A 72,089-nucleotide genomic window follows, 5' to 3' on the forward strand; every position below is an offset into this window, starting at 1 on the left:
CTTTGAGACACACAGGAAAGGGACTTCCTCTCAGAGAAGCCCGGGCCAGGGCAGAGGTCAAGGCAGTCAAGCTGCCTGCCTCAGAGAAGAAACACCATTCAGACGGGGCTGAGGAGGCTGACTTGGGGCCCAAGGCCAGGAAGCCAGCTCTGGACAGCAACCAGCCAGGCCTGGACATTATGCCAACCCATCAACTTTGGCCTAGAAGCCAGGCTATCTTTATTTAGGATCCAGATAGAGCTGCCATGAGGGAAATGAGTCCGGGGCCAGGTGTACGATCAGCAGAGTCAGCTGGTCTAATCGGGACCAGGCCTTGGTTAATCAGAAACCAGGCTTAGGTATAAGGCAGTGGAGGAGGGGAGCAGGGCACGGGAGAAGTCCTCCATTTGTTTACCTTTTAAGATATTTTTTTTTAAAGATTGGCACCTGAGCTAACAACTGTTGCCAATCTTCTTTTTTTCCCCCCTGCTTTTTCTCCCCAAATCTGCCCAGTACATAGTTGTATATTTTCGTTGTGGGTCCTTCTAGTTGTGGCACGTGGGATGCCGCCTCAGCATGGCCTGATAAGCGGTGCCATGTCCACGCCCAGGAACCGAACCAGCGAAACCCTGGGTCACCGAAGTGGAGCACACGAACTTAACCACTTGGCCATGGGGCCAGCCCCTGTTTACCTTTTAAGATTTAATTTGGGGAAACCCAGTTCAAACTCCTAAGAAAAGGATTTTTCCTATATCTTGATCAAGATGCAGGGGTAGGAAGGAGGCTATCCTGGGAATAAAAATCCTCTTGGATCCTGGGTCCCCCATCCAGCCTTGCTCTGCACAAATACCCTCAATCGAGGCCTGTGAGGTCAGTTTCACCAGCAGCAGCAGTTACAACAGCAGCAGCACGACAGTCTGAGATCAAAGTTCCATGGTGAGGTGATGGTTGCATCTCCCAGTCCCAGGGGCCCTGCCCAAATGGGATATGCCTTGTTATTATAAATCACCTCCTCCAGTAAGCCAAGGCTTCCATGATTAACCCACGCAACTCCAATCACCACCCATGGTCCTCAGAATGTATTTGCTCTTACATCCCTCACCAGGCTCGGTGTTGAGACAACATAGGTTTATATTTATACCCCATTTCAGTTACTTTAAGAATAAGAGAAGTCAAGCTATAAATATTTCCCCCAGTTTGTCATGTTTTCTTACTTTGCATGTGGTATTTCTTTGCCCCATAGAAAATTTTCAGTTCTGTAATCAAACTTATCAATCGTCCCTTTTTGCCATCCAGGTTTTGTGCCATGTTTAGACAAGCCTTCCTCATCCCAAAATTATATCTTTTGAAGTCTTCCATGTTTTCTTCTAAAATTTTTATGGTTTCATTTTTTAAATCAATTTTATTGAGGTATAATTTACATACAACAAAATGCACCAATTTCAAGTATACAGTTCAATGAGTTTTGACAAATACATGCAGCCAAGTAATCAGCAATATAATTGAGAGCATTTCCATCACCTCCCTGATTGCCCTCCCTCCAGGGGTCTCCATCTCCTTTACAGTCAATCCCCACCCCCAACCCCCACCGTAGACAATCACCGTCTGCTCTCTCTCCCTTTAGATTAGCTTTGCCTCTTCTAGAATGGCATATGGGGATTGTACATATGTCTTTTGTATCTGGCTTCTTTCACTAAGCTTAATGTCTGTGAGATTTATCCAAGTTGTTGTGTGTATCTTCTTTCTTTTTCATTGTTGAATAGTATTTCATTGTATGGATAAACCACAATTCGTTTATCCTTTCAAGTGTTGAATATTTTCCAGTTTTGCATTGTAGAGAAGGAAAACAACTCCTCTCCCCTCTAGGTCCTTCTGGCTGGCCTATGAATTAAATTGACATGAGACAGAACAACAGGAGAAAATCAAACAAAGTTTAATAACATGTATACATGTGAGAAACACAGGAAAGCTGAGTAACTCGCCAGAATGGCTGAGGTCACCACCTTAAATACTATCTTCAGCTGAAGACAAAGGAGGATGTTGGGTGTGGGGGAGTCAGTGAGATATGGGAGATGACCAGAAAAGCACAGTAAACAAGAGTAAGGTTATTATGCAGATTTAAGTCCTTGCTTTCCACATTGGTAAGTTTCTAGAGATAAGGTCATCCTCCTCTTCCTAGTACAGAGAGAGATACCTTTACAGACGGAGATGTCCTTTACAAATGTAAGTGTCTCTTACAAACGGTAACTTCTACTTGGTTTTCAGAGCTTCTCCCCTGTCCTCAGTTTCTTAAAAGTAACCAGGCCAAAAAGATCCTCATACCAAAGAGACACTGTTGGGGTGGCAAATTCTGCTCCCCTACAGGGTTATTGTGAATAAAGCTTCTTGGCTTCACTTTTTTGTTTTGTTTCTGACGGTTTAACTTTTTTTTAATAGACTTTATTTTTTAGACCAGCTTTGGGTTCATAGCAAAATTGAGCAGAAAGTAAAGACTTCCCATATACCACCTGACTCTACACAAACACACACACAGCCTCCCCAACTGGCAACATGATGCAGGCTCGGTGAGTCAATGAGTTGAAAGAAAGATTTCTTGGACTCTCAAGGTCTGGCAGTTTTGCTCTTTTATTCAGAGAATAGCGTGGAGTAGCATGGAGACAGGACCCATGGGCAGTCAGAGCTGCAATGCGTTGAGGGTTAGAACTAAATTTATAAAGCATTGGTATGTGAGTTATTTCTTTACAAGACAAAGGAAAGATCATGAAAAAAATCGTTAAAATGGTCTCAGTGCCGGTGGGGTCTGGTTATCGGGCGGTCCTATAACTTTAGCTAAGAATCAGATGGCATTAAGTCAGGACAGTCCTACGCTTCCTGGAGGATGATATAGATCGGAATGTAGGGCAGGACGCCTTGGGCTTCTCCCTGGGGCAGGGGCAGCCTTGATGCTCATCAAACACCACCACCAGAGTGATACATTGTTAGCACTGATGAACCTACACGGATAAATCTTTGTCACCCAAGGCCCATAGTTTGCACTATAGTTCATTCTTGATGTTGTATATTCTATGGCTTTCGACAAATGTATAATTACTGCTATCTACCATTACAGTATCATATAGAATAGTTTCACTGCCTTAAAAATAACCCTCTAAGCTCTGCCTAGTCATTCCTCTCTCCCTCAGCCCCTGGCAACCACTGATCTTTTTACTGTTTCCACAGTTTTGCCTTTTCCAGAATGTCATAGAGTTGGAATCAGACAGTATGTAGGCTTTTCAGACTGGCTTCTTTCACTTAGTAACATGCATTTAAGGTTCCTCCATGTCTTTTCATGACTTGGTAGCTTTGTTTCCTTTTAAGGTTTGACAAATAAAAATGGCAAGCAATAGGATATATTGGAGAATATGAGGAAGCCATTTGGTGTAAACCTAATTCTGCCTGACCTTGTCTTTCCAAAAGGGCCTGACCATGGCAGTTGAGCATGCATTGTCTATCTGCTTTAGATATTCCCTATGGCAAGAGCGAAGGCCCTTGAGATAAAGGTGCAACTTCCCTCCCTCTCCCAACATTGGCATTCCCTTAAGGATTAAGCATCTTTCCTTAGGCTAGAAACTGATTGCTGCACTCACCTGTGACCACCCAGCTCGAGACAATAGGCTTGCCTCCTGCTATGCCCTCCGAGAGAGCAGACCCACTACCTGCTGTGTCCATCAAGCGCTGTGCTGACAGGGCAATCTTGTGACTATTGTGGGAGGGACATTGCAATCATATGTGAAACATCCTGTTTGGGGGTATATAACCACTCTGTATACCTCACTTCTTTGGTGCCCTTTCTTCCTTTGGGAAGAAAGGCCCCAGGCCATGGTCCTCAGATTTTAGCTCAGAATAAACTCTCCCAAATTTTCATTTATAGATTGGTTATGGATTATTTTCGTCGACAGGTTAAATAATATTCCATTGTCTGGATGTGCCACCATTTATTTATCCATTCACCTACGACAGACATCTTGGTTGCTTCTTGGTTTTGGCAATTATCAATAAAGCTGCTATAAACATCTGTGTTCAGGTTTTTGTGTGGATATGAGTTTTCAACTTCCTTGAGTAAATATCAAGGAGCATGACTGCTGAACGACACTGTAAAAGTATTTCAGTTTTATAAGAAACTGCCAAACTGTCTTTGAAAGTTGTTACTGAAACCAAAGTGGGTTCCCTCCTGGCGAGTTAAATCAGACTCTCCACGAGTAGTTGTCTCACAAAGTAAAGTATATTTGCAGCAAATAGGAGACCATGAGAAAGCATTTCCAGAGTCATGGTGTCCGCAAACAAAGGGAAGCAGAGACATTTACTTCGGATGGGAATGAACATTCAAATGGGAGAGGTGGGTATTCGCTTGTGCAGGCCCAGTTGGAAAACATGCTTCTACATACACTGCAGGTTATGGTAATAAGGCCTGAGCTCCTGCTGGAAAGATCTCAGCATTAAAAATAAAGCAAAGATCATAGGCATAGCTCTAGTGGTGAGGCTTGGTCTGGTTCAGGGTGGTTGGTGATTGCATCTCCTTAACATAACAAAAGGAAAAAACAAGTTGGAAAAACATTTAAAATATCCAAACCCACCCTTGAGTTCCTTGGGGTAACCAGTCAGTGACAAAGTGACTGTACCATTTTGCATTCCCACCAGCAATGAACAAGAGTTTCTGTTGCTCCACATCCTTATCAGCATTTGGTGTTGTCAGTGTTTTGAATTTCGGCCATTCTAATATGTGTGCAGTAGTCTCATTGTTTTAACTTGAATTTCCTTGATGACATATGACATTGAGCATCTTTTCATACGCTTACTTGCCATCTGTATATCTTCTTTGGTGAAGTGTCCATATCTTTTGCCCATTTTTTAATCGGACTGTTCATGTTCTCACTGTTGAGTTTTACGAGTTCTTTGCATATTTTGGATAACAGTCCTTTATAAGATATGTGTTCTGCAATTATTTGCTCCCAGTCTGTGGCTTATCTTCTCATTCTCTTGACTTAGTTTCACTTTTTGTATTTAAATCTTTGATCCATCTGGAATTTATTTTGATAAGGAGTGAGACTGGAAATCCACGTTTTGTTTGTTTCTTGCAGATGGATAATCCATGATTTATTGAACAATTCATCTTTTTCCCACTAATTGGAAATACCACTTTTATACTAAATTCTCATACATATTTGGGTCTAAAAAACAGAATGCTTTTTAAAGTCTGCATCTAGTGGTTACTTAAAACAAGAGATGCCTATATATTAGCTAACATTTCTTCAAATATGACAAAGTACCCAAGTCATTTTCAGGCATGTGTTCACTATATACTAGAGTTCACTGTAAATGGTGGCTGTGAAAACTATATTGGCCTGGAGTTTTCCCAAGGACAAATGGGGGCTCCCTAAGAACAGAGACCCTTAGCCTGGGAGCTCTTTGAACTTGTCTCCTCTCTCAAACTGGCCATTCCCTAAGGGCAGCACTCCAGCTACCTCCTCTATCAGCATTCCACCATGTTTCTTCCTCCATCAGGGGAAAGGGTCCTCCTGCTCCTATTAAGATGGGCCTGCTCTGGGGCAGAGGCTGCATCATCTCTAAAAATCACTGCATACCTGCCCCACACTGGCCACGCCCTCCTCCTTGTTGACTATTTCTCAGAACTATTCCTGGCCCTGATGCTCCCTGAGGAGAAGGTGGCAATGTCTGTTGTGAGCCAAGTAAAAATAAATACCACCTCTGTTTGGTGTCCACGACTGACATTCCTGCCAGTCAGCAGAAAACCGCTTTGGGGCAGAGAGTGGCCTCCTCTCACCCGCAGCCAGGCAGCTCAGGTCAGGTCTGCTCCCCCCGCCCCGTGGCCCAGGCAGGAAGAGGAGGCGTTCAGCTTGACCTCTCCATCCCATACCCCACGTCCTCCGGGACTGCTTCTGCTTTCCCAGTGCGGCCAGCTGCTGCCCTCCCCACCATGGGCATCTCCCTCCCTTTCTTTCCCTTTGCATATTTTATTTTCCTTTTCATAAAAATAAGTCTGCAGCTTTCCTCAGGAGGACTGAAGGATGGAGCCAAGCACAGAGCCTCTGGGTGGAGTGGTTATCTCTGGTGGGACAGAGTAGAGGATCATGTGACAGAACTCACCTCAAAACCAGAATTGGGGAAGTGTCAGTACTTTCAAGACTGCCACAAGTCAAAGTTACTCACTGCCCCTCAGACTTTGTGTTAGCAAGAGTTCATGATTAATATTTCATGGAGAACAAATTAATAAAACATGCAATTAAATGTTCCTTTTTAGCAACGCTATCTTATTAAAGGCCCACAGCCGCAGGTCTCCACTGTGGGGCTCACCCTGCTGCCAGAGCTGGAACAGGCTCAGCTGCTCAGGGAGATGAAGGAGCCAGCAGCCCTGCTCTGAGCCCAACAGGGAGCAGGGAGTGGCCTTGGGAGGGCCCAAGGCAGGGAAAAGCGGAGGGAACTCAGGCTGTCAGAAGGGCTCAGGGACTGGAGAGTATATTTCCGACTCTGATGCTCACTGATGGTTTCCCTAGAACCTACATGTCGTCATCTCTGCCAGGATGGTGGCAATTCCTTCTCTGGAATTGTCTTGAGCAGGGAACGAAACTGCATATAAAGCAAGTATCTGTCACATAGTAGAGGCTCAATGAATGGCATTTATTATTCTAATCAAGCCATCCAAGACTCGTTGGAATGGCCTTGCTCTATTCCTGGAAAGTGTTCATAAATTAGTCCCTTCTTACATTTGTATAAAAGGGTAACTTCTCCTTCCTCACTCGCTGGCTCTTCCCCTCACCGGCCTACTCATTATTCCCCTGAGAGCGCTCTATCCAAGTCACCACCTCGAAAGCCCCTAATGCATTTCCTGTTACCTTTCTCGCCCTCTTTCCCTTCAGTTTTCACACATCACCAGAACGATCTTCTGAAATTGAAAACTGGGTCCTTGCACTATTGTGCTTAAAACCCCCCAGTGGGTTTCCATCTCACTTAGAATGAAATCTTTGCCATGACCTTCAAGGGCCTAGGGAGCTGGCCCCTGGCCCCTATCCAGCTCCATCTCCAGCCAGGCTTTCCCTGCTCACTCTCCTCCTGCCCCATTGCCTTCCTTCTCCTTAAACTCTCTCAGGGCCTTTGCACTTGCTAGTCCTGGAAATGCACTTCACCCCTGTTACAGGCTGAATTGTATCCTCCCAAATTCATATCTGGAAGTCCTAACCCCCAGCACCTCAGAATGTGACAGTATTTCAAGATAGGGCCTTTAAAGAGGAAATTAAGGTGAAATGAGATCATATGGGTGGGCCTGATTCCAACATGATTCCAACATGACTAGTGTCCTTATAAGAAGAGAAGATGAGGACACAGACACACACAGACTGAGAGACAACAATGTGAGGCCACAGGGAAAAGGCAGTCATCTACAAGCCCCAGAGAGAGGCCTCAGAAGAAACCAAACTTGCCAACACCTCGATCTTGGACTTCCAGCCTCCAGAACTATGAGAAAATAAATTTCTGTTGTTTAAGCACTCAATCTGTGGTATTTTTGTCATGGCAGCCCTAGAAAATGAACACAACCTGCATCTTCACATGGCTGATTCCTGCTTCCCATTCCCAGCTGTCAACATTAATATCATGTCCCCAAAGAGTATGTCCATAACCACTCAAACTACAACCTCCCACCACTTGTTTTTCTTCATAGTAAAATAGTTTCACAGTATGAAATTATTTTATTTGTTGAACAGCTTATTGCCCGTTGAACACTAGAATATACATTCAGTGAGAGCTGGCACTTTGTCTGATAGCGCTGCTAGGACAGTACTTGACACAGGGCAGGTACACGGAAAATATTTATTCAAGGTCCAAAGAGGCTGCCAACCTGGGGAAGCGTGGTGCCGGTTGTGTGCCAGGAATCCTGGCGCTCAGGGAGAGCACGGGCCTGAGGAGTGCACAGGGCATGCTGTGGAAGCACAAAGCCGGGAGGGAGGTGTTCAGACACGTCTGAAATCCCAGAGGAGTGAAACGACCTGTGAGTGTGGGCCACGCCAGCAGTCAGCTGGCCTCGAGGGACCTGTGCTTGAGGGAAGAGGTGGGACAGTGGGAGTGAGAGGGACTTCATCATGGAGTGCCCAGCTAAGGTAGCTGAACTTTCTTCTCTCTCTTTCTCTCACTTTCTCTCTCTCTCTCCTTCTTCCTCCTCTTCTTCCTCTCTTTTCTATCTCTCTCTCTGCCTCCCCCTCTCTTATAAGTAGGAAAAACTAAATAAATCCAACCTCACAGGTGTGTTGTGAGAACAGAATGAGATAACACATGTGAAAGCATCCACGAATGTGTCAGATCCCTAACTGATAAAAGTTAGTTGCATAACTGTAATAAACGTTTCATTTCTTGGACTCGAATGGATGGTGCACTATTTCACACACACACCCACAATTTTACCACCTTATCACTTGTTTAATCACCTCCTATTACCTACACACATCTAGCGACTCACCACATTCTGTTTACACATTCTCTTTTTGCCCATCAAAGAGTGGAATCACGCACCCACTTAATTTATAGGAATCAAATGGCATGAGCAGTGAATGCCCTCAAGCCTGAAACAAGCCTATAGTTCAGCTAACATCACAGCTTCTAATTTAATTCCATATGGTCAGAGGACATAATTTGTATGACTTGAGTCCTCTTAAACTTTTCCAGGCATATTCTGTTGGCCCAGAATATGGTCTATCTGGCCAATGTTCCCTGTGCACTTGAAAAGAATGTGTATTCTGCTATTGAGAGAAGTTTTCTATAAATGTCAATTAGGACAAGCTGGTTGATAGTATTGTTCAGAGCTAGTATTTCCTTGCTGTTTGTCTGTCTTCTTGTTCTATCAATTACCTAGAGGGGGTATTGAAATCTCTGACTATAATTGTGGAGTTACCTATTTGTCCTCTGCAGTTCCATCAGTTTTTGCCCTTGGCCCTGGGTACTGACCCGATGTTGACTTCTTGTCAGGTACCATGGGGAAGAGAAAATATCAACTACACTTTTTGGCTTCAGGGGCTGAAAAACCCAAACCAGCATGTGTAAAACCACTAAAGAACATTCTAAGCGAAACCAGTGGACTGTTAGCCATTAATGATTAGGTGACTAGTTAACTAAGTTTTTTTGGGCAATTATTAATTGTAGTCTTTAGTTGTTTGCCCACCCACTGTTAGCTGTGCTGCTTAGGCAATATGTTATCTGACTCCCACTAGGATCCTCATAGACGACATCCCTGAGGCTTGGGTCACTATGATAACGGATGCTGGAGTGGTTTCTCAGGAACTAAGAGTTGACCCCTGTCCAGTTCAAGCTGGTCAAGACCAGCAATCCACCAACTAGGCCTGTGCAGGTGTCTCATAGGTGAATTTCTGATGTCAGGGAACTAAAAATTCCACCCTCCGATCATGCTAACACCACCATTTTGTGAACACGCATCCTATAAGGAGCCATGAAGTTAGACCACGCTTGCACAGATCATCAATTACGTCGCTTCTCCTTACTTCCAATCATCTATCCCCACATCTCAGACCACCCTGCCCCCTGCCCCATAAAAATCCCAGTACTCACTACTAGGAGACTATTGCGAGGATTCCTGGGCATGACAGGATTCTGCCGTATCCAGATCCCTAACTTTTGGACATCCTTCTCAAGGGTGGAGACAATGAACCCCTTAACTGGACTGGAGAATGCCATAAAGCCTTCCAAACCATGAGAGAGAAGCTGCTTACCGCCCCTGCTCTAGGCCTCCCAGACATTAGAAAGTCATTTGACCCATTTGTTCATGAAAGGCAAGGAGTTAACCTCAGAGTACTGACCCAGAATCTGGGAAACATGAGAAAACTTGTTGCCTATTTCTTCAAACAGTTGGATATAACAACTGAACGATGGACCATCTGCCCAAGATCAGTAACAACCACCTGTGACTTGTTACAGGAGGCAGAAAAGTTTACTTTGGGTCAGCCCACCACTGCCCACACTCCTCACTGTGTACCTCCTCTTTTGGAACAAAAGGGAGGATACTGGCTCACCTCTGGGGGGCCAGGCAAGTATTGAGCCATACTGCTCGACAATCCTAACATCGCTCTGAAAGCAGTCTTGACCTTCAATCCAGCCACTCCACCTCCAGCTAGTACTGAAGAACCTGTACATGATTGTATTCAGACAATTGAACCAGTTTATTCCAGCCATCCTGATCTGACAGACCTGCCATTGGAAAACCCAGACCTTGAGATGTTCACAGATGGGAGCAGCTTCACGGAGCAAGGACAATGCCGAGCTGGAGATGCGGTGGTAACCCATCAAAAGACTCTGGAAGCAGCTGCCGTTCCTCCAAGGACCTCCATGCAAAAAGCAGAACTTATAGCTCTGATGAGAGTCCTTCATCTAGGTAAGGAAAGAGAGTGACCATTTTTACTGATTTCAAGTATGCCTTCTTGGTGGTCCATGACCATGGAGCCATCTGGAAAGAAAGAGGATTATTAACTGCAGGGAAAAAGGAGATTAAACATGCTAAATAAATTTTAGACTTACTAGAAGCTGTCTTGGAACAAAAAGCAGGAGCCAGTGTCCGGGACAACAGAAATTGGAATAATCAGGCAGATCAGGCTGCGAAACTAGTGACCAGAACAAAAACGGCCCTGATTCCTGAAGTAGATTTGACAAAATGCCACCCAAAATACTCTCCTGAAGACTGAGAAAGGGCCAACGAATGGAATTCAACTGGGATTCTGCCTATTCTCAGGACGCCGACTACAGGTACACCAAAAAAGGGTGGAATCATAACAGGCAAGGAATAGTCCTTGTCCCTGAACATCTTATGGAAGATGTAATAGTCACATACATCAGAGCACCCACTTTGAGAGGGACACCACCCTCCAATGGATTCAGAAATTCATCATAGGACCGAATATGCTAAGGACCATTCAAAAAGTAATTCAGAAATGTATGACATGTGCCCCAACAAACCCAAACACGGGACCCCCACCAATGCTAAAAGGAGTCCAATCCAGAGGCACCAGAGCCAAGGAAGATTGGCAGACTGACTTCACAGTGAGGCCAAGAGCCACCAGGAATCTCAGGTATTTACTGGTATTCGTGGACATACTTACTGACTGGGTAGAAGCATTTCCCTGTCGGCCTGAAAAGGCCTCTGAGGTGGTTAAAGCCCTATTAAAAGAAATGATTGCTAGGTTTGGATTACCTATGTCTATTCAGAGTGACAATGGAGGGGTATTCATAGCAAGGATTACACAGGAGGTATCTGTGCCCTGAATATTCGCTGGAAACCACACGCTTCTTGGCAGCCTCAGTCTACTAGCAAAACAGAAAAGATGAATCACACCCTTAAAATGACTGTAGCTAAAATTTGCCAAGAGACTAGTTTAACTTGGGCCAAGGCCCTGCCAGTTGCCCCGCTCCAGGTGGGGGTAGGCCCTAGAAGCAAGCTCCAATTGAGCCCTATGAAATGTTACATGGGAGACCCTTCTCATATTTTAAATATGGCTTGGGGGATCCAGAGGGAACTGAGAGGGAAGAACTAGACACTGTCAGGTCTGTACAGTCTTTGGGAGCTACTCTAACTGCTATACCTAAGTTTGCCTCTAGGGTAACGTATCCCACAGATGTTCCTCCACATCACCTGTGTCCTGGAGACTGGGTCTCATTAAAGTCCTGGAGAAACAAGCAACCAGAGGACCAACTCCACCCTCACTGGGCTGGGCCCTATGAAGTGCTGCTGGCAGCCCACTCCTCAATAAAGCCGAGAGGAGTTAAGCCATGGATCCACCACACTCCAGTCAAGTTGTCCCCAGGAGAACCGTCAGACTCGCCACGTCCCATCTACCAGAATGCCATGGGAAATGGGAACCACACCCTGGAAGAACATCATAGCCAAGATCATCCTAACCTCAGCTGGTTCCGTATTCCAGACACTGACTTCTCCTCACTACCTGCCTCTTATTCTTATGAACCCTTGACTGATTTAAAGTTACTTTTCAGGAGAAAGAAGTCACAAGAGAGGTGTCCACAGTCAACTGAGGTTCTTACATCCTAGCCACGCTTATTTTGATAATTGCTCTTTTTCTCATACTTACGCATTGATTATAACCCGAAGTGTAACAGATAATGTCTGAAACTAATAAGTCAAGAGAAACAGCATGGGGGCCAGCACCAGGGCCAAGTGGTTAAGTTTGTGCACTCTGCTTCGGGGGTTTTGCCGGTTCAGATCCTGGGCTTGGACCTAGCACCACTCATCAAGCCATGCTGAGGCGGCATCCCACATAGTAAAACTAGAGGGACCTACGACTAGAATATACAACTACGTAGTGGGGGACTTTGGGGAGAAGAAGAAAAAAAAAGATTGGTAACAGATGTTGTTAGCTCAAGGCCAATCTTAAGAAAGAAAAAAAAAGAAAAACAGCATGATCTGCTACTATTGAGAAATGGAACTAAAGAAAAAGTCGAAAGCGGTTACCTCTAGGAGCAAAATGAGGAGACAGAGAGGAATGGGGAAGGGAGTCTGATGTTTTTCATTATAACTTTTCTAACAAACTATATGTTTACATTTTTATAACTATATGCATTGCTTGTATTATTTTTTTTACTGTGGCAAAATATCCATAACATAAAATTTACCATTTTAACCATTTCTGAGTGATAAGCAAATGGCAAGCAATGGATATATTGGAGTATTTGAGGAAGCCATTTGGTGCAAACCTAATTCGGCTTGAACTTGTTTTTCCAAAAGGGCCTGACGTGGCCGTGGCCGTTGAGCATGCATTGTATATCTGCCTTAAGCATTTGCTGTGCCCCAAAGACAAGAACAAATGGCCTTAAGATAAGGATGCAACCTCCCCCACACTGGCATTTCCTTAAGGCTAGGAATTGATTGCTGCATCCACCCTGCTGTGTCCACCAAGACGGCAGCCTACTACCTGCTGTGTGAATAGCTGTGCTGTGCGGGCCAGGCAACCTCTTGACTGTTGTAAAAGGGACATTCCTATCTTCTATGATGGATGCTCTTTGTTCCAAGATGGTATATAACCACTCTGTACACCTCCCTTCTTTGGTCCCCTTCCTTCCTTGGAGAAGGAAGGCCCCAGGCTAAGCTAGTCCTCAGATCTTGCTTATAAGTAAACTCATCCAATTTGACTTAGAGATTCATTATGGATTATTTTCGTCGACATGAGTGTACAACTCAGTGGCACCAAGTACATTCCCATTATTGTGCAACATCAGCACTATCCCATTGCACAACTTTCCCGTCATCTCAGACCAAGACTTCACACCCACTCAACACTAACTCTCTAATCCCCACTTCCCCCAGACCCTCGTAACCACTATTTTACTTTCTTTCTCTATGAATTTGACTATTCTAGGTGTCTCATGTAGGTGGAATTAGACAAATTGTCCTTTGGGGACTGGCCTATTTCACTCATCATAATGTTCTCAAGGTTCATCCATGTTGTAGCATGTGTCAGAATTTCCCTCCTCTATAAGGCTGAATAAATATTCCATTGTAAGCATACACCATATTTCGTTTATCCATTCATCTGAGGATGGACACTTGGGCTGTTTCCACCTTCTGGCTATCGCGAATAGTGCTGGTATGAACATCGCGTGATCATATCTCTGCTTTCAATTCTTTTGGGTATGTACCTAGAGGCGGAAATGCTGGGTCACATAGTGATTCCATATTTAAGTTTTTGAGAAACTCCCATACCATTTTTCACAGCAGATGCACCATTTTACATTCCCACCAGCATCGCACAAGGGTTCCAATTTCTCCACATCCTTGCCGACACTTGGTATTTCCTGTTTTTGTTTGTCTGTTTGGTTTTGTTTTTGTAATAGTCATCCTAACGGGGGTGAAGTAGTATCTCATGTGATCTTGATTTGCATTTCCCTAATGACTAGTGATGTTGAGCATCTTTTCATGTGCTTATTTATTGGCCGTTTGTGTATCTTTTTGGGGGAAACAGCTATTCAAGTCTTTTGCCCATATTTTGAATTTGGGCTGTGTGCCTTTATTACTTTGTAATAAACACAAAGAATTAATGTTAAAAGCAAGATCCAAATGCAACAGGCAAGCTGGGTCTCAAAGCAGGGACAGTCCCTTAGATGAGTTCTTAAGTGGGAGGCAGGGTACTACTCCTGTCTTACCGCAAACTGTTGACGTCCCAGGCACTGTCCAGACAAAATTAAAAAGTGCACTACACCCTTATCTCAACAAAATCTATGCATTTCTTTGCAAATTCTCCCCACACTTCTAATACTCCTGTCTCGGAGAGTAGGAAAAGTAGGTTGTTGGGTTTTTCTTTCAAGCCTCCTGGGACACGCTCCTGAATTGGTCCCTGAAGGATACTGTTTCTTACAAGCAAACTGTTGATTCATTCTGAGGAAAATCCATTTCTACAAGCTCCTGACCTATCTCCAGTGCTAGCTCTGCTTATCACCTGTGTATCTAAGAAGAACCTTTAGCCATCACTGAATAGACATGTTACATAGGGTGGCTGATGGGAGTGGTGGCTCAATGGGACATCAAACCTGCATTCAGGAGCACCCGCTCTCATGACTCCATCTGTCTGGAGTCCAGATGTAAGCACACATTTTGTCCTCTGGGCACCACATCTGCTTAAGTTCAAAAGTCCTTTGGGGCGGCCGGCCTGTGGCCAAGTGTTTAAGTTTGCGCGCTCCACTTTGGCAGCCCAGGGTTTCGCCAGTTTGGATCCTGGGCGTGGACATGGCACCACTCATCAAGCCACGCTGAGGTGGTGTTCCACATAGCACAACCAGAAGGACCTACAACTAGAATATACAACTATGTACTGGGGGGCTTTGGGGAGAAGAAGAAGAAGAAGAAAGAAGAAGATTGGCAACTGATGTTAGCTCAGGGCCAATCTTTAGGGGGAAAAAGTCCTTTTGAGGGGGTAGGAAACATAGCTAATATTCCCAAGCAACCAGAAAACAATTGAGATGGTGTAGAATAAAGGATGCGAGTACAGACTCTGGAGCTAGACTCCCTAGCTTTCCGTCCCAAGTTGGCTACTTGCTAGTTGAGGCTCCGCGACCAATCCTCTAACCTCTCTGTATCTAGGTCCCTCATCTGTGAAATGTACCTCATTCGGTTCTGGAGAGGATTAACTTAAATACCTGTACAGTGTTTGCAACAATGCCCAGCGCACACTGAGTGCTGTACAACTCTGAGGCTCTTTGAGACACTTGCCATCACGGCAGAGAGTACCCAGAAGGACAGGCACCCAGCTCTCACCGACCATGTCCTCTGAGAAGTGGGATTTACAAAGGGAGGTTGAGGAGAGGATTTTAACTTCTACCTCGTGCACTTCTGTATTGTTTGAATGTATTACTTTTTACTAAAAGCAAATAAGGAAAAAAATTAAATAAAATGGCATCCGGCTAAGAGAACATACAACAATCTCTCTCAACCTCCCACTAAAATAGCTAAGGAGACACAAAAATTCAAAAACAAAATCCTACCTAACATTTAAAACTAATGTTGCCAATCCAAGGCTTGAAACACATATGAGTTTTCTGTACCTACCAGACCAAGAGAAGTTAAGTGGGAGAAAAAATGGCATCAGCAGTCCATCTATGTTCTACTCTACAAATAGCTGTTAAGAACTTTCTTCAGCCCATTAGCAATTAAAGTTCAAGGTCAGTACCAATCAGGAAATAGAGTAGCAGTCCCCTCTACTTCACAGGAGCTTATTTGTTTGTTGTGAGGCAAGCATTCAGCTGCAGCCGCCCATTCCCCATCAGGTTCTCTTTCAGTAAAAGCTCCAGCTCCCAGCAGACCCCTTGCAGAAACAGGGAGCTGGAGGAGGTGAAGGTGTGCCTGCCACCAGAGCATGGGCTTCGCCCCACCTACACTGCCCTAAAGTCATTCTGGAAAAGCACCTGAAGCTTGTTTGTGCAAGGGGCAGGGGCTCAAGAAACCTCGTCTTTGTGCTGATCTTGAAGGAATCACTTACAGACGTGCTCTAGTCACCTAGAAAGAGGAAGGAAGGTTATAAAAGAGCAGGCAGATGATTGTTCTGGGGAACCTCAACAAGCATGACAGCCAGCTCAGCCCTGGAATTCACTGCAAGAATGATGACCTCAGCAACCACACCCACATGGGCAGCCTCCCTGACATACCAGCCAGCACGTGCCAGGAGCAGAGTCTCCTTCATGATGGCATCTGAAGGAGGTGCAAAAGGAAACAGTCGGATTACGAGCTGTTATTTTTCATCACGGGAGTACCTGTTACTGCACAGAACTGTGGCTCCCTCCTAACCAGTTTTAGAAGCTTTATTAAATGTAATTACTACAGCATTCACTATGTCAAAAACAAGGAGCTACAGCTACTGTCTTAAAGAAATACCTCTAAAATGGTGCAGTCACTTCGGTAAACAGTCTGGCAGCTACTCAAAGGGTTAAACAGAGTCGCCATCCGACCTAGCAATTCCACTTCCAGGTAAACTCCCAAGAGAACTGAAAACATGTTCATGCTAAAACTTGTACACAAATGTTCGTGGCAGCATTATTCGTGATAGCCAAAAATGGAAACAATCCAAATGTCCCCCAATTGAGAATGGATAGACAAAATGTGGCCTATTCACACAATGGCATATTATTCAGTCACATAAGGGAATGAAGTACTGAGACATGCCACAACATGAATGAACCTTGAAAACATTATGCTTAGTGAAAGAAACCAGATGCAAAAGGCCAAATATTGTGTGATCCTACATATATGAAAAGTCCAGATTAGGCAAATACAGAGAGAGAGAAAGTAGATGTGGTTGCCAAAGGATGGGGAAGAGAATAACGGAAGTGCTAACAAGTGTGGGGTTTCTTTTCATGTGAGGAAAATGTTCCAGAATTAGGAAGTACTGATAATTTTACAATCATGAGGATATACTAAAAACCACTAAATTGTACACTTTGAATAGGTGAATTTTACGGCATGTGAATGATACCTCCATAAAGCTGCTTTAAAAAAGAAAGAATTCCCCCATAAATGTTAATGCAACAGTTTTGGGGAAGTATGTACGGGTGCCAACTTTTATTTCTCCATTTCTGGGTTTTTTTTTCAAATTTTCCCTCTCTAATGGGCAGCCACTATTTCACCAAGTGAAGCTCTGGAATCAGATGGATTCTGCTGGATTCACTTCCAAGCTCCTTCTGGATAAACTGGATGATCTTGGGCAAGTCATTTAATTATTCTACACCTCGGGCTCCTCATGAAAAATTGGGATAACATCGCTTACCTCAGGTGGTTGCGAGGGTTTAACAAGAGAATGCTGGAAAGCACTTAGATTAGAGCCTGGCACATTAGTACGTGCTCAAGACACATCAGTTGCCATTTTTGTTATTAAGAATACAGGTAGTAGGGGCTGGCCCCGTGGCCGAGTGGTTAAGTCCGCGCGCTCCGCTGCAGGCGGCCCAGTGTTTCGTTGGTTCGAATCCTGGGCGCAGACATGGCACTGCTCATCAGACCACGCTGAGGCAGCGTCCCGCATGCCACAACTAGAAGGACCCACAATGAAATATACAACTATGTACCGGGGGGCTTTGGGGAGAAAAATAAAATCTTTAAAAAAAAAAAAGAATACAGGCAGTAAAATACTGCTTATCATTAGAGGTAGCACCTATGGAGCACTGCTGTGCATGCTTTGCATATTTAACGCATTTAGTCCTCACAACCACCTTGCGAGCTGGGGACTCTGATGGCCATAATACAGAGGAGTGTTTACTGTGGAGTGGAGGAACACCCGCCAGTGACGTGCAGTCTGTACATTTTCTAGGAATTTAGGAGTAGGTAAAGAGCATAGAGAGCTGAGGCAATTAGGGAGGACTTCATGAAGGAAGTGGCCCTGGAAGGAAAGAAGAGTAGGCCCTGGAGGGCCTTGCAGGTGGAATGGAAGTTACCAAAGAGGTGGGAAATATGAACATGTGTTCAATGTGGGTGATGAGTAAAGAATATGTGTTGTATCATTTTCTGTACTTTTCTGCACCTTAGAAATAAATTACTAATTAACAAAAGTTTAAAATATTTAATCACCATGTTCTGGAGAAATATTATTTCCGTCTTATGTATACATATGAGAAACATTTGCTGGTTAGAAGAACGAGTAAATGCTAGTTTTCTTTATTCTTTCTAAAATACACCTTAGTGTTTTAACTTTATTTTCCTGTTTGAGTGACTACACCTCGGAGATTTTCTTCCACGTGGCCCCACCCCACCCCTTGTCGTATTTGCATAACATTCCACAGTAGGAGTGTTCTATGATTTATTTCTCCATTCTCCGACTGATCCTATTTTCCGCTATTACAAGCACTGTTTGTAAACATTGCACTATTGTTGGCGATGCTGTACGAGCATGCTGCGCAAGGCTTTTCAAGCATCCAGCGTTCCTCTGAGGTAGATAGCAGGAAGCGGAAATGCTGGGTCATAAACTCAATTTTTAAAAAGTGAAGCCAACGGGGTAAATGGGAAATCTCTGTACCTCCCTCCCAATTTTGTTGTAAACCTAACACTGCTCTAAAAGAACAGTCTTTTTTTAAGAAAAGTACATGGGAGACTGGGCACGCTCGCGCCCCCTTGCTCGCGTACCCGGAATCCAGGCGGTTTCTCACGTGGTCGGGGCCGGGCACGCGCGCTCCGGGCGGGCGCCCGCGGGTCCCTGCAGGCCGAGGCAGCCGGGCCGGCGCGCGGGCGAGGTGCGAGGGCACGGCGACCTACTACCGTCCGGGCACGCGCTCGGGCCGCGCCTCGCCAGCCCCTTTCATTGAGAAACCCCTTAGCGATCACGTGAAAGAGGCATGCGAGCCTCGTGACGTCACGCCGCGCGGACCAATGGGAGCCTCTGTTTATGTCGGGGGTCACCGGAATATTCCTGCCCCCGCGCCGCCTCCCTCCGCCGCCGCGCGGTCACAGCGCCGAGCGAGGGCGGCAGGCGGCGCGGCTGCAGCGCCGCGGGGAGGGCCGCGCCGGTGGCCGTCTGCAGCCGCGTGTCCGCCGCTCCCCTCGCCGTCCCTGGGGCGCTGTGCGGCCCCCGTCGGGGACCGAAGCCGCCGGCCGTCGCGGGCGGCCGGATCCGCGTCCCGCCTCAGCGCCCGGAGGACATGCGGGAGAGAGAATGAGCCAGAGGGACACGCTGGTGCATCTGTTTGCCGGGGGGTACGCTCCGGGCGGCGCGTGCGGAGGCGGAGGCCGGGGCCGGAGCCGCGGGCGGTCGGGCGGGCGGCGGGGTGAGGCGGCTCCGCCCGGGGCGCCGGGAGGGGGAGGGCCTCGGCTCGCGGGAGAGGGGGCGAGGCCGCGGCGGGAGGGCGGCGGGGCTGAGGCCCGGCGAGGGGAGTCGGGAGGAGGAAGCCGGGGCGGGGCGGGAGGCTTCGGGCCGGCCCCGCGGGCCTGGGGAGCGGCGGGCCGGCTGGGGTCGGCGCGGCCCCGGGGCTCTGCGGGCCCGGGCCGCGCGCCTCGGCCTGGCGGGGTGGGGGCCGCGGGCCGCGTGCGGAGCGTGGCTGTGGGCCTCGCGCCGGTCCTCGGCCGGGACACGGGGCGGGAAGCGCGGAGGCCGAGGACAAAATGGGCGCCGTGCCGCCGCCTCCCCTGCTGGCCGCGCGGGCCCGGGGCCTCCGCACGTCGCTCCCACCCCGTCGCACCGCGGGCGGCCGGTTTCCGGGTCCCGCTCGGCCCGGTGGGCCTTCCGGCACCGGCGGGGAGGGTTCGGGGGTCTCTCGCCCGCGGTCATTGGGGGCCCGGCGAGCTCTCGGAAGGTTTCCTGCCCCAACCCTTCCAGCTTGGGAGACGTGGTGCAAAGCAGCAGTGCCTTCGGATTCAGACTCTCTTCCTGAAAACCAGTCCTCTTACCCGCTGCTTCTCAAAGGAGAAGGTCGGGGGTAGGGAGAGGTCAAATGCTTTGGAAATAGTTACTCTTTGTACGAGGTCAGGACTAAGCCTAATGTCCTCGTTCGCTGGTTGCCAACCTGAGTGCCACAGATATTTTGTTGAGCCCGTTTGGGCTCAGACCATTTTAAAGTTGTTCCTTCTGAGTTATTTGGAGAACCATTGCAATTTTGAGTTATTTCTTCTATCTGGGATATAAAGAGTGTTATCAAAAATGGCTACGATGAATTGTGCTGAGGCTGTTTTCTGCCTATATGACCATATAAAGTCACATCCCGTAAGCCGTACAGTTTGTTTTTTAAATGAACCACTTTAAGAATTTCAAAGTGATAGATACACGGTCTATTCATAATGTCTTGGTTTGAGTTGGATATATGGACTCTATTGCCAACGATGGCAGTACTTTCCTTGGTTTGGCGCATTCATTCAGCATTTATTGTACGCCAGTTATGGGCAGCCGCTGTTCTGGTCTAAAAGCAATATTTTTCTTCTAATCTGTGAGACTCAGTTTAGGCAGAATTTGCTTTCGGTATTTCTGGTTCGTTTACCAATAATCTTGGCGAATTAACTCATTTTTAAAAAACCATTACCCATATAGATATTCTTGTAAAGATGTCCTGTTATGCAAATAATTGTATTCCCTCGTGTAATTTTATCGTTAGGTAACGCCTGAAAGTTAGGAAACCGCACATCTACTTTTGGCCACTGTTTCGATTAGTGTAAAATGAACAAACCTTTTGATTTTAATTGTGTCATCTGTAAAGTGAGGAAGTTGTACTCTGTGATCTCTAAGGCCCTAACGTTTGTTTTTTCTTTTAAAGATTGGCACCTGAGCTAACAACTGTTGCCAATCTCCCCCCCCCCACCCACCGCTTTTTCTCTCCAAATCCCCCCAGTATATAGTTGTATATTTTAGTTGTGGTCCTTCTAGTTGTGCCACATGGGACGCTGCCTCAACATGGCCTGATGAGCGGTGCCATGGCCGCACCCAGGATCCAAACCCTCGGCCCCCAAAGTGGAGCGTGGGAACTTAACCACTCGGCCATGGGCCGACCCCTAGGTCCTAACATTTCTGTTATTCTGCATTCAAGATTCATACATGGTATCAAGTTTTGTTAAAAGTAGGGCAGATTTATTTAAAATGTTCCCTTGATTGCACTAATTTCCCAGTTAGGATTAGGATCATCTTTCACTTTGTTGTAAAGGCCCTTCTGGTTAGCTTTTTCTTTAAGAACAAGAATGGAGAGTTTTTGCAGCATCTAAACACAAATAGATTTAGAAATGCCGGCTCCCCCCACCCCCCCCAAAAAAGGACCTAGCCCGTGAAGGTTGTTTAGGGTATTAAGTGAGGTGCTAGGAGGTAGAGCTTGGCGCAAGATAGCTGCTCAACCTTTGTAAATTTCCTTCCTTTGCATCTTGTCTTCATTTTACATTTATATGAGGTTGCATAAGTCATTTCAATAAAACCTCGTTTATCTTTTTTAGAGAAACATTAGCACTAGGAAAGGTGATAAAGATCATCTGGTTCAACCCCTTCAAAATATGGAAAAATACTGAGGTGTAAAAAATTGACTGACCCAAGGTCAGGCAGTTTTTCTTACATGTTTAATGAGAGGTAAATAATCTCTACAGATTCTTCCAGCTCTTTATTATATAAAATCAGTTCTGTAGAATATTCTGGAAGTCTCTGTACTGAGCATTTTGGAAATGGAAAGTGGGCTATGTTGGTAACATTGTTCTAAATTGAAGATGTCTAATTTTTTGTGTCTCAAAGTTGTTTAGGCAATCATTTTTAGGACATTCTTCATAGAAAACTAGATTCCATTATTTTTTATCCTGATAGAATTATGTAAATTCGAAGTTAGGAAATTTATGTTTTACTTTAATGAATTAGGTAGAGAAAAGGAGCGACATGCTTTTATTAGCTGTTGTGCTTGAGCTATGCCACACAGGTATTATTTGGAGGAAGTTATGAAAACTCAATGTACTTTGAAAGAACCGAGTAACCTTTCACAGTGGCATTTAATCTGAGGCAAAAAATTAGCTGAATATGGAGCTTTGGGGGTTTTTTCCTAATGATTATAATTGTAGTCAAGTTTGTGTTTATCAGGATCTCAGAGAGATTTCTAATAGCGTAGTAGATGTATTATTAAATCAGGAACATTTTGATAATACAGCTGCTGGACCTTGGTTCTGGGTGACATATTCACATGCATAACTTGTGCCGTCTTTAAGACATCCTTTGATCCCATTGTGTTTTTGCCACAGTTAATATTCAGAGTTTGTAAGGTTGTTGGTTAGGTTAATTGAGTTATGGAGGCCACTCATGGCAGCCTGTAAAAAGGATATAAAGAAGATTTAATTTTAGTTGTACTTTTGATAACACTACAGGTGTGTATATGAAGATATAAGCGATGTGAAATACAGTTTTAAATTCTTTAATAGAACTATACATTGTCTAGTTTTGTGTTAGCTGCATATGCCCGCCAAGAGGCACTTTGCTTTTTCTCTTCTATTTGAGAGAGAGATTGGCTTAAATGGGAGGAATGAACCTTCAACCTTCAAGTGGATGAATTTTTTTCTGTGTGGCTCGTATGACAGTAAGAGCTTAATAGTATAGCTAGTAGTATCTCAGATTATATAAGAAACTTTATTTTGATATCCTGGAATTAATTAGTTCATTCATTTCCTAAACTATTTATTCATTTATTAATTCAGTAAGAAACTCCCATTTGGGTGTCAGATGTGTTGATTCTGCAGACAATTTATTGTAATGATATTTGTTAAATAACTTCACCTGTTTCCTCATAAGACCAGGGTAGAAGTAGAATACTTAATAGTATAATTAATGTGGTTTATTTCTACTTTACTCTGTATTTTTTATTAGGCTTATTTCTATAATTTTCACCACCTTTTCTTTTCCTTCTTTTTTTCCTTGTAAAAATGTGTTCTTTCATTCTTACTAATACACAGTAAGACTAAAGGAAGTTTCTTATCATAATGTAGAATATTCTCAAAGAAACTATTTTCATGTAACTGGATTAGTGTAGTACAGCAGTGTGGGTCAGGGACCCTTGGGAGTTACCAAGACCCTTTCAGTGATGGGAGCGGTTAAAGCGATTTTCATAAAAATACGAAGACATTATGTACCTTTTCACCGTGTTGACATTGGTACTAATGGTGCAAAAGCAGTGATGGGTAAAACTGCTGATGTTTTAGCATGCATCAAGGCGACGTCACCAGACTGTACTAGTTAGTAGTCACTGGCACTTGCAATTTAAAAATGTTCTTGAGGGGCCGGCCCAGTGGCTCAATGGTTAATTGCACACATTCCGCTTCTCGGCAGCCCGGGGTTTGCCGGTTCGGATCCCAGGTGGGGACATGGCACCGTTTGTCAAGCCATGCTGTGCCAGGCGTCCCACATATAAAGCAGAAGAAGATGGGCATGGATGTTAGCTCAGGTCCAGTCTTCCTCAGCAAAACGTGGAGGATTGGCACCAGATGTTAGCTCAGGGCTAATCTTCCTCAAACAAACAAACAATAAATAAAAATGTTCTTGAGGAAGTAAAAATAACTAATTTTATTAAATCTTGACCCTTGAGTACACATCTTTACTTCATATTCTGTGTGACAGTACGGGAAATAGCATAATGTACTTCTGCATACCAAAGTGCTTCTGCAGTTGTTTCAGTCTCAAGCTGAACCAGCCTGTTTTTTCATGAGAACCCTTCTTGAAAGAATGATTAATAGACAGACGTTTCAGACTTGAATATTTGGCAGACTTTTCCTCAAAAAATGAATAAAGTGAGACTGTTGGTTCAAGGAAAACCACTGATAGCGTTTGCTGCCATGATAAAATTCGGGTTTTCAAGCAAAAACTAGGATTTTTGAAATCTTGGATCGACAGGAGTTTCTTTAAAATGTATCAACATTAGGAAGACTTGTATAACCCAGTGATCCAGTATTTTTCAGATGACCAACGCGTGATGTTATGGAGTCATGCATGAGTAAAAGATTCAGAATGTAAGATAGACCAGTGGATTTTTGTGTGTAAGAGGAAGATTAGCCCTGAGCTAACATCCGCCACCAGTCCTCCTCTTTTTGCTGAGGAAGACTGGCCCTGCCCATCTTCCTTTACTTTATATGTGGGACGCCTGCCGCAGCATGGCTTGACCAGCAGCAGGTAGGTCCATGCCCGGGATCTGAACCGCCAAACCCTGGGCCACTGGGGAAGAGGGTGCAAACTTAACCTCTGCACCGCCAGCCAGCCCCAGACCTGTGGGTTTAATGTAACAATATGAAAAGTTTATTGGTGCAATTCAGACTCCATGTTACAACTAGACTTTAAAAACTTACCGCTTCTCCAGTGTTAATGTAGTATCGAAGAATATACACAATTATCTGGGAAAAGGGGATTGAATTGTCATACTAAAGTAAATTATATCATTAATTAGAAGATGTTCAGTGCTATGGAGAAAGAGTGGAGCAGGATAAAGGGAAATAGTGGCAGTGCACTGTAGTTCTAAATAGAAGGTGGTGATGAGTTTGATTGAGAAGGTGACGTTTGAGCAGAGACCTGGAGGGGGGAGAGTTCCGAAGGCGCATGTGGTGAAAAGAGCCGAGGGTAGCACAGGAATGAGGCAAGCATAGCCACAGTAGTCGAGCCTTGTTCGGCCGTGGAAGGACTTTGGCTTTTTCTGAAATGGGAGGAGTCATTGCAGGAGTTTTAAAGGCTAACTCTGGTCACCATGATTAGAATAGACTATACATGGGGCAAGGGCAGAAGTAGGGAGATGATTCAGCTATTGCAGTAATCAAAATGAGAGAGTGAGCGTTCAGAGCAGCTTGGAAGTAGTGGAGGTAACGGTAGTTCACAGCGGGTTGTGATGTATTGGATGTAGAGTGTCAAGAAGAGTCAAGAATAACTCCAGGATTTTTAGTTTGGGTACCTGGAAGGATGGAATTGCTGTTAATTGAGATAGGCAATTTGCAAATGGCACCGGGTTGGGATAAGGGAAGATCAGTAGTTGCATTTTAGATGCTAAGTTTGAGAACATTTAGCAAAATAGTAGAATAGAAAATTAGCAGTGTGTTGCATCTAATAAGGGTAAATATTGTTCTGTGAAATGTTTTGCATGTGGGCATACTGCATCTTGATGTAAAATATTTATAGTGGATTGAAGTCAAACATTTAAAAGCCACTGATGAAAAGGAGGGAAAGAGTTGGACTAAGAATCAGGAGATATGGTCTGTTCTTTAAGTAACTGGCTGTCAACCTGGAGCACACAGTTTTCCCTTGCAGAACTTTTGTTTCCTCACGTACAAAATAAGGAAGTTGGACCAGATAATACACTGTCTGCTACCTCTTAAATCTTAAGATACCAAATACTACAATGTTAATCCACTCATTCCACACCTGAGTGCTTGCTGTGTCACAGGCATTATCAAAGGTGCTTGGGTTATATAGTAGTGGATAGAAATTGCAGCCTTTCTGATGCTTATGTTCCAGCATAAGGGGACACAAGGTAATAAAATATTTACCGTGTTAAGTGACAGTATGTGTTTTAGAGAAGAATAACGCAAGGAAGGTGGATAAAGAGTTGGTGGGTGTAATTTTGTATGTGGTGATCAGAGAGAACGTTACTGAAAAGTGGCAACTGAGCTAAGATAAGGAGGTGAGGTAGTAACCTATTCCCATGTTTGAGTCACGACTGTTGCAGATAGAGGGAACAGCAAGAACAAAGCTCTTGAAGCAGGGGCGTGCTTGGTGTATTAAACTCTAATAATTAGAGTTACAGCAGAGTGAGTGAGGTGGGTAGTAGATGACGTTGGAGGGACCAGGGAAGAGCAGGTTGTGTGAGATCTTGTAGGACATTGTGAGGACTTTGGCTTTTATGTGAATGACATAGAAGCCTTTGGAAAGATTTGAACAGAGGAGTGACTTGATCTAAGTTTTAATACAACCACTGTATTGAAGATTGATTGGAGGAGGTGGGGCAAGTGTGGAAGCAAGGAGACACAAATTAGGAGGTTCCTGCAGAAACCTCAATAAGATAGAGTGGCCTAGACCAGGCTGGAGATGATGATAAGTGGTCAAGATTCTAGAGAGTCGTCACGGCTATTTTGGAGTTCTGAGTCAAAGACACTTGCACACTATACATGTCATTTTTTTCATGGGGTCCAGTGGATCCCAGAAAGGTCAACTACATTCTCCAGTTAAAAACCCTCGTGGGGGCCCGGCCCAGTGGCACAGCAGTTAAGTTCGCACATTCCACTTAAGCGGCCTGGGGTTCACCGGTTCAGATCCCAGGTGTGGACATGGCACCGTGCGTCAAGCCATGCTGTGGCAGGCGTCCCGCATGTAAAAAGTAGAGGAAGATGGGCATAGATGTTAGCTCAGGGCCGGTCTTCCTCAGCAAAAAGAGGAGGATTGGCAGCAGGTGTTAGCTCCGGGCTGATCTTCCTCAAAACAAAACCCTGCTGTTTTTTCAAAATACTTCTAAAATTTTGATTAAAATTAATTTGAAAATTAAAAAATTCATGCATGTGATTTAAAAAAAGCTGCTGAAAGATAATCAGTATTCACCAGCACCCCTCCCCATGTCTCCTTCCTAGTGGGAGCTTCCTGTAAGTCCTAGCTATTTCTTTTGGCATTTTCCTTCATCCTTTTTGTTTTGGTAGATGAAGATTTAGTTAAACCACTCCCTGTTTCCCCCTTCTTTCCATCCTCTCAATATATAGTTAATTATAGCACAATTTTTTGTTAAATCAGTAGTCAGTGCTTACCTTATTGTAACAATATAAACATTGTTCATAGCAAAGCTAAATTGTATATTGTGTTGACCTTTTCTTTCTTGAATAACTTCATTTTTCCCACCTGGAGTTAATAATTGCCCCACGTTTTAAAACATTGGCGTAGTTACTAGAGCACCGTACTTGAGTATTTGTTTTCATGTGGTCATATACATTCATCTATGAGCCTTTTTTTCCTGGAAGTCTTCATCCTTCTAAACTGTGTCATCCTCATCCTGTCAGGACTAGTTATTTTCTAATACTGACATTTCACTATCATTGTAAGACTGCTTTCTCCCTCTCCTAGGTTATTTTGCTCCTACATTCAGTTCCCTCCCCCTGACCCCAACCCCATTTTGTTGAGATATAATTGACATTTAGCATTGTGTTAGTTTTAAGTGTATAGCTTAATGATTTAATCTATTCCCTCCTCTTTTTTAGTTTACGCCCTTAATTTGTGGAACACATCCTTTGGTAGCTGTGTATGAAAGGGTACAAGGTAGCAAATTTCTGGGACTATCTCTCTGTCTGCAAGTATATTTATTTTATCTACTTGATAGTTTGGTTTGGTATAGAATTCTAGAATAAGAACTTTTCTGCTCTCGTTAAGTCTGATGGCTTTTCGGACTTTTCCTATGTATGTGACCTGTTGCTCTTTCTGGAAGTTGATGAGATCTTTGTCTTCAGTAGTTTAAAAGATTGCAGTAAGTGCAACTTGGTGTGGGGCTTTTTGCTTCTATTGTGCCTGTTAAACCTAAACTCGGAGATTGAGTTCATGTTCTTCAGAGAATTTGGCTTCTACCCTGGAGTATAGTTTTACCCACTGTGTGTGTTGGGGAGGCATGGGGAGTTGGAGTTACCACCTGGGTATCCTACCTTTGCTATATAGCTTTTCTATATCAGCCAGTCCTTTGCCTCACTTCAATCTTGAGCACCTGGTGCCCTTAATCATTAGGACCCTAAGGGATTCTACAGGACAAAACTGTTTGCTTCTCTTTGGTGTTTCCCTCTGCAAGCCTTTCTTCCTCTTTGCTCAATCACTTACCCTTCCCATTTGTTTCAGTGCTTGAAATCTTGTGTCTGTTAATTTCTCCTCTGGCTCTGTTTTTGTCACATATTCCTTTACACAGTGAGATTTTTGACAGGAGAGGAGATAAATCGAATGTAGTTAATCCTGTTTCCTAAGTATAGATTTTAAATGTTTATTGACAGCAGTAGTTTTGTTCTCTAATGATTTCAATGTGCATGATAATTTCTTTAAAATGATGTAAGATAAAAGCAGCATGAAAAATATCAGAGTGTCACCCCTCTACTGCGTATCTATTGCGTTTTATAATGTAAAGCTGCTTCAGGACAGCCGAAGCGCTTGTGTGTACATCCACTTACAGCACGCCCCAGCTCTGTACAATTGAGAGTCTCATTATCTATTTTACTTGTGGAAATGGTTTTTTAGAAATCATTGTACGGCCATCTGTCACTTAACGATGGGGATACATTCTGAGAAGTGCGTTGTTAGGCAATTTCTTCACTGTGCAAACATCACACCGTGTGCTTAGAGAAACTTAGATGGTATACCCGCTACACACCTAGGCTGTAGGGTGCTCATCTTATGGGACCACTGTCATATATGTGGTCTGTTGTTGACTGAAACGTCGTTATGCAGTGCATGTCTCTATGTATCTTGTCTGTGGTCTGGCCATAAAGTATTTGTAGTAGTTCTATTGCAAAGTTTTAATTGTCATTATGAATAATAGACACTGATAAACTTCAGTAGCCAATATTTATTGAGTACTTTCTGTGCCACATCACAAAATACTTTACATGGGTTCTATCACACATCATCTTTACAGACTTGTTAGTCTGTAAGGCATAGATAATTGTTTTTTTCTTAGAAAGTTGTTTTCTTTGTGTAATGTGTTTATTCTTGTGGAACCAGAAGTGACTGGGTAGGAATCATGGCCTATAGGCTAACTTTGCTTTTTGTTTTTGTTTATTTTCATTATAGAAGTAATTCATGTTGGTTGTGAAGATCAAGAATTCCTTTTTTAGGTTTTATAAAATATAAAACCAAAAAAAAAAAATGAATGTTTACTACAATTTTTGGGCTCGTTTGGGTTTTATGTTCGTTAAGTTCATTAATCAGCTAAGAAAACAAAACTAGGCAAATTCAAATTAAGAGCAGGTATGATTTACTGTAAATAAATCACTACTGCAGTGTGAATACAGTGTGGTCTGCCACACAGGCCCTCTTGAGTTCTGCACTGTGTTTACTACAGCGTGTGCTGTGACGATGTGCGTATCTTACCGCTTAGCCCTTGACGATTAGCATAAATAAACTTGTGGCTTCTGTTTAAGATTTTCCTTGAGGCCTTATGTCTAGTTAGGTTTTAAGCCTGTTTCGTAGCTGTTTGAAAATAATATCTGTTCCTTGTTTGAGTATAGATGTCTCTCTCGGATCTAGTTAATTTTGTTTCAAGTCTGTTATAGCGCTACTGTTTATCTAATTGATGTGTTGAGTTTTGACAATATAATTATAGTTTTGATCTTTTGGGGGCTTAGATTTTTTAAATTTCCATTTAAAACTGTAAGTAGAATTTTGGGGAAATATTAAGTTTATTGTGATTAAAAGTTCCACCTAATATAATTGTATCAACTCCAGGTAGTTCACATACTAGCATTTACTACTAGTTTTCACATATTTGGTTTTTTCCGTCAAATTTATCAAGGCATAATTTATATATAATAAAATTCACCCTTGTTAAGTATACATTTCAGTGAGTTTTGGCAGATGTACAGGGTACTGTAATCACTACTATAGTCAGGATAAAGAACATTGCTCTTAGTCCAAGAATTCCTCCTTGGCTTTTGCAGTCAGTTCCTCCTGCCTCTGCTACTTCTTGGTAACCATTGATCTCATCTCTGTTTTTCTAGTTTTGCCTTTTCCAGAATATAATAAAAATGAAAATGTCATAAAATGAAAGCCTGTGTGCCTGGCTTTTGTCAATTTTAGTATAATGCTTTTGCAATTCATCCAGATTGTTGCTGTTTATTGCAGATAAGTAATCTGTTGTATGGATGTAGCACAGTTTCTTTATCCTGCATCAGTTGATGGACATTTCGATTGTTTCCAGTTTGGGGCTGTTAGGGTAAAGCTTCTGTAACATTCATGGACAGGTATTTGTGTGGACTTACACTGTATCTGTGGATTTTTCCTGGGCGGACACCTAGGAGAGGGTTGCAGGGTTATAGGGTGGTTGTACATTTCACTTTGTAAGAAACCACCAGACTGTTTTCTTTTTCTAAACTGTTTTCTGAAATGACTGTACCATTTTGCATTCCTGCCAGCAATGTATAAGTTTCCGCTTGCTCTTTATCAGCACTTGCTATTGTCAGTTTTTAAAATTTTTGCCATTAATAGATGTGCAGTGATAGCTCATTGTGGTTTTAATTTGCATTTCCGTGATCAATGATTTTGAAAAATCTTTCCATGCTTATTTGCATCCATATATCTTTTGTTCAAGTCTTTGAGTTGTTTTTATTATTGCATTGTGTTTCTGAATATAAGTACTTTATCAGATAAGTGTTATTTTCTCTCAGGCTGTGGCTTGTCTTTTCATTTTCTTAAGTGTCTTTCAAAGAAACCGTTTTCAGGCTTTAATTTTGGTGAAATCTAGCTTATCAATTTTCTTCTTTTATGATTTATGCTTTTTTTTTTGGTTCATCTAAGAAATCTGTGCCAAACCCTGTCAAAAAGATTGTTCTCTAAATGTTTTTCTTCTAGAAGTTTTATAGTTTCATGTTTTACATTAAGGTCTATGATCCATTTTGAGCTAATTTTTAAAATATGGTATGAGCTAAGAGTCAAGTTTTGTTTTACATATGGATGTTCTCTCTTTTTAATTTGTTGTATTTTTCACTTTTATTAGTTGCATAAAGTTTGTTTCAATTTTATTGTTTTGATAGCATGTACTGTTAACATCACTATGAATTACTTTTGCTTATTTAATGATTTCTTGTCTTAAATTTTATTTGGAGTGATATTGCTGCCATGCCTGCTTTTCTTTTATTATATATTTTATATGTATACATTTTTAAGATTGTGGAGGTAGAAGTGTTTAGTATTTCTGTGGTGAGCTGCGTTTCTTTTTCTTCCTTTAACGCCCGCTTTGGAGTTCGGGTTGCCTCTGACTCAGCCTTGCTTTTCTCTTTCACTGTAGTCAGAGCTCTTCCAAGTGGTTTTCCTCTGATTAGAAAGCGGTTCTCAGGGCTCCGCTGGGTAGCTATATTAGTGCCTTAAGAGAAAAGTATTTCCCACTCTTGCGTTTAAAAAGAATAATTACTCAGCCTATTTTTATATACCTTTAAAAAGTTTAAATAATTCGTTTGTTTACAGCTTTTATTCTGTTGTCGTTTTGGTGATCAGTGTTTGTATTTAAATTGGATTCTTTGAGCTAAGCCTCTCTACTTTGCACAGATTTCCACGTCGGTCCAACAGACTGATTTTGAGACTCAAATGCCGTATTTTTTTGTAGGTGAAACACTTCTGAGTATTTGGATATTTAAAATAGGAGCCGTATGATTATCCATCAGTAGTTTATATCTTATTGCTCTGAAGACCATTTCTTGAGTTTTGAAAGATTAGAGAGGAGTTTGAGAGAGAGGATATACCTCAAATGATGGTCAAGGTTTCAATAGAGCCACAAATAACATCTGGACGAGGAGCACCAGATAAACCCTTGGAACAGTATTTAAAGCTGTGATGTGACTTACCAGTAAATTTTAGTAACAACACCTACTGTTCGGAGTCCTTTAGCTTAATTATTCTCACTAGGTAGATATTAAGCTCAGTTCTTTTTAGCTACTGGAGGTGTTTGTATGCAGTCAAATGAATGAAACATTAAAAAAATTTCTTAGTCTTCTAAAATCAAAATTTATCTTAAATTTTAGTACCTTGGCAAAACCCCAGTTGCCCAGTTGTTTTACTTACGAATGAAGTGTAGATGAGTTTTGTTCTTGTCGGTTTTTTGTAGATGTGGAGGTACAGTGGGAGCTATTCTGACATGTCCACTGGAAGTTGTAAAAACGCGACTGCAGTCGTCGTCTGTGACGCTTTACATCTCTGAAGTTCAGCTGAGCACCATGGCTGGAGCCAGTGTCAACCGAGTAGTGTCTCCTGGACCTCTCCATTGCCTAAAGTGAGAGCACAGTATTCATGAATTTCTTTTTAGTCTGTTTGTCTTACTGATGCCCATATGTTTGTTTATATTCTGCCATACTTAGAATCCTCTGATCTGTAGCCAGACAAATTATCCATTGCGCCACTGGCCCACTATTCTATTCTGCCATATTTAAAAAGGTTTTTTACAAACTTAATGACAGAGTTACTGTGAATTATGTTTATTAGAAACGATAATCCTTAATGGAGAGAAACAATTAGTTGGATAATATAAAATGTAATATTATTTCTGAATCATATGTATTTGGAATATTTTTTAGGAATTATTAGAAATTTTAGAAGTTATTAGAATATTGGATAATCTACATTTATCCAATAGATTTATTTTCTAAAGCTATTGTAGGCGTTTTATTTTGGATTATTAATTTGTTTAGCTTTGAAATGTAATAGTGTTAAATGCTAACTCTTTTTGTGTTTCTAATTTTCCAAGTACTCAACACAAGTAAGTACAGCCGATTACTGGCAGTGTGTGATTTTTATATAACCTAAACATAACTGAGATTTAAAGCAGAGTTGTACTTGTTTCAGGATGGAATTCAGTGTTTGTTTGACATTTCTTGATGGTTTGAAAAAGATTTGTTTTTACGTTTTCATTGTGTTACAAATTGGATTTGAAATTTCAAAACTATTGAAGTTAGGTTTTACATGTGTAAACTTAAGTAGATAACTGAATGCCTTGTGTGTCTGCCTTATCAGCTCACTTGGGACATAATCTATTTGAACTTAGTTCAATAGTGTTTATTTTGTAGTAGCAAATAAACTCATACTCTGTGTTTACTTTCACTACCAAAAGATTTCATCAGTCTTTTCTTTTTTCAGACTTGCCTAAGTATATGAATAGGTAGCATAAAATTGTTAACAGTTTTGGATTAAAATGCCATAGTTATAGATAAATACCTCTTTTGGTTAATAGAGTACTTTAATATCATGATTTTGACATTTAGTACCACTGATTACCTCTCCTTAAAATTCTTGCTTTGACCTCTATGACAGTACTATATATTTTTTATTCTATTTTTCGATGGTTTTGCCTTCTCTGACTTTCCTCACAGGAACTTTAGGAATTCCTCTGGGCTCTGTTTTAATTTCTTAGTTTTTCAGGTTGTCTTATAGGAGTCAAGTTAACATGTTACACCTGTCACCAGTAGCGGCTGAATTCCAGGGCTGCATTCGCTTGCCTTAACACTACCTCCCATGATGTAATATCATTCCCATTGTTCCCGACTCAGAGGCTCTGTCCTAATCAATCTGTTTCATGGCTGCCTTTGCTTTTTTCCCAACATCTTTATTGAGATATAATTGGCACTTTAAACAGGTGAATTTTATGCTTTGCCAATTATAGTATTTGCTTGTTAATATGACCTGTTAAATTATTTGTTTCAATATCATTCTTTTTTTCTACAACTGAACAGCAAATTTCTCAGTGGCAGGGGCCCCACCCTTTCTTTTCTGTCTCCTTTCTCTGCTTAGTCTTTATACAGTAAGTATTCAATGTGGTAAATGTTAACTGAGTAGCGGGAGAAGTGGTAACAGGCCAACCATTATTATAGTACCTAAAGGATGTTAGGGTGATAGGTTTTTGCAGTAGCATTTCACTGGAATACTGCAGTACTGAGAGAATTGTTCAGTATCGAGGAAAGGAGCTCAAATACTAGGGGGGACATACGTTTCTAATTGGGAATTGAATTTGCTAATAAAGATAGTATGTTGGAGGAAGTTGAAGATAAGAGTCGTATGATCATATAAAAAGAGATGCAGCAATCTATATTGTTACGTCTTTAAAAGTTTTAGGAAAGGATCTGAATGGAGTTCTTTTTATCATCACTAGTAAATCTATTATCAGTCTTCAGTAATTTATGCTATGTCAAGAAAAACAAGGAAAATTGACCAGAGCAGCATAACATATTATAGTACAAACATGGGATTTAGACTCTTAAGCTTGCCATACAAATAAAGAACCAGACTTTGAAGGACATTCCTTTCTAAATAATATTTTTCTCTTTCAGGGTGATCTTGGAAAAAGAAGGACCTCGTTCATTGTTTAGAGGATTAGGCCCTAATTTAGTAGGGGTGGCCCCTTCCAGGTAAAAATAAAAATTTTTAACTAAGTAAAACTGTGTCAATCTTTCTTGTTTCAAGCTTCAGAGGGGAGATGCTAAACAGAAGTCAAGGTGGTAAGGGTAAAGCACTGTGGTTAACAAACAGGCATCAGTAACCATCTAAAAGAATGGGCAGATTGCACCCTGTGGGAGTGCAAAGGACCTCTTAGTGAGATCATTGCGAGGCAGCTTTTACACCAAGTTGAAAAGGCAAAGGACAAACTAAAGGAACCAGCAGTAAGAAAGGAGAAGACCTGCATCTCTAGAACTAACCCTATTTTTTGGCTTAGGGGACAAGCCAAACAGAATGGTTTCATTCCTATCCAAAAAGGCCTTAACACGTTAGTTTGTTATTTTTCTCTGATATCTTTTTATCTTAGATTGACTTCTTGCATGATAGAACACTGCACAGAGTTCACAGTCAGTGAAAATGCATACCCAGCTCTCTGTATCCAAACAGTGTACTGGATCCGTGTCTCATTATTTATTGGGTTTCAACTTTTTATGGGCTCTTTTCTCTCTTTTTAGAAAATTATCCAAAATTCCATCCTCATTGTAAAAATTGAAAAAAATGTATAGCATAAAGCTTGACATTTCACGTTAAACACATCACCTCTCACCCTGTCCCCCTTCTCACACACACTTAACTCCTCTCCCCTTAGATAACCATCATTAATAAACAGTCTGGTATATAGTATTCCATTAATTTTTTTGGTTTATCATGTACAGAAGATTTTTAATATGTATATGCTATCATTTACATAAATTGAATCATATTAAAAATATTTCACCAAATTTGTCTTGAAGCTTTTTTCATGAAAATATGTAGGTTTTTAAAAATTGTATAGTGTGACTATCCCCTCATTCATAAATTTTCCTTTTGTGATAAACATTTAAGTTTATTTCCAGATTTTTGCTGTTAAAAGCGATGGTTTGATGAACATAGCTGTGCCTTTGAGTACTTAAGCAAGTATGTTGCTTTCCCTTTTTTCTTTTTTTTTTTGAGGAAGATTAGCCCTGAGCTAACTGCTGCCAATCTCCTCTTTTTGCTGAGGAAGACTGGCCCTGAGCTAACATCTGTGCCCATCTTCCTCTACTTTATATGTGGGACACCTACCACAGCATGGCATGCCAAGCAGTGCCATGTATGCACCCGGGATCCCAACCGGCGAACCCCGGGCTGCCGAGAAGCGGAATGTGCGCACTTAACTACTGTGTCACTGGGCCGGCCCCCAAGTATGTTTCTTTATGCTAGTTGCCTAAAAGTAGAATTTCTGGATAAAAGAACATGTACACATTTAAAAGTAATGAATAATGCTCAATTGCCTTCTGAAAAGGCATCCTCTATGTTTATTCTCAAATAGTGAATGAGTTGCTCTTTATCCACATATTACCAAGGTTGGCTACTATCCATGTCTTTTAATACTTGCCAAATAAATAAAACATGATTTTTCACTTTTAATCTTACATTTGTTTAATTGTGGTACAGGCATGCTCTCCTTGTAATATTTGTCATTTGTCTATCTCTTCTGTGGATTGCATATATGTATATTCCTTGCCAGTTTTCTCTTTAGGATATCTTTTTTTCCTTATTGATTTCTAGGAATGCATTGTTTATTCTTCTTCGCAATTTGGCATCATTAAATGTATCCTGCTTTTTTCTTTCTCATAAAGTAGAATGTTTCGTTTCAATTATATTCACTTCACTTTTTCCTGAAGCATATTTTAAAAAGGCACAACAGTGAGTCTCCCCGTTTGTACTTGTCTACTGTCCATCGTTGGACAGAGAATCGGGATTGTTGGGAAATACAGGATGTTTGATACAGCAAGGAAGCAGTTCAGTTTCTGGAAAGCTAAACAGTGAGGAGGTAGTTGGGATCCATAAAGTCATAGTCAACAAGTTAACAGGGCAAATAGTTACAAATTTAATGGAATGTTTACAAATGTTGGAAAACACGGCCTGACCTGGTGGGGCTGATTTCTTTAGGGATTGTTCTGTCTGTTGAAGAGTCCTGTGACCGACTCTGTTTATAGTATAGATGAGAAGGTACCCAGGGTCTCAAAATTGGGCAACACAGACTTTGATCAGTTGGGTCAGTACTACCTCCCTCTCCCCGCCGAAGAAAACCAAACCATATGTGTATATATATAAAAGTGCTCATACTACATTTACTTAACTCAGGTAAGTGTATTTAGTTTAGGCTTAGCATTACATATGCCTTTGAGCCTTATTCATGTTAAAATCTTATACAAACACTTTCTGTTTGTTAGTCAGTTCCCACTAAAATATTGGGGTGGAGGAAGTGGGGGTGTCTGAGGATGCTTTACATTCGAGGAACGTTACTTTTGAGTTTGTTTCTTTCTTAATGAGTTGGTACAAAAAGTACTCAGGATCTTCATGGAAAAAATTGTGTAAACTAACCTGACGTAACGAGAATGTGGCTAGGACCTTATGTTTTTAGATTTCTCTACTTGAAAATTATAAAGATCAATTTACATGTCATTTAAATCTTATGAGTGAAGCAACGTATTTATTGATAACATTTAAATCTTTATTTTAGAGCAATATACTTTGCTGCTTATTCAAACTGCAAGGAAAAGTTGAATGGTGTATTTGATCCTGATTCTACCCAGGTACACATGATTTCAGCTGCAATGGCAGGTATGAATATATAATATTAAAAAGCAAAAAAATTTTCTGAAACCTAGAGACTTAATATTGATTTATACTGAATTCACATTGTAAAGTTAAGACGATGTACTTTTCGTTAATTAGCATCTGCAAACACGATTCTTACATTTATTAGTATACAATAAATTTTGATCAGGAGGCACATGTAAAATCTATTGTCAGTTGGCATTTTTGTAATTAGGAGTTTGTAATAACATACAGGTAATATAGTATTTACATTGTCTTGTGTAGTTCACTGAATGTTTAGTGATCACTTTTAACAGTTTAAGAATCCAACCATAATTACACTATAAATAAGTTATGGAGCTATAATTTACTCTTCTCTCCTCAATTTCTGTTAGTGCCTTTTCTCTTTTTGCTGCATGTTTTGGCTTCTGTCTGAAATGTGCCGGCAGTTCTTGGTAAAGTATTCATTTTGTCCTGTGCTCAAATGCTGAAATTTTTGTGAGTGATGTATTATTGATAACTCAGAGTTACTCTAATGTACGTATTTTGAAAAATATGTTTATAGCATTCCGTGTAAATCACAGTAGACAGCACTTGAAGTTTAGGCACTGGCTATGTGTACATGCTTGCTGTAGCATTGTTTCCAGGAACTTATCTGTCATCATTGATGAGTATATATGACTCTGAATTAAAACATCTAGTCCTGGGCCTCTGCACTGCCTTAAAGATAAATTGGGAGATTGGTTTGACTAGTCTGGTTCTGGAATCATTTGCTGCCATGCATGTTGGACAAAGCCATGGCCTTTGGTTCTCGGTAGAAAATTCTCTGTGCAGTTTTCTGAGACTTTGTTGCATATTTAACCATACCTCCCATTTCCAAATTATGCTATGACTAATAAAGCGAACTATAACTACTTTCATCAGCTGTTGATCAATAAATTGAGTGTCAATTATGTGCTTAATAATAAGTGCCTTAAATTGTTAACCATTTTTTGTTTAGAAATAAATTGGATCAGTTTGAACCACATAACTTAATGAACTAAGTGTTACGTTTGAAATACTTATTTCTGAAAGGTCAGTAGCCATATAATAAATTTAGCATATACCTTTCAAATTGTTCCAGGGTTTTTTATATTTAGTAATTGTGGACCGAGTCATTGAAGTTTTATAGTTAGAAGATACAACCTAAAGATCAAGGTGGTGAAATACTCTTATTTGCCAATGAGGAGAGACCTCGGGCAAGTTACATAATTTACTTGAACCTCTGTTACCTTCACCTTGGAATGAGTAGGTTGGTCTACATAGATTTGGAGTTTGAGAATTATTTAGTACCATAGAGATTATCTAGTTACAAATAGAATTATTTTTAATGTACTTTTTACAGATGTTCAATACGAATAGATGTGATTTTCCCTCTACAAATTTGAGTAGGTATAAGGTAAAAGTTAGTGGCCAATTTCAAACTATATAACTACTGTGTTAGGATCTTTAAGAATATATTTTTGGATTACCAGTTTTATGTTTTTGTTTTTTAACCCCAGAAAATTATTTTAAAAATACTGATCTTTCGTTTTTGAAAGAATTGAAGTCAAGAGAGTAGATGAGCAATCATTTTAACTTGAGGATAGTTGTTATATATTCAGTATTGCAAATTTAGAGTTTCAGAATATCTTAATTCCCACTGGAACGTATTTTTTTCATTAGAATAACTCGTCAGAATTTATTACCATATTCATATGACATTGCAAAGAATTTCAGTGGAATTGTCATTTTTCATTTTTTTCTCAAGTGTGGACAAATGTTAACTCATAGTTATCTGTTTTTATCTATACATTGATACTATTTCCCAACTTGAACTCCTTGAATTTTGGTAAATTGATAGTCTTATACTTGTTTAGAGATTGTTGCACTATACATTTATTATGTAATTTGAAAATACTTCTTCCGTTTGTTTGCAGTTACATTTTCTGAGAATTGTGCTTTCAGAGCTTCCTTGCACTATTCATGAGCATTAACATTTAGCTTCACGGTTTTTATACATAACTGTGTCGGTGAAACTGAACGGTCCCATGCAGACTCATTAAGGTAGACTTTTGCCCCCTTCATTCTTGAAATAATCTAGACCAGATTGCTCTGGTTTTTCTTCAGGATCATTTTTAGAGGTTGTCTAAATATGAATTGGGGGTGCAAAGTGGTTGGAGGCAGTCATGTGAAAAATCATTTTTTAACTAGCTATTCAAAGAAAAATGCTAACCTTGTCACTTCGATATCCAAAAAATGCAATTAATGATAGTGCCTGCAAGATTTTGCCACATCAAACAGCACACACTTTAAGGATTTAGTAAGATACCTTGTACATAATTTTAATTCCAAGTAACCTTAATTCAGTTTAATTTTGCATTTTATCTGTATGAACTCAAAAGTTTAGATACTAAATGTTTTCTATTAAAAAGACAGTTTATTTAAAGTAGGTCTTATTTTCATTTGTGGTACTTTCAAGGGACTACCCTAAGAATTTGTAAATTTCTAAATTTGAGCTATAAATTTTCATTCATTGAAAAATTTTTCCAATTGCGAGTTTGTTTAATAAAGTGAAATAATGTTGCCTCTATGTTTTACCTGCCTTTTTTCCCTCTTCGTGACTTTTGTCAGGCTGAACTTAACTTAGCTATTGAAGCTGTTCTGTTGAGGGTGTTTGTGTTGTTTTGTTTAATTGAACTTGCATATCCTTCTGTATACACCTAGACACAGGTGTGTATTCAAAAAGTAGTATTAAGTTTTTTCTTTCTTTATAGTAATTCCCAACTTTCACAAGTTTTTATCTGGAATATATTTGCTTTTATATATATTACAGATTTAAAGGGAATGAATTCTGATTTTGGGTGGGGTTATTATATTCAAACAATTACTGTTCAATTTTTTGAATACCAATAATTATTTGCTTAACATTTACTACATACCTAGTAGGTTTTATTTGCTTATAGCATTCATTGTTGTTTTTCAAGTTATATTTTTCTATTTGACTTAAAGTTTATTAAAGGTTAAGTTTTTACTCATTAAATGGAAATTTTGTTTTGCCCATGGCAGTTCATTCAACCAGATGGATGGTTGGATAGGTGTTTTGTGTGTTTGTGTGTAAACATTCTTCCTCTTTTTTGTTTTGTAGAACACAAGAAATTAAATACAAAATAATCCAAAACATTCCATAAAAATGGATGTGCAATATTACTGGCCATAGTGCAAAAGGTGAAAGGTACTATTGTAGCAACATGTATTTTATCAGAGAAAATTATGAATAGTTACAAAATGAATTTACTTGAATTTTCTGTTTGCTTTTTGGTTTTTGTTTTTTGAGATTTACTAAGTAGGCTGATAAAGAATAGAAAATTGTGATTTCAACTCTAATCATGGTAGATAATAGTAGGAAAATGGGATATGATAATCTCTAAATATTTTCTCAGATTCCCCTTTGACAAGGTTAGCATTTTTTCTTTAAGGCAGAATTGGTCTTCTTTTAGGTAAGTATTTGGACTCAAACTGCTGCAGGTGGCAGAATTTTCAGTACTCGGTACATTTTTTTTTTATTAATTTATGGCCCATTTTGATATTCCTTTCTTTTTCTTTTTTAACTTAAAATTTTCAAAAAAGTTAGGTCTCACAGTAAATATTTCTCAGATCCTTCCAATGGGATTCATTTTGTACACGTGTTTCTGATGAGGTCACTGCTTGTTGTTATGATACAGAAAAGCCTGTGTCTATTTTAGGCATTTACTGTACATTTCTCCCGAGAAAAGAGTGAGATCGTGTCATCTCATGCTCCCCATCCGCAGGTCACTTCCTGTAGAAATATGGACTAACTTAAACCTCGTGAGTACTGATCTGAGCATCTCTTGCAGCCTCTAGTATAAGAAACACACCCTGGGAATTTGTAATAGCTGTGGAATTAATAGAAGGCGGGACATGAACTTTTATTTTTGAGTTTGTGTGTGCATTATCTGACTATTTTATAAAACTTTAAGTCTGATTCCTTTGTAATATTCCTTCTAGAAGGAAGAATGGGGTAATTTTTTAGTCATCGTGTAATGAAAGCCTGGGGTCTTCAGCTTGGCCGTAATAGCCTTGACCTCCAAAGAATTTGATAGCAGTGTTTAAGATATACATGTAAATGGTATCATACCGTCCTACAACTTTTAGAAAAAGTAGTTGCTGCTTTTCCTTAGCGTAACATTTAGGAAGTCTAATACAGTACTTTCCGTTCTCTTGTCTGTTGATACTTGGCTTTCTACTCTCTTGCAAAAACGTTGATCTTAAATACCTACCCTTAGTTTCCAAATAAATGCAGGATAAGAATGTATGGGATCTTAGCTGTTTTAGTTTTATAGGTTTTTTGTTTTTTTAAATTTTTTACTAGTTTTAGTACATTTCTCTTAGACGGTTAGGTGGGCTTTGATCTTACAGAAGTTAATTGAAGTAAAAAAGTACCAAAAATGCAATACTACAGGTATCACTCACTTAATGAAACAGACATTTTCAGCACGTTTACTATAAGCAGGATTTCTATTTAATCTGGTTTTTAATTGGTTTACATTATCAGTGGAGTCTTAGATTAACCAAAACTTTAAAAATTGCATTTTAAAAGTTTTTTCAAACTCGCTAATAAAATACTAACCACACCACTAACAGTATGGCCAGTATACTGCCACTGGGCTTTAACTGACTGGAGCAATATTAATTCTTCTTAACCTGCGCTAGATCCTTCATTTACCTCTGAGTCAATTTTAGTGTTTAACACGGTACTCAGAATATTAATATGAATTAGCATATTGTCAAAATGTCACCAGTTTTAAATGCCAAAATAAAAAGTTACAGGAAATTTCTAAATTTCAGTGGCGCCATTTCCAGTATCTTTGTGTATATTTGTCTTAGAAGAAATAGAAAGATAAGTTTAGCTTTGGCTGTTTTGCCTTACGATATATAATTCTAAGTTGGTGATACATTTTTGTTTCTTCCTACTTGTTTTATTTCTTGAATTAATAGATTATATATTTCTAGATTTAACTACCCTAATAATGTCTACTTAGTTTATTAGAGTCTCTTTCGTTAAGAGAAATTCATAGCCTAAAACTCAAGGACCAAAGTTTTAACTGGTAAAGGACCAATAGCTAAAAAACCTGTGGATTATGCCTAGATTGTTTATCTAACCTGATGGTCTGCTGGCAGTTAGGCTGGTGTTGTTATGAAGAGAGCTGGCTTATTATTGGGAGAGTGGAGCAAAACAGTTATTGTCAGCACGGGTTACTGATGGCAGCAGTTCCATGGGCCTAAGATGACAGCATTCTCTCACCTCAGTTTTAATGTGTCCTGTTCCATAGGTTAGTTTGTGTCTGGAAATGAATTTTAGTTAAGTGAGAAATACCTGTTGTTTGCTTCCTGTCATTTTTTATTAAGATGAACAGAGAATAGTTAAAACTATAGTTTTAAGGGTGTTTAAAATATTTATTCCCAGTAACATTTATAAATCTTTATTGTAATATTTTAAAGTTTATATATGGGTTTTTTTCCAGCCTCTAATGGAGGAATTTTGTGACTTGGAGAAGAGTATTAAGCTTGGTACTAAGTTAGTATTTTTAGAAAGAGAACTTTTATTTAAAACAAAACTTGAGTGCTCATCTTCTTTTCAAATAAAGTATAATAAATTGAATGAGAGTTTCACCCAGACAGGCTATTTTTTAAAAAAGTTTCCTATGAGGATATTCCCAGTTTTAGGCTTTTAAAATTTAATAAAAAGCAAATATTTTTTCTTAAATTCAAAATTCCACAGAATGATTAATAGAGACCATTGTGAGTAATGCAGAGTATTTTGTTGGTTTATGCTGCTTAGCAGCTTTTCGCTAATAAACCCCTAATGCTGTTACAAACATTTTGTATTTAATACAGACTTTTAAGTTTAAAGATAAAGAATCATTAAATGATCAGAATACTGATATTTGATGCATATTTGCTTTAAAATATAGTTTGTTTATCTTTAGTTTTCTTTTTCCCTAAAAAAATTGAGGTTCAAGAGAAGAAAAAATAATACTCTTTAACTTTATTCTCACTTAAGCCAGGCCATGCTAGAAAAATCTCTTCCAAACGAAATATTTAAACTGGTCTGACAGTTTCTTATAGTTCTTCTCTTTCCTTTTTCTAAGAATATATGCATGAAAAGAACCTCTTTGCTAAAAATCTTCCTGACAACCCATCCCACGCTTTAGATTTTTATTATTTTAGTACTGGCTGATGCTTCAAAACTGTTGGTCCCATTCTAGTTTTATATGTATGTATGTGGTATTAAAAGCACATAAGAGAAATGGAGACTATATAATCATTATAAAATAATTATAGGAGTTATCAAACCTAACTTTTATTCCAGTTATCTTGCTTGATAGATTCAATTTGAGCATCCATTTGTGAAACATCTGGCTATTTATTTCTACAGTGTTAAAACAGTAGATTAAGGGAGTAAAATTTGAGTCAGCTAATTATCTTACATTATAGAAGGAAAAAGAACCTATGAGACTAAATTCCACCTGGTAATTAATTTAGTAAAATTGTTTGTAGATATACCCATACTAACTTTGAAAGCCAGGAAAGGTTTATAATTGGTGCTGCACTATTTGTTCACTTGAAAAACAAATTATTTCTAAGTACACCACGGCATTTTTGTTCCTGGAAGTACTTTACTCATATTAAATGTGCTGTATATTCTACCTTTCTAAAAATAATGTGCTTGACCTGCTAGTATTTGATAGAAAGTATTAAAACAGTTAAGATCCTTAGACATTTCTGCATGTAACTTTTCACTGAATTTAAAGGCCAATTGAATAAATGTAGCTTCATGTAAGTAGTTCTGCGAAGGTTGTGTAACTGATCTTAAATGTTCACAAGCAATATATTAAAACCCTGTTTTGTATAATTTTGGAGCAATCTTCATAAATTCCCATCATCGAGATTGCATTTCATATACTGCTGTGGTTCCACAACACTAGGAAGATAGCAAGTAGTAGAAGATATGCACTGGCCCAGACACACGCTGTTCCAGAGATCTGAACTGACTCCTGGAGCGAGCCATCTTAGGTGCCCACCCTTCTGTACTGACAGCCAGTACATAGTACTTCAGTTTAAAGTAAACTAGAGCTGCCTTCTACCCTGAATTTCTCTCTTCAGTGTCTATAAAAGGGAGAGGGAAGTTCCAATTTGTAACTTTTTGAACTTTTGAATTTTCGTGTGTGTTTAAGTGGATGAAAATAGATCTGTCCTGTCAACCCTAACAGAAACCTTACCTCTGTGATACCATTATTTTAACAGTGTTAGTGAGTGTATATTTATATAAAGTATCCATAAGGCCAAACAACAATCCTTTCTGTTACATAGTCAACTTAAGATAACATTTTAGTAAATGCTGATGTTTCTGTTGAATCCGTTTTGTACATAGTGATTTGTGGTGTTATTTGGACCCCAGTAGCTGTTGTAGACGAGTTTGCATGCTAAAAAGCCCTGGAATACACAACATTTCTGTATGTTTGTAGAAATGGGTTTCAGAATTCAGCTTAGAGAGTAGAGGGCGCCCCTGAGGATATTCTGAATATGTTGGGAGAGGAGTTTCAGATTTTGCTTTTAAAAGAATCTTTTAGTTATGGTCAGAATTCAAGAATGTAGATTGGAAACAAAGTACAAATGTTCGTGGCTGTATGGATTTGTAAAATAAAAATGTAAAGCATACATCAGTTAATAGTTTAAATATTTATATGCATTTTCTTTAATATAGATTTATATAATATTAAAAACCTTAAAGTTAATAGTGTGTTCTTCATTTTTACCAGAGTTCATTTTAAACATGTTTGTTTAGGTTTTACTGCAATCACAGCGACCAACCCCATTTGGCTTATAAAGACCCGCTTACAGCTTGATGCAAGGTATGTTAATTCATTAAAACAGAATTAAAGTCGGTTTCAATTAGTTTTTTTCTATATATTCATATCATTGAGATTCAGTGCCAGGTGTCTAACCGTGTTTTCCCCCTCTTTTGGTGCTGAGTTTGTTTTTTAATTTTTTTCCCAAAACTTGGGTCCGCTGTCAGAAGCAAAAGTAATATAGTAGTTGGCAGTATGAGACTTTCCAGGAAAGAGGGTGTATTATGTGTTGTGGGGGTTTCTTTAAAAAAAAAAAGGATGTATTAACCCAGCCCAAGAAGTGATACTGACTGCATGGATGATTGTAATCAGCCTCCCGATAGCAAAGTAGCCCAATGATCTACTAGTCTAGACTGGATCTTTGCGGATCATTGCAGAAAGTCCTGGCGTGGGATTTAGCTCATGTGGTTGTAGACTTCATCTCTTAGCACTGACCACCTTACAGCAGCAGAATTCAGTGACTCAATAACTCTATATTGAGGAGGTACTGCTAGGCTCTAGAGATACACCAGGAAGCAGTGGGGACCAGCTTGAAATGGCACAGTCAGGGAGTGGTTTCTTGAGCCCATTTCAAGCAGTGGCGACAGTCAGTGCAAACCTCACAGGTCCTAAGATTAGGGCCTTTGGCATGTTCTGGGAGCTGAGAGAAGGCCAGGAGTAGTGCAGCTTAGAGTCTGACCGTCTCAACTCCTGTTGGCCTTTAACTGGAGGATGGGAGAAGGTAATGCTTTTATCTGGTGTATGATAATAATAGTAATGTTGCTGGTTTTGGAACTGTTTGAGCCTTTCAGTGTGGAGTAGACTATAACAGATTTCCACTGGTTTTTATTTTAGGGTTTGGGAAGTAGTGTTATATCTTGTAAACTGGAGATAAAACTGACCTAAGAAATCATTACAGTTATGCCTGCTTAAATATCTGTTTTCCACATTCTATCATGTTGAACTGTGCGCTATTTGGAGACTTCAAGTGTCTGATTCTTGTTTGATCTGGAATAATTTTTAATGAAATCATAAGTGTTTTAGCAAAACTCAGAGTTTATTTTTTAAAGTCAAAGATCTGAAAAGTAAGACTTCACCCAAAGGTTAAAAAAAATGCGAGGTGCCAGTTAGTGTACTGTCAATGGGGGCATGTTTCAGTATGTTACAGGACGGACCTATAAGGGATCCAGGAAAAGCGTGGCTTGCAACTCTTTAATGGTATTTTTTCACTTATCATTGTAACTCAAGCCAGCACAGTTTTTTAGGCTTGGAGATGGGGAATGGGATGGGGTTGGAGTATAGTGAAAGGTTGATTTGAGGATGCTAATTTCTGACACTGAGATCAAGAGCAGGGTGAAGTGTTTGCCTCTTACTTTTGGGACTTGTAGTTCTTTTAACTTTCTTGTGAGGAAGGATCTGATGGCAGAAACTAATTTCAGTTGGTTGCATGGATCATTCAACTAAAAAGCTATTTATTTATTCAATATCATTAATTGAGGACAGTTATTACTTCAAGACAATCATTAGTTCATAAAACCAGAGGAATCCGTAGGTTATTGGGTAGGTGTCTTAGTTGTGGTTTTATCTTATGTGAGAAATAGGTTATATATAATTTATAAATAGGTAAGTTTTCTATTTTTTTCCCCTGTGGGTAGCATTTAAACCCAGTTCTTATGGATAAGGTTCTATTGGGGGGATCATAGTGTGAGGTGTAATAAATATTTTTACAAACTCAAAATTATATACTTGTATAAAAGTAGATGCTGCACCCTTAGGGAGCACTGAAGAAGTGTTCTTGAGCACAGTGCTTAATGAATGCTTCTAACTGTAGAAGGCCTCATTCAGTGTCCAGCAGGATGCGGAGACGAAAGCTATGGCTGTTGACTTTAAAGGATCATAGGAAGTTTGACTTAAATTCACCCAGTCACTTTTTGGGAGAAATTGAGTAGAGTTGGAAGATTCCTTCAGGTGCACAGAAATTAGGCTAATCATACTGCTTGCTTTGTGATGTGCTATCATTGTTGTGTCTGTCATTCTTTTTTATGCATTATTAAATTTAAAAAACCTTCTCTGTTGTATTAGAACTAGATTTAATATAATGAGGGTTTTTTGTTTATTTTGTTTTTGTCTTGAACCGCGGTTGCAGTGTATTTGGCCTAAGGGATTCCTTTGTTTATCCTGCAATGCAAGCTTCAGTGCAGATGTGACATTGCAGATTTGATGCAGTGTATTTTGCATTTAGTAAAATAAATTACTTAAATGTTACCCATCTAATATGACAAATTGGTACAAAAGAATAGGATTTCTAAAATGAGCATTTTAAAATTCTGTTTTGACTTCTTCATGATTTAGAGAGGGGAATGACATACTTCTATATTTTATTTACTTTAGTTAAAAACCTGTACTGTTTTATTTAGATTAATAAGATTTTTCCTTTTTGCTTTTCAGGAACCGTGGGGAAAAGCGAATGGGGGCTTTTGAATGTGTTCGTAAAGTGTATCAGACAGATGGACTTAGAGGATTTTATAGGGGCATGTCTGCTTCATATGCTGGCATATCAGAGACTGTTATCCATTTTGTTATTTATGAAAGTATTAAGCAAAAACTACTGGACTATAAGGCTCCTTCTACGGTGGAAAATGATGAAGAGTCTGTAAAAGAAGCTTCAGATTTTGTGGGAATGATGCTAGCTGCTGCCACCTCAAAAACTTGTGCCACAACTATAGCATATCCACATGGTAAGAGGAGTTGAGTTTATATGAGTAATAATCTGTTAATTCAGGAATATTTTCCCCACCTATTAGAGCATTTAGAAATTTTACTGAATTCTAGTCTAACAAAATACAGCTACTTAGGAGTTCCTCACAATGGGATTCAATCTGAATAAGTAACATAAGGCTGTTTTAATACTCAGTATGTGCTGTAGGAGCATGGTGGTGGATTAGCGTGTGCTCTGGACAGTTAGATTTCAGCCCAGGAGCAGTCAGGTTCCGGCCATGTGACCTTTGGGCAAGTTTTGTTTTTTTAACACAAGGTATGGATGTAGGTGCTATACTAGGTACTTTATATGCATTATTGCTAATCTACATAAAAATCCTACAGAGTGCTCATCTTCTCTTTAAGTCAAGATGTGCTAGAACATCACCGAATTGTTTTCATGTTCAAATGGGAAAGAAGGAATCTGAAAATTAAATAACTGGCTCAAGGTCACATAGCTTACTCAGTGGTGGAACCCAAATTTGGATTGAAGTGTGTAAGCCCAAAACCAAGCTATTCTATATTATTTCACGTTAGCAAGTAAGCATATATGAGTAATTTCTCTTATTTCTGTCTTTAAGTTTTACAGTATTGGCCTATTTCATTAATAGCTAAGGAAATCACTTAAGAATTTGGCTATAGCATGTGGAAGGTTTTTTGTAGCTTTTGTTGTTTTAAATGCAGCCTTTGATTTTGGTATGTTTGAGGCTGGTTGTTACGCTGATTACCATTTTCATTCACCTTGGAAAGCTAAGGCTCTGCCGGTAAAGCTGTATCAGGAAAAATGAAACAGGACCAGGAAATGAGTATTTGCTCTAAAATGGAATTTATGAGTAAAAGCAGCTCTTTAACCAGTTTCCTGGGGGAACTTGCGCACTTGTGTAAGACAAGGCAGAAGAGGACAGGATCAGCCGTACTGTTTAGGCTCCGACCTCCTGTGGGAGGACGAGGCTGGTGCTAAGGGGAGTGAGAGTGTGGAGTCTAAGCACTCTTCCTTCCGGTGAGATCACGTCCTTATGAGAAGAGTTAGAGCTTAGAAGCAGTGTTTTGAAGTGGAATGTATAAATGGCATGAATTTTTCAAGAGAGGACACAAGACATTTCAAATATATTAACATTTGCAGTGAAAATGGCTTTAGGGCATTTCCCTCAGGCCCATCCCAAGTACTCTGGTGAGAAATTTTGGAAATAATGGGTGCGAAAAGAACAGACTCTTAATAGTAAGCTCTGAATTCTGGTCCCGGCCTCTACCCCGACTAAACCTCTCAGTGCCCTTATTTCCTCACCTTTTAAAATAAAGAACAGATGGACTAACTGTAACCCTTAAGATTCCTTGCAGCTCTAAAACTTTATGATTTTTGCTTAGTTCCCTCCCAAATGGGGCCTTTTACCTGACAGCTGGTGCACTAAACATTTTCAGCCTTATCCATGTGAAATTTCATGTTGGTGTATGTGGACCATTATGAATAGATTAATAATTCTCTTTTCTCATTGTTCTGTCCACTTTTCTTTAATCTTTTCTACTTGTTTCTCACTGCATCTTTCTGTATTCATCTTTGATGCTAACTCCGTTCCCTTTCCTACTTCTTCACCTTTTCTTATATCTGTTCTCCCTTGGATCTGTATCGAGTATGCAACTTATACTCCTGTTTTATTCTGTCTTTTACCATTCAGAGATCTATGGAATTTTATAATCAGTTTACATGATTTTAGCCAGCTATCTTAGAAATTTGATGTTATACGGTGACTGGTTTCAATAAGTTACACATTAAAAATCTCTCCTTTTTTATCCTAAGCATACACTTACAGACTGATAGACGGGATGTGTTCAGTATTGGGAAGGCATAAAGATATCACTGATGTTTAAATAAAACGACTTTATTTTTTTCCTAAACAGAAGTTGTAAGAACGAGACTACGTGAAGAGGGAACAAAATACAGATCTTTTTTTCAGACACTATCTTTGCTTGTTCAAGAAGAAGGTTACGGGTCTCTTTACCGCGGTCTAACGACTCATCTGGTGAGACAGATTCCAAACACAGCCATTATGATGGCCACCTATGAACTGGTGGTCTACCTACTCAATGGATAGCAGCCTCGGGCTGCCATGATATAAAAAGGGAAGACCAAAAGATGACAGTGGACCATGGAGTATCGAAGCAGCGTGGTGGACAGAAGAATAGTTGGGAACATGTAACTATGCCTAGGTGGAAGTTTGGTTGTAGGAATTAAAGTGATCACAACCACATTACTTGGCCTTTTCAGTAATGTAAAAAAAATCTCAGCTGCCTCCAAGAAAGAGCCTTCAGAAGCACTCCTTCCTCAAAATTGCCATTTTCTCTACCATGTCCGTGGGACACAGTTGCATTTTATTGATCTGTGGCAGTCAGAGTAGTGTTTATTCCATGAGCGCTTTTCCGATCTTCTAAACAAAGCCATCCCTAATTATATACTATACTGTAAGTATCCAAAGATAGTATTGACAGTCATAAGTTTCTAACTTCAGGCTGCTGTTTAATTCGTGTAAAATTGTAAAATAACACCAATAATAGTGAGAGCCTCGGTGTTCATGTTTCCTTCAGTGGCTCTGGCACAATATTTTAAAGTTAATTAGTAGTCAGTGTTTTTGACAAGCAATGAAATAGTGTATAAATATCTTGTATGTTTTTAGCTTTAAAATGTTTTGGTTTTCACTGCTTACAGATGCTTGATGTTTAGCATAATGTGGACACTTAGATTGTTTGTTAACATATCAAAGTCAAATTGTAATCATTTGGGACAAAATAAACCAGTAAAATGTTGATTCGCAGTCCTTTCAGTAACTTGAGCATGTCCTCGTATCTTGTTTAACGTTATGGTACATGAATGAGTGCAGTTGTCTTCAGTGATTTATTAGTTACGAACTCGAATTATCACCTATCATCTAGGTAGAATTTTCTTAAAGTGGAAAAAATTTACCACTTAACGAATCTTTCTCTATTTGCTTTCACATTAAGAATTTGAATCTTTGAATTGTTTCTAGAAGATCTGTATAGATTGCCTTTATTTTGTAGAGAAAATGGTAATTTTCAGTTATGCCATTGCAAGTTTTTGTGGTTTTTTTGTTGTTTTAAGGCAACATAAATATCTGGGGCAATATAAACAGAACAAGGGCCCTCTCCTGTCTGAGTAAGCAGGTAGAGATCGTAATTGACGTAAAGTTTTGTAAATGAACAGACTGCTTTGACAAGAAATTTATTCTGTCCTAATTTCTTGAATGGTAACTCATAGAAAGTCACGTTAATTCAGAGTAAGTGTGCTAACAGGATATAGCTTTTACATTTTGCTATTGAGTTAAACTGCACCATTTAATACTTTAAATGTATTATATGTATGGCCCTTATAAAGATATTTGCTGTAACTCTGTTAAGAGACGTTTGCTTATGGATATTGCTATACTGATGTATAAAATTTCTAGTTAAGCTCCAGTGTGGTACTCATTTCAGTATATGTGACCCGTACATTTTGTGCAATGGCTGTATCTTAAGAATGACTCTGTGGATGCACTTTGTGGCCTTTTTTTGATGGATGAGAGTGGAGAGAACTCCATGTTAAGATTGTTTTTTTTAAACATTGGTCATGTATTAGGCAGAAATAGTGTTCGTAACATTTTTCTGGGTTTTAGGGTTGTTATTTTGGAGATCTTTAATATAAATGTTTTAAGTATTCTGTGTACACTGTAGTGCCCCTAACGTAGACATTTTAGCATGTCATTGCAAGCTTTCTCTGCTGTCACCAATGAAACATAGTGCCCTCTTAAATTCCTCCACCTTCTTAACTTGTAATCAGCAGGAACTGGATGTTTTTGAGGTGCTTCGACTGGAATTAAAAATATTCCAATCTGTTAGGAGACCAAAGGCAAATTTAGTTTCATTACCTTTGGAATTATTCGTACCTTTTATGGTGAATTTCAGCTTTGATATTTATTATGAGGAACATGCCAAAAAAAAAAAACAGTAACAGGGGTTTTAACTTAAATCTGTAGAGAAAGTCTCAATCTATAGTGTTTGCCTTTTCACCTGCCACATACACTGCCTAATGCAGTGCCATTTGCCTTGTGAAGACTCGTAAACATTAGTTGTGTTGAATGTAGGACAGACTCTCCTAATCTTAACGATCTCAGTACTCCACAAATGACTAAAGATGATATGAAAACCAGCAGCTAAGGAACATTTTATTATTTAGTTGTAGCAAATTATAACAAGTGTCCTTCAAGGATGAGGATGTATTCTATTCCTGTTTGTATTTAGCAAGTAAAACTTACGTTGGCCTTTAGTGCATTATATTCAACTTTTAAAAGTGAGTATTACGTATGTAGTAGAAGGAAAGAGACCTTAGACTCTTAGACTTTCTTTGTGCACAAATGGAAACGAAGTTGAAGTTTTCGCCAAAGCACAATCTGCTGTAGTTTACTTTGAGTGTGACAGAGATAATTTAAAAAAGAAAACTATGTGTATAAATTGTATATAAAGCTTATCTCTGAAACATTTATTTGGAGTTTTTTTTTAATTGATACACATAATTAAAAAGAAAAACATACTGAAAGCATTGGACTTTTTTTTTTTAACTGTTTTCATCTGTTTTCTATCAGATAACTTTTTATTTCTGGTATAGAGGTAGTCAGCATTCTTCAGATTGGTATGTGCTTTTATGATAGAATCTTCTCAGAAAATTGAACTGAACTTAAAAGCAGTAAATACTGAAAGAGCATACTCTCCTAGAGTGGCAGATAGAGTGCTAGTATCTGTAGCTTATAGAAGCAGTTTCCTAAATTTCAAGTCCAAATCTAAGAATTACCAACCCTGTGATTGTGGGATACCATACAGTGCTTTGAAACCCAGGAAACAATCACCAAAGCTTTGTCTTAATTTTCGTTGTGTCTGTAACTTTGTGGACCTGACCTTACTAGATGGGGCCCACAAGTAATTGATTTGTACCTGAAACCAAGATAGAGAACATCATTAGATGATTTAACCCAGGCTTTGTCTCCTAAGGCCTCGTGCCCATTGTGTAATAGCGTTGTTGTATTAGGACCAGCAGAGTTCAGGTGGTTAGAGATAATGAGTGTTTTTACTCTCTAGAGTGTAAACATGTCAGTGTTTTTAGATTTGTTTTAAATCAAAAAAATTTTGACTTGAACTTGAAGAATGTAAGTGCTGGAAATCAGATGTCTATCCTTTTCCTCCTCTAGCATTGTTTGTGCTCGTCTTTTGTTGCTTTCATGCTCTTCTGCCCAGACGGTTAGTACTTTGGGCTGATAAATAGTTCAGCCTTTTTCTCCTTTAATATTGTTCATGACTTTAACATTCCTAAGAATACAAACATTTCTGATTTAAATTGGAAGGAATTTTAATTAAATAAAAGTGTTTAATCTAATGTACTAATTTTCTCTCCACTCAGATCTCTTCTCCATCATGCCCCTATATTTCTTGTTAATCCATACACTGCTTTTATGCTACTCCTTTTAGAAACTGAAAATTCTAGTTTCACTCAGTTTTTGTGTTAATGTTGTGAATGTGTACCCCTGCATATGTGAATAATTAAATTATGACCTGTCAGTCATAACTAAATAATCAACTTCAAAAGAGTTGATTATCTTTTGACCATTTATGTGAGGTTTGCTATTCTTGCATTTATGTACATGGCTGTAAATTATATGCATTTACTCTGTATTTATGTTAACTAGCTGAATTTTATTTGAATTGTTAAAATTCAGAAAAATAAAATATGCTTATGAAAACATGGGATTTTTTTTCCTATAATGTATTTTAATATTTTGCTATATTTCCTCTAATGTTTTAATATTAATATGGTGAGAATATAATCACACTCTTGGGATTATGTGTAGAACAGAAGCACTAGCAGGCAGGTCTAGATGTCTCTAGGACGCAGAAGGTCAAATAACCTAACTCCCTCCTAGTTCGCTGAGAAATTTCTCCTCTTCTCTGTTCTCCACAGGCTGGTTGAACCTTACGTCCAGTACTTTTCATGTATCAAAACATCCACCTGGGAAAGGACATCTGAGAAATTGGAGCCTGAATAGGTTATTTGATTGATACCTCCTAAGGTTGTAATGGTTTTTTAACATTAGGAGCTTTTTTTGTTTTAATGTTGGCCTTTAGGAAAGCTAAGAATATTTAGTAAAGAGCTGGAAACTTGTTTGGATAACCAAATGGATCCACACATGCTGGGTTGAAATACAAGTTGAAACAGATGTGTTAGGTAGTGCCTACCCACTTTACCCATTTTGTCTTTTTTTTCCTCCTCCTCCCCAAGGACCCCCCAGTACATAGTTGTGTATTCTAACTGTAAGTCGTTCTAGTTCTGTGTGGGACACTGCCTCAGCATGGCTTGGTGAACAGTACTGGGTCTGTGCCCAGGATCCAAACTGGTGAAACCCTGGGCCACTGAAGCTGTGTGTGAACTTAACCACCCAGCCACGGGGCTGGCCCCTGTCTTAAGTTTTCTCAAATTGTACCTGTTATCAAACATCACCCTGTTTTTGTGTTTTTGGTTTTTTTCCTGCTTTATCGCCCCCAAATCCCCCCAGTATATAGTTGTATATTCTAGTTGTGAGTGCCTCTGGTTGTGCATCACCCGGTTTTGTAGGTAAGGAAACCAGGAGAAATTTGTCGTGTTCCGTTTCTTGAAGTTTAAGGTAAACCTCAATCATTTGGTCTACTAACAGTCCTTTTTCCACGGAAGACTGAAATAGTGGGTAGAGTGAAGACAGTGGCAAAATAATGGTGGAGGTTGGCCCGGCTCAACTCAAGTGTCCCAGTTTAGGTTGTGTGTGTGTGTGTTCCAGACTGGATGTCAGGAGCTGTGATGGAGGAATTTGTGAGTTTATGATTTCTGAAGTTTCAAGTGTGACCTCTACACAACTGAGGAAACTCAGGCAAGTGAGCAAAGTATAAATGATTTTATTTTTTAATTTTTGCACAGACTGGCTGGCTACCGTGATGTATATATGGAATCAATTCAGTAATTAATTCATAGAGTGCTATGTTTATACGAGTTTATGTGTTTCCCAATAGCTTATAGGTTGCGGGAATAGACGAGTGACATTTAGAAGGATATTAGTCACAACTGGGCTTTTGTGACTTGAGTGTTCTGAACCTTAGTCTTGTGTTTACTTACTACATTATTCATCAGCACTTGGGATGACACTGAGATGGTTAAAAAAAAAGGCCTCTTCATTTAAAGGAAAGACCTATGAGGATGCGCTCAGAATGAAACATACTGGGGAGTAATGAGAAATGGAGCTAAGTATGAAAATTGGAACAGTATGAATTGTCTTTGAAGCTGAGCTGTACAGAGTTTAGATTATATCCTGAGGCTATTGGGGAACCACTGGATTTTTTTTTCCAAAGCATCGTAGTGATGTAGAAAGTCAGATTTAACAAACTGTAGGTTCAGTTTGTCTTTTTTTGTTTAGATTGTCACCTGACCTAACATCTTTTTTTCCTCCTTCTTCTCTCCAAAGCCTCTCAGTACATAGTTGTATATTCTAGTTGTGGGTCCTTCTGGTTGTGCTATGTGGGACACCACCTCAGCATGGCCTGATGAGCAGTGCCACTCTGCGCCCAGATCGGAACTGGTGAAACCCCAGGCTGCCGAAGCGGAGCCCGCCAACTCAACCACTGGGCCACGGGGCCAGCCCCTGGTTCAGTCTGTCCTATGTAAGCTGCTCTCAATTACTACCTTTGAGCCTCAGGGACTTCCTGTGTCTCTGGAAGTGTTACGGTGGTTAATTCTTTTAGAAAGATCTGGAAAGGTTGCCTGGAGAAAACTGTTTTAACCAGGCTTTGAAACAAGGATAGAGATTTGACAGGCTGATACAGGGAGGGGCATTCCTTGTTGAAACAAAGATCCAAGTGTTTTAGCAGTCCATTAGGAGAAATAACCCATTTTCTTTTACTCTCCTGGGAATTGAGTGGAGAAAAAAAAAAAAGTAACTGCCTTGAGGTTTTGAAACTAGTGTTGGACCCAGGATTCTAAACCTAGTCTAACTCAAAGGAGCTCCTCACATCCAGCCTAACAAAATAAAGTGTGAGACCCCTGTTTGCCGTTTCCCATCCCCTGTTCTTCCAAAGCACCTCATCATTCCTCCTTGACTCTTCTGTTGTCGAGAGTAAATAGCCCGTTTTCAACTGCTGTTTCTGAATTGGAGCTCAAGATTACCCAGTAGGACTGATTTCCATTTTATGAGCTTAACTGAAGTGTCTTAGTGGCCTATGCTACTTGAGCTATACCCTACTAAATCATGTACTGATTTTTGGTTTTGTCTTTTGTCTCCCCTACCCCCAGTAAGTGTGCTAAAGTGACTAGACATCAATATGAATAAAAATGAACCATTTACCTCGCCAGACACAGAACATGGACGATAGGTCTAAAGGTAAAAACTAAAATTGCAAACCTAGAAGGAAACAGTAATCTTTGCAGTCTTGGAGTAGGCAAGGATTAGAATTCACTAAGGATTTTTTAAAAATCAAAATTAAAAAGATACCACTAAAAACTAAGAATAGCCACAGACTGGGAGAAGATATTCACAATATATGTGAGGCGAAGACCTGAACAGTCACTTTACAAAAAGAGTAAGCATATGAAAAGATGCTTAGTATGACTAGTAATACAAATTAGAACCAAAAATAAGATAACACCACAGTGCCAACAGTGTAATGATCAGTAGACACAAACAGACAACTGGGACTCATACATTGCTGTTGAGAGTGTGAAATGGTACAGCTACTTTGGAAATTATGGTTTCTAAGGAAGGTAAAACCGTATCCACTCCAGGGGCTGGCCCCGTGGCCAAGTGGTTAAGTCCACGTGCTCCACTTCAGCGGCCCAGGGTTTTGCCCGTTCGGGATCTTGCTGCAGACATGGCACCACTCATCAGGCCATGCTGATGCTCATCAGGCCCTGCTGAGGCGGCGTCCCTCGTAGCACAACTATGCTGAGGGGCTTTGGGGAGAAAAGAAAAAAAAGATGGGCAACGGCTGTTAGCTCGAGTGCCAATCTTTCATGAACAAAAAAGGAGAGCATTTATTTAAAAAGAAAAAACCACGTCTACTCCATAACCCAGAATTATTACTTGATGGGGCCGGGGAGAGCAGGTAGAGAGAGTAAGGGCTTCCCAAGAGAAGAGAAAGTGTGTCCACATGTTCATAGCAGCTTTGTTACTAAAGGTGGTCATCAAGAGAAGGTCACTTGTAGTCTATTCATACAATGGAATATACTACACAGCATAACAAAAAGCAAAATATGAATTAATGAAACATGCAGTAACATGAATGAGTACCAAAAACGTCTTAGATGCAAGAAGCCTGGCACAGAATGGTATATACTCTATTCCATTTATGTGAGGGTCCAGAACAGGCCAAACTAGTCAACCTGATAGAACTCAAATTAGAGTGTACCTGGAGGTGGGAAGGGAGAGTGGACCGACAAGGGGCCTAGTGGAACTTTCTGGAGTAATGGAAATGTCCCACGTGTTTATCTGGGGAGTGGTTAAACAGGTGTGTACATAATATGAAAATTCATGAGCTTGTACATTTAGGATTTGTTCACTTTAAACATGTTTTTTCAAACTCTAATAGTGCAAAATACAAAATACTTGAAAAATAGAATGAATTTAAGTGAAAGCTGTAGAATGAAATTCATGAAGACTTGCGATTGTGGAATTATCCAAAGTACTGTTCATAAAATGGGCACGCTTAATATATTTTAAGAAATAACATGGGGGTTTTAAAATGAATGTCTGGTTTTGACATCATGAACTCAGCAGGACCTCTGAGCAGCTCCATGACAACTAAATCTCAGAACATGCTTTTCAAGACATTGCTCACAAAAAGTAGAAGGATTCCCCAAGGACTTTTTCCTCTTTCCTTCCCCACTTCAAGCCCAAAGCTAAACAGACCAGAATCTGAATTAATCAGGGTAGAGACTGGTGCTGAGGTGTAGACGGCTGGGGTGAGGCTGAAGAGTAGGGCGGTCAGAGCAGGCTGAGGTGCTTCCGGCATGGGGATGCTCGCCATATATCAGTGGAAGCAGGATCAAATCTGTGGAAGGAAACTTTCCAATTAGGCCTACAGAACTCCCGTAGCATTACTGGATCGTTCCCAAACACACCAACCACTATGAGTGATTACAGAAAGATGGAAACAACAGATTTATGCCAGCAAGGACTTAATGTGTTCCAGTTGTCAGAGATAAAATGCAGAATCGTGATAATTACACAGATGAGCATACAATAAGAAACTCAGAAATAAACTTTAAAAGTTAACAGTAAAAATGAAAAGTAATAGACTGAAATCAAGAACCCAATAGATAAGTCAGAAATGGGCTAGACATAACTGAAGTGGTTTACACTTGAAGATATATCTAAATAATTTACCTGGAAGACAGCAGAGAGAAAGAGAAGCACTGTATTAAAGATAAGTTAGGAGACGTGGAAGATGGAATGAGGATGTCTACTGTACTTCGTTAAGTAAATGAAGAGAATGGAGAAGAGGCAGTATTTTAAAAGGTCGCCGGAAGATTCCCAGGATTGATAAACATGAATCCATAGCTCCGTGAACCACAGTGCATCCGAAGTAGGATTAAACATGCCTGTGAACGTGGTAGAACTGAGCGACATCAAAGCAAAGTGAAGATCTTGATTTCTGCTACCTGCGTGGAGGGCTAGGTTTTCAGATCAGTGCTCCTAAAGAGTGCAATTAAAATGCTCGATAAAATAGTCTAAAAATCTTAACATCCAGGAGTAACATCATAATGAGGGATGAGCAGCCCAAAATCTGACATGATAAGAACCTAGAAAGCCACTTAAGACCTAGACGCATTCGCTGATTGAACTATGATTTTGCTAACCTTTCAGGATGAGGAAGACAAGTAGAAGGTCAGGCCCCACCTAAGCTGAGGAGTCTGGTATACCCTACCCATTAAGTTGAGACCCCAGGAATAAGTTTGGATTCTTTCTTCCACCTCTATGGGACTGGACAAAGTTTCCTTGGTGCTGAGCACAAGAGAGGAGAAGAAAAATGAAGAGAGCCCATCCCTGAGCCGGTAGATCAAGTACCGGCCCTCGAGCAAAATCAAAGCCCAGATTTGCATTGCTGGAGTGGGGAGGGGCCTCGGGTCATGATTTTAAGTGGTTGCAGACATAGAATCCCAAGTGCATGGTAGAAGCAGCTCCCATTCACTGCTGGGAAATCAGTCCTCGGCCCAGTCACGGTGAAACCGCATTGATGGTTTTCTCAAGGACTGAGCAGCACACAGACAACGGTGAGTACGCAAGGAGACCACACACCTGGAGACAACTGCAAAATAGAAGCAAAGACAGCCCACTCTCCCCAAAACACAGCAGATTCTGGAGTTGTCAAATATAGATTGTAAAATGCAAATTAGTACCTTTTCAAAATATAAGGCATGCTTGAAAATAGCAGCATGGGACGCTAAAAAATGGTAGAGCAGATTTGAAAGCCAAATATAACTTGTAGAAATGAAAAAATGTAAAGCACAGTAGGATGAAGCTGAAGAGAACTGTTTAACTGAATGATGGAGCAGAAGAAATGCAGAATGGAGCGAAGAGGAAAGAGAAAGTACAGAGGAAAGGGCAGAGCAGAGAGGATATGCACGTCCAATCCAGGTTTGACTGGCATCCCAGAGAAGAAGGAAAGAAGGGGTCAGAGAGCATCTGAAGCTATCAAGGCTGAGAATTTTGCAAAACTAGTGAAGAACACTACTCCACAGATAATCCCAAACAGAATAAATAAAAATGAATCCACATCTGGACACAGTATCGGGAAACTAGATAACCAAAGGCAAAGAGAAAATTTGGGCATAAAGGCATCCAGACTTTCTCCTCTGACGGAACTTTCAACAGTGGCAGCTTAGCCTGATGACTAACAACATTTATAACAGGAAACAATGAAACAATTTCCTCTAGCTACTGCCAAACTAGAATTTTACACCCAGTAAAAATCTTTCAGGAATGAAGATAGAATAAAGAAATTTCAGAAATCGAATTTCAGAATTAAAACTGGGAGTTTGCTGTCAGCAGAAGCTCACCAAAGGAGAGCCTAGAAGCTGTACTTTAGGCAGAAAGAATGTGATTCCAGACGGGAGGCCTACGATGCAAGAAAAAATGGTAAACAAAAAAGCAATAAGTTAGGTGGGCAAATGCAAAAGGTGATTTGCCATATAAAAGAGTAATAATAATGGGATTTAAAAAAAAACATGATAGGAAAATACAGCGCAGTACACTTTTATGAAAGTAGGGTAGGAGACAAGCAGATAAAGTGTTCTAGGAAGTGTATGTCAGCCCGGAGGAGGAGGAAGGTTTTGATTCACTTTAAGTAAGCACTGTAACATGTAGGATAATTGTAACATGTAGGATAACCAATGAATGGGAAGAGGACCACTTCCGTCCTAGCAGAAGGAGAAAATATGAAATTATTCTTTTAAAAAATCTGTTAAAAAGGCAGCCGGAAAGGAGAGACAAACAGCATGAAATAATACAGTTTAAATCCAAATATATCAGTAGTTACATTAAGTGGAAATGGACCAAATACTCCAGTTTAAAGACTGGATTTTAAAACAACCACCACAACAAAACTAGTTCCTCTGCTGATTGTTTTTTAGCTTTTTTTGAGATAATGATGGTTTACAATCTTGTGAAATTTCAGTTGTACATTATCGTTTGTCAGTCGTGTTGTAGGTGCACCACTTCACCCTTTGTGCCCACCCCCCACCCCCCCTCCTCTGCTGATTTTTTAATCGGATTATTTGTTTGTTGTTACTGAGCTGTTTGAATTCATTATATATATATATTTTTTTTTTCTTTAAAGATTGTCACCTGAGCTAACAACTGTTGCCAATCTTCTTTTCTTTTTTTCCTGCTTTTTCTCCCCAAGTCGCCGAAGTACATAGTTGTATATTTTAGTTGTGGGTCCTTCTAGTTGTGGCATGTGGGACACCACCTCAACCTGGCCTAACGAGCAGTGCCATGTTCGTGCTCAAGATCCAAACCGGTGAAACCCTGGGCTTCCGAAGCGGAGCGCACGATCTTAACCACTCCGCCCTGGGGCCAGCCCCTCATTACATATTTTTGAATATTAAACCCCTTATCAGATGTATGGTTTGCAAATGTTTTCTCCCATTCAGTAGGTTGCCTTTTCATTTTGTTGATTTTTTCTTTTGCTGCAGAACCTTTTTTTGGTTTGATGTAGTCCCACTTAGTAATTTTCGCTTTTGGTGTCATATCCAAAAGATCATTGCCAAGACCAGTGTCCGGGAGCTTTTCCCCTCTGTTTTCTTCTAGGAGTTTTACAACTGCAGGCCCTACATTTAAGTCCATAATCCATTTTGACTTCATGAGTTGTGTAAGATAGGGGTCCAATTTCATTCTTTTGCATGTAAATATCTAATTTTCCAAACACCGTTTATTGAAGAGACAATCTTTTCCCCATTGAGTATTCTTGGTCCCTTGACAAGTATTAGTTGACAGCGTATGTGTGGGTTTATTTCTGGGCTCTCTATTCTATTCCATTGGGCTATGTACCTGTTTTTATGCCACTACTGTACTGTTTTGATAACTACAGCTTTGTAATATAGTTTGAAATCAGGAAGTGTGCTTCCTCCAGCTTTGTTCTTCTTTCTCAAAGTTGCTGTGGCTGTCCAGGGATTTTTGTAGTTCCATATGAATTCTAGGATTGATTTTCTGTTTCTATGAAAAATGCCTTTGGAATTTTGATTGGGATTGCATTGAATCTATAGATAGCTTTGGGTAGTATGGACATTTTAATAATATTAGCTCTTCTGATCCATGAAACAGGATATCTTTCCATTTGTTTGTGTCTTCTTCAGTTTTTTTTCATCAAAGTGTCGTCATTTTCAGTGTACAGAGCTTCCTGTGTGATGCGTCTCCCCAGACATTACAGTCTACCCCCCACCAGTCAGACCCACCTCTTCCCAAGTGATCTGAAAGCAGCTCCAGGCTGAAAGCAGTGGGCCCCTCTTCCTCGGGAAAACTTAAGAGGAAGGTTAGCGAGATGAACCAGAACCCCCAGCACTGTAGCTGGTCTCGGAGCTGCAACCAATACTCATTGTTCACCTGTTCCACTGTCCATTCTAGATTTCCCTCAGTTTGAAGTCACAATTATGTCGATCTCAGTGGCTTATGTGGTGGCATGACCCAGATGCTCATCTCTGCAGGGCCCGAGTCTCTGGTCCCCATGCCCTTTTCAGCACAGGTTGCTGGACTTGTCCAGTTACCATTGAACCTGGACAAGGGAGAACCAAGAGGCATTCCCCAGTGGATCTCCTGGGTACCACTCATATTCCTCCCTGCCCTCATTGTGCAACAGAAACCCTAACTTTCTCCTAATGATTGAGGTCAATTCCCCTTGACAAAATGGTGACTCCTCTTTTTGCCTGCTGGTCCCTGAACACAAAGATCTTGAAATGCTCAGATGGCAGATGCAGCTTCTAGTTCAAATGGAGTCTTGCTGTATGTGCTGACGGAAGTTTTCCTCCCTTTGGGGACCAGGACCTCTAAATCTGCAGAGCCCAAAGTTGCGAGAAGATGAATCTCACCAGCTGGAGTGATGTTTAGTGGGGTCTCCCCTTTGGACCCACACATTCTTCCCAGTGGGAATGCAGAACCCTGTAATGGTCTTTGGTTTATATACAACATCCTAGAGGATGGCAGCCCATCTTAATTAAGTATCAGCCATGAACTGGAGCAGGCGCTGTGCCTTCAGCAGGCCATTGCAATGCTCTATTAGGTCAGAAGCTTCTGGATGGTGCAGCATATGGTACAACCAGTAAATCCCATGATTGCAGGCCCACTCCCTCACCTTCACTGGAAAGTGGGCCCCCTGATCTGACGTGATGTGCCAGTGGATCAGACTCTGAGTTCTCAGATGGTGAGGCTCTGTAGACAGGAAAAGCAAACCCACACCTGAAATATGTGTCTAGTCCTGTCAGAACAAATTACTGGCCCTTCTCAAATGCAAGAGGCCAATTATATTCAACTTCCCTCTCAGTGGTTGCTTGGTCCTCTCAAGCAATGCTGCCATGTTGGGTGCTGAGTCTTGGTCTCTGTTACTGGCAGGCAGGACCCTTGGCAGCAGCGTTAGCTGGGTCGGCCTTACTAAGAGGGAGCCCATGTTGCTGGGTCCAGTCAGAGCCTCCCTCTCTAGTGCTCTGGTTACTTTGCTCTTGTGCCCTTTGTCAGCACTAGAGTGACCACTCTATCACCTGTGTCAATGTCCCGTTCTTTCCCAACCACAGCCCTGCCCTGGGCATAGCAGACCTGCCTTGGTTGAGAGTTCACCCTTCTATGGAGCTTGACTACTCTGATGCTTCGGGCCTGGGCCTGGGCCTCAGCTCTCTCTGCCTTCCCCCAGAGAGGAGTCCTTCTTTGTGCTGCCGAGGAAGTCCTCTCGCTTTCACAGTGGCTTTCAATTGCATGTTAATCACTCTTGGCCTTTTATTGACTTTTTTTTTCTAGAGCTGCAATAGAGCTTAGCAATAGCCACTCAATTCCATTTCCTTGTGGTCACTAGTCCCTCCCACACTCGTAGTTTTCAAATACATGATATATTACACCACTTAGTGCATTCGCTTCTATGGTTTTAACAATGGCTAGAAACCTTGTGCCAGGCATCTATCTCCATGCGGCCCATGTCTTATTCCTGCTACCTTTTCACTTCATCCTGCCTGGAATGCAGTCATCATCCTTGAGGCCAACCAGCTTGTGACAAGGCAGTTAGAAGCATACAGAATGTGACAGCAGAAAGACAAAGGAATCTGGGTCCCAGATGGCACTGTGGAGCTGTCATCCCACTCTGGACCACCAACCTGTGATCTTCCCATTACATGAGAAAAATAAAACCTGATTAAACCACTAGATATTGCATTTCTGTTACAGATGATAAATAAATGACAAGCAATAGGATATACTGCAGTGTATGAGGAAGCCATTTGGTGTAAAACTAATTCAGCCTGACCTTGTTTTTCCAAAAGGGCCTGACGCGGCCTGTCCAGCATGCATTGTACATCTGCTTGAAACAGTTACTATGACCCAAAGACAAGAATGATGCCTTTAAAGATAGGGATGTGGCTTCCCCACGTATCAGCATTTCTTTAAGGATAAGCATCTTTTCCTGGAAACTAAGGATTGATTACTGACCTGCTGAGCTCACCTTGTGACCACTGACCTGCTGACCACCGACCTGCTGTGCCAGCTAAGCATCTTGGGACAATTGTAAAAGGGACATTCCTGTCATATGTGAGGTATGCTCTTTGTTCCAAGACAGTGTAAAACTACTCTGTTCACCCCAGTTTTTGGTTCCTTTCCTTCCTCTGGGAAGGAAGGCCCCAAGCTATGTGGTCCTCAGATCTGGTTCAGAATAAACTCACCCAATTTTGATTTATAGATTGGTTATGGATTATCTGCATTGACACAGATAAATGCAATTCTTAACTGTATGATGATGAAAATGTTATGCTAATAAATTTGTAAATTAAATGAAATTAACAAATTTGTAATAAAAATCACTTACCAAAACTTTCCAAACTGACTTTGAAATGAAATTTAATCTGTAGTTAAAAATTTTTCATAGCAGACACACAAATCCTGGAAGGTTTTAATCTCAACTCTTACCAACCACTTATGGAGCAGATAACTTCAAATTTACTTGTATTTTTTCAGAGAAAAGGAAATGAGGGTATACTCTCTAATTCATTTTTTGAGTCAGTATATCTTGTTTGCAACAAGAGTCTAGTAAGAAAAATTGCAGGCCAATCTCACTCACACTTAAACTCAAAGTAAATTAATTGAAAGTATTTTTTCCTAAAAGATAGTAGACTATAACCAAATTGGGTTAATCCCAACAATACACGGTTAGTTCAATATTAACTAATTTATTAATGTAAACGTATTCACATCAGCAAATTAGCGAAGAAAAACCATATGATCGTCACAGATATGGAAAAACATCCAGGGAAATTGAATATTCAGTCATGATAAAACTCATCACAAGCTCGAAATAGGGTATAGATTTTTTTTAAAAAGATTTTTTATTTTTTCTTTTTCTCCCCAAGGCCCCCCGGTATATAGTTGTGTATTTTCAATTGTGGGTCCTTCCAGTTGTGGCATGCAGGACACTGCCTCAGCGTGGCCTGACAAGCGGTGCCATGTCCGTGCCCAGGATCTGAACCAGCAAAACCCTGGGCCGCCGAAGCGGAGCGTGTGAACTTAACCACTGGGCCACGGGGCCAGCCCCGGGATATAGATTTTTTAACTTGATAAAAAATATCACCAATAAACCTACAGTGAACATCATACTTATAAGTGAAACATTAAAGTAGTTCCTTTAAAATCAAGAACAAGTCAAGAATGCCTGCTATTACCTCTTTTATTCAACACTGTGCTTAAGAGCCTAGCCTGAAATGATTAGAAAGGAAAGAACTAAGCTGTTAGGATTATCCACATGGAAAACTCGAGAGCATCTATAGATAAATTATCAGAGCTAAGATGTATATTGAACAGTGTTGCTGGATATATAGAAATAATTGTGTTTTATAGCAGTAACAAACAAAATGTAAATTTAAAATAATACATTTACAATAGCAACAGTGAAAAGTAACCTACCTGGACATAAAGCTCAGAAAATATATGAAGCAAATATGGAGAAAATGATAAAGCTCTTTTGGAAACCTATTAAAGAAGTCCCAAATAATTGGAGAGATTCAACACGTCCTGAGCAGGAAAACTTAGTATTAGAACAACACCAGTTGCCTCTACTAGACCTGTGGCAATCTACACAATTTAATCTCAACAGCATTTTTCTTAGAATTTAATTAAAATTATTGCAAAATGTACATAGTAAAACAAAGGGCCAGAATAACACAGATATTCCTAAAGAAGGAGCATAAGGTGACACTATTATTATAAAGTTGGAGTCATTACGACATATGGTATTGGTACAGGGATCTACAATTAGAACAATGGAACAGAAGACAGAGACCAGACACTGACACACACGGACACAGACGCTTGACTGTAGTCGAGATAGCACCGCAAACCAGTGAGGGCTGGATGGACCATTCAACGTGGTGCTGGTTCAAGGTTATCCATGTGAAAAAGTATGAAACTGAATATTCATATAAGGTGGATACCTTACACCATGCCATACACCATACATCATACCATTTCAAATGGATTAGACTCAAATGTGAGAGGGCAAACTTTCACAAATTTAAGAGGAAAGTGTAAGAGGAAGTCTTTATAAACTAGTGGGAGAAAAAGGCTTTCTTAAGCAAGATATGAAAAGTGCACATCATACAGGAAATGATGAATAAATTAGACTACATTAAACTTATAACTTCCTTTCCTCAAAAATACTTCAAAAAGAATGAAAAGATCATCCGAAAACTAGAAGGATATATTTGCAACACATATAACTGACAAGGTATAGAATCAAAATATATGAAGAACACCTGCGAATCAATCAAAGACCCAATAAAACCTGGACAAAGGTCATAAAGAAGCATTTCACAGGAGAATAAAACCTAATGTGCAGTAAGCGTGTGAAAAAAAGTGCATCTCAGTAGTAATCAGGAAGCTGCAAATGAACATCATGAGATGTCACTTTACAACCTCAAAAAGGCAAAATTGAATAAATCAGACAATCCCAAATGCATGCAGAACAAAGGACTTCCTATGCACTCCACTTAGAGTGTAAAGCAGCATCCATCACTTTGGAAAAATTTTGCATTATATTCGAAAGTTGAAGATGCCTATACCATATAAACTGGCGCTTGCGCTCCTAGGCCTACACCCCAGAGAAATCCTGGCTCATATGATCCAGGAGTCATGCACAAGAATGTTCATAGCAGCCTGGTTGCAAAAGAAAAATACTGAAAATAAGTGTCCAAAGACAGGAGAACGGAGAAACGCACATCACTGGAAATGAAGGAACCAGAAGATCAACGTGGCTCAATCTTAGGGACTTAATTTTAAATAAGAAAAACAAATCACAGAAGCGTATGTGTGGCAAGGTTCCATTTATATAAAGTTCAAAAACCTGCAAAACTCAAATTTGTTTAAGCAAATATGAATGTGTTAAAATGACAAAAGCAAGAGAACGATAAACAAAAATTCTGGATGGTGGTTCCCTCACTCTGGCAGGAGAAGTGGGGTAGGGTGGGATGGAGGAACGGCACGCAGGAGGCTTCGAAGGAAATGATACTCTAGTTCTTCGAGCAGCTGGTGGGTCAGATGATTCCTAAACTGTTTCTTATCTATCCCTGCATAACAAATAACCCCAAAACTTAATAAAGCCACAAACACTAACTGCCTCGCAGTGTCCGTGGATCTGAGTCCTCCATCTCAGGGACTCTCAGAGGCCGCAAGGTGTCAGCTGGGGCTGCGGTTAACTCAAGGCTTCACTGGGGAACCATCTGCTTCCAAGCTCACTCATGTGGTTGTCGGCAGGATTCAGTTCCTCACGAGCTGTTGGACTGAGGGCCTCAGATCCTCAATAGCTCATGGCCAAAGGTCGCCCTTAGTTCCTTGCCACGTGGACCCCTCCATAGAGCAGTTCAAGCATGGCAGCTGGCTTCATCAGAGTGAAAGGCAGTGAAAGAGGTGAGTGAGAGGGAACTCAGGGTCTTTATAAACTAATGTCAGAAGCGATGGCCCATCGCTTTTGCCACATTCTATTCATTAGAAGCAAGTCACAGGTGCAGCCCACACTCAAGGAGAGGAATTACACGAGAGTGTGAACGCGAGGAGGCGGGAACCACTGACAGCCATTTAAAAAGCTGCCTACCACATGTGTTTGAGTATGCGTGTGTCCTTTATTAAATATTCCATAATAAAAATCCCTATGGCAGCTCCCCAGGAACTTCAGGGTCAAAATAATTTCCTTACCGTGGTAATCCGATGCTAAGAAGCCCTCCTCCATGGCCTGGACTTGTGTGCGCTCCAACCTCCACTGTCTCTCCCATCAGACTCACTGACTTGATTTTCTAAACAGGCCGCGTGCCCTCCAGTCTCCAAGCATGTTCCCGCACTGTTCCCCGTGGAGGGTGTCTGCTCCCCACTGATCTTCTCCACTCTTTTACTAACATGCATCACCTCCCCCAAAAGCGATCTCTGTTCCCCCGCCTCTGCTCCCCACTGCACACCCAGCTTGGGTTCTGCTGATCTCACGGTAGCTTGGGCCTTGTCAACTCTGGGCAGTTGGGGGGCCCTACCCCCTGTTTGCCTCCCAGGACCTCGCCCAAAGCCCGACCCATGAGCCACCCCAGATGCAACAGTGCAGAGGCGGGGAAGGGATGCTGATGAACAGTCAATGAACAAGGAGTCAACGGAGGCGGTGAAGAGCCCTGTGAAGTCCAGGGCAGCTTTGAAGCCAAAGGAGTTAGGACAAAATGGTCAGTTTTCAGAGTTTTAAATTTCACATAAGGGGTTGTGCGTTTGTGTTGCTTCAAATATCCAGTACTGTTGTAAGGGAGGGGTTTTTTAAATTAAATTTTTTATTTTGAAAAAATTTCCAACCCACAAAAAGTCACAAGAATATTACAATTAATTTCTGTATACTCTTCATTTATTGTTAACTTGGTAAGATCTTAACACATTTGCTCTGTCTGTCTGTTTCTCTTACTGTGTGTATGTGTGTGTGTGTGTTAGGCAGAATAATGGCCCCCAAAGATGTCACATCCCAATCCCTGGGGTCTGTGAATGTCTTATGTTACATGGCAAGGGGCAATTAAGGTTGCAGATGAAGTTAGGGTTGCAAATTAGCCAACTTAGAGATAAAGAGATTCTCCTGGATTAGCCAGGTTGGTCCAATGTAGTCACAAGAAGCCTTATAAATGGGGAAAAGGGAGGTAAGAGTCAGAACCAAAGAGCTGGCCTCGTGACAAGACGTGATCGGCCACAGCAGGCTTTGAAGATGGAAGGGGCCATGAGCCGAGAAATGCAGGCAACTTCTGGGAGCTGGAAAAGGCAAGAAAACGCATTCTCCCCTACACCCCCCAGAAAGGAACGCCGTCCTGCAGACACCTTGATTTTAGCCCCGTAAGACACGGCAGACTTCTGGGGTCCAGAACTGTAAGATAACAAATCCGTGTTATTTAAAGCCACGAAGTTTGTGGTAATTTGTTAAAGTAACAATAGGAAATTAATACAGCGTGTATATTATATACACATTCTCATTCAAAAATCCTTTTTCAGTTTAGGTTTTTCAGTTAAGAGTAAGTTTCCTACATCAGACATTCTCTTATATGACGATGGTGCAATTACCAAAGTCAGGAAAAGTAACATTTGCACAATACTGTTGTCTAACGTATGGCACATATTCAGATATTGCCGGTTATGCCAATGCTGCCCTTTATGGCAAAAAGATCCAGTTGAGAATCACACACTGCATTTGGTGGTTGTGTCTCTTTAGTCTCATTCGCTCTGGAGCAATTCTCAGTTTTTCACTCTCAAGAAACCAATATTTTTCAAAGTACAGACCAATTCTTTTGCGGAATGACCCATCATTTGAGTTTGCCTTATTTTCTCCGTGTCATTCGATCGAGGTTATGCACTTTGGGAAGGAACACCATGGAAAGGATACTGTATCGTTGCCCGGTGTTTAACGAGCTGATAGTTCTATTCCTGAAACAACTAGAAAATGATTACCATGCAACCCAGTTCTTAATTTATGTGAAAAATAGAAAAAAAAAACACCCCAACGTTTCTCTCAATCTAAACATGTTCCTAATTGAAAAGACTTTAGGAACAGAATTAGTATGTTTTAAACAGAAATAAGGCATCCTGCCCCTTCCAAAGCCCTAGGGGGCGCCCAGCAGCCGCTGTAGAGCTCAGCTTTCTCCTGGTTCCGCAGCAGCTTCTTCGGCTCTGAGTCCAGGAGCTGGGACCCAGAACCCTCAGAACCTGGAAACAGCAGCCACTCACAGAGGAGCACCCCCAAAAGTCCTTACATTAACATTTTAGGAAAATCTGGGAGATGCCTAAGGGCCTGATAAATTACCAACATTGAAACACGAAGAGACATAAAGAATGGTTTTATAGTCTTCTGCGATGATAGAGGGCAAATTAAGTGTACTTTGAATACATATATTTGTATAAATATATTTGAATAAATATACTTGTCCTCTAAGATACTATTTGGTACCGTTGTATATGTCCAAATGTGGGCTGCATATTAGTAATTTTATGATTTAATGGTATAATTTAGGCAGAATGAGATTATGAAGTTGAAAACGGCAGCTGGGGCTCAGATTCTCCAACTCAAAGGGAATAGTCTGCAAAATATTGACGCTGTATCTTTAAAACGCTGTGGTCCTGATTCTAGCTGCAGTTGTGATGAACGCCCTGTTTCTCTCCCTCTGGCCCTTCTCCTCTGGGATTTCACGTGACTTGAGTGGGCATTAAATACACGGCCACGTCATACAGGAAATCAAGGATTTAGAGTCAGATTGTGTTTATTGGTGCAATTTCCTCTTCGTTCCTGGAGGGTCTCACTTTTTAAAGCAGGTGGGATGCGGAGAAGAGCCAATGACTGCAGGAGGCCGGCACAGCCGCTCCCTCAGTCCCCATCGCTGAGAAGGACTCCCAGTGTACGGAAGCACAGAGCACATTCATCAGTTTTCTTGTTTACTCGTTTATTAATACTCAGCAAATGTTTATGGAAATCCTGGCAGAGCTCGCTAGAATTTGGAACATCGTGCAACAGTTCTTCATTGTTTATCGTGAAAGACCAATACAACTGTACTCTGTGACATTTGTGAGAGAGACAGAACTGGGAGCCAGAACCACTCTCCAAAGGACTGTCTAGATAGAATTTGCATTTACAGTCGGGCTCCTGGAGTTTCAGACTTGGGGACTAAGGCGGATTCCAAGAGCAGGGTGTCCAGCGCCATGCGCCCAGCAAGGAATCTCGCGCTGGGCAGTGAACGCTGAGCTCCGGGAGAGGCAGTGGGGGAGGGCAGGGTTGTTCAGACAGGTCGTTATCAAAGGATGTGATGGCATCACCGTGGGTCCCTAGTCCAGACAGATCTGAGTTCAAATCCTGCGTCGGGCATCCGCTCTGGGGAAGTGAGCAAGTCTTCTATTTTTCCCAACTGTAAAAGGAGGGTCTGGGGGCCACCTGGTGGTGTAGTGGTTAAGTTCCTGTGCTCTGCCGGGTTCCCAGGTTGAATCCTGGGGCGGACCTGCTCATTGCTTGTCCAGCCACGCTGTGGGGGCATCCCACATACAAAATAGAGGAAGACTGGAGAGATGTTAGCTCAGTGATGATCTTCCTCACACACACAAAAAGAAGACCCTGATAGCTACTGCACAGGGCTGCTTTAAGCACTAATGTCACAAACACGTGTGAGACGTCCTGTCACACAGCAGAAGGCCAACCCCTGCACTGTCCTTCAGGGCCTCCCTTCCACCCAGTCAACTGCGCCTTCAGGAAACCTGGTATCTGCCTGACCCAGACTTTGAGAAACTCCTGCCTGCCTCCATCTTTGTTGTTTCAAGAAAAAAAAGGCAAAAACTTGTTGGAAAGGGAAGAATTCGGTGAAGAAAGCATTTTTCTTTATTTTAAAAGGAAAAATATATCTGAAAACAATGAGATGGACATGTCAGTCAGTTGGGTGTTCCCCCAGGGCCTCAGGGAGAAGGAGAGACCAGCACAGACGTGCGCCGTGCCCACATCGCTGCCGGGCCAAGCTGGGGCCGGGCTATGAAAAGGTTGGTGAGCACTTTCGTAGAAAAAATACAAATTTTTGTGTATTTCACTTTGAGTCCTCTCATGTCACTGTTCTTGGGAGCTCCTATAATAAGGTCCTTCTTGCAGCTGAATAGCAGCCAAGGGCTGGCTGTGGGCCTGGGAGTTGACAGAGGGTTCCTGCTCATCCACGCTGCATTTCAGGCCGAGTGGTCGTTAGCAGAAATCTGCCACACAGCCATTTCCTCTCTCTTCTTTCCATGCAAGCAAAGCATCCTTAGATTATAATTTCATATCATCCGAGGGTTGATTAGCCAACCCAAGTTAATCAGCAAATGTCTTATGAGAAAATGTGCAGCCTTGGCTAGGTGTTAGTCTGTAAAACAGAGAGAGTCGTGTTGACTGTTATCTTTCCTTATTCTTTGTTAGGGCTCTTAGAGATTTGGAATTTAAGTCATTGAGGGGCTCAAGGCACAGCGCTTTTAGCATCAGTAATTTCCCAGCGTCTTCTGCTTCTTCATCTGGCACATGGGGACAATGATACCCATGCCCCGAGACGCCCTTGGGGGCAAGGAGGAGCATGGAAGTAGAAGCCTACTCTCATTGTGGCGACTTTGCTGTCATTCTGAAGCTGCAGAGCTGACGCGTGCGTTTCAGAGCCGCACTCTGCCGGCTGCTTTCAGAGAGGGCAGGACCACACGCTAGGGGGCGCTTAGGAAGTTTGAGCAGTGCCCTTGGGGCTCAGGTTGACTGGACAGGAGAGCGTCCAGGCAGGTGTGTCCCCTGCCCTGTGTAAGACAGTCCCAACTACAAAACTGTCCTGCGCCCCACATGAATTCTCAGTGTCCTACCAGAAATTCATGTAGATGAGAAACCTGGTCATAATTAGCTCATCCTACAACTCTCGGTTTTATATATAAAC

The 72,089-nt window shown here is 40.6% G+C and overlaps 1 protein-coding gene across 1 annotated transcript; it reads left to right on the plus strand.

Moving 5' to 3' along the window:
• Nucleotides 1-18,881: 18,881 nt before the first annotated feature.
• Nucleotides 18,882-53,162, plus strand: SLC25A36 (solute carrier family 25 member 36). The gene is made up of 7 exons (XM_046656892.1): nt 18,882-19,204; nt 31,753-31,917; nt 33,965-34,042; nt 36,619-36,719; nt 44,584-44,650; nt 47,075-47,364; nt 49,280-53,162. The coding sequence occupies exons 1-7, from the start codon at nt 18,897-18,899 to the stop codon at nt 49,471-49,473; spliced, it is 1,203 nt and encodes a 400-aa protein (XP_046512848.1). The 5' UTR covers nt 18,882-18,896; the 3' UTR covers nt 49,474-53,162.
• The last annotated feature ends 18,927 nt before the right edge of the window (nt 53,163-72,089 follow it).

Source organism: Equus quagga, chromosome 1 (genome assembly GCF_021613505.1).
Source record: "Equus quagga isolate Etosha38 chromosome 1, UCLA_HA_Equagga_1.0, whole genome shotgun sequence".
Taxonomy (NCBI): domain Eukaryota; kingdom Metazoa; phylum Chordata; class Mammalia; order Perissodactyla; family Equidae; genus Equus; species Equus quagga.

Coding starts and splice junctions, on each gene's coding strand:
- SLC25A36 (XM_046656892.1), top strand. CDS start 18,897: ATGTCGGGGGTCACCGGAATATTCCTGCCCCCGCGCCGCCTCCCTCCG. Junction 34,043..36,618: donor GTAGGGGTGGCCCCTTCCAG/GTAAAAATAAAA, acceptor TCTTTATTTTAG/AGCAATATACTTTGCTGCTT. Junction 47,365..49,279: donor AACTATAGCATATCCACATG/GTAAGAGGAGTT, acceptor TTTCCTAAACAG/AAGTTGTAAGAACGAGACTA.